At 36.1% G+C, this 53,896-nt stretch overlaps 1 long non-coding RNA gene across 3 annotated transcripts; it reads left to right on the top strand.

The window, feature by feature from the left end:
- The first annotated feature begins 21,481 nt into the window (after positions 1-21,481).
- Positions 21,482-44,411, top strand: LOC149784750 (uncharacterized). Of its 3 annotated transcripts, none has more exons than XR_016413952.1 (7): positions 21,482-22,068; positions 22,576-22,697; positions 41,287-41,839; positions 42,690-42,884; positions 43,390-43,547; positions 43,744-43,851; positions 44,303-44,411. It is a non-coding gene; the product is annotated as an uncharacterized LOC149784750 (long non-coding RNA). The 3 variants fall into 3 exon arrangements; XR_016413953.1 differs by having other exon boundaries at positions 21,486-22,068; positions 41,287-41,413; XR_016413951.1 differs by having other exon boundaries at positions 21,483-22,068; positions 41,287-42,884.
- Positions 44,412-53,896: the final 9,485 nt, after the last annotated feature.

Below are 53,896 nucleotides of genomic sequence, written 5' to 3'. Positions count from 1 at the left end.
TAACTCGAATCGGGAGAAACACAAATAAATAAAGAAAGAAAGTGCGGACCCTGACTCGAATACAGCCTGCCTCATTTTGAAAATAGACTTTAATGTGAGAAACGCCACACCATAGTCACTCACATAAAACAATAGGTTTTATTTTAATTTCAAATGGTAGTATACCGTTCATCTCGCCGGAATTTTAAATTGCAAATTAATTCAAAAGCAATTAAATTTATACCAGGACAAACAAATAAATTTGAAAAGTCCATAGAAAAATATATATTAAGACAAAAGAGACAAATTTGACATAGTATTGCTGTTCCTACACACAGACTATATAGCATACACACACCATAGCATTGATACACATAGCATACACGGAACATAGAAAATTCTTGGCAAAGATCACTAAAAATCAAGGATATGAAATCTGAAAATGGGAATAAGACCCATGTTTCAGACTACTACCCTTTAGAAAACACTAGGACTAAATATAAACTAAAAGTTTGATCAAAATTCCTTTTTTTAACTTTAAACAAGCACACACATCTTGGGGTATACAAGAGTACATGAAAACACTTTATTTTTTGTGGGGGGAGGGCATCTGTCTGGCGCCCCCCCCCCCCCCCCCAATAAAATAATGATACTTTCTTAACTCATACTAGCGAAAAGATTATCATTTGCATTCACATTGTATGTTCTTTAAAATAATGATTTTTTTTTTTTTTTTTTTTTTTTGCGAGATATCGTCATATAGTTAACCTGGATACAATACAATCTTGGTCCGGTTGCACCTTGAAACTTATCATGCGTGAATGGCAGGCGCCTTCAAGCAATCTGGTGATATTTTCGTCTCTTTTGCGATATTTTTTTTATCTGACATTAGCGATACACACACAGTAAGGATGCATACGCATGCCGGCATCCGCTACATTTACGGAGTTCGTTGATATATTTTGTTCTGTAAATTTCGCATGATGAAAAAAGAAGGAATACATTATAACAATGCAAGGTTAGTTTCTTTTATTTTATTTTCAATCAAGTGCTTGTTTATTGTACCGTGCCGGGGCCGGGTGGGATGGGGGGCACAAATTCAACATAAAATTAGTTCCTTTCTTATCTGCATGGAATAATGGAGCAAATATGCTTGACGATATTGACTAGTAATAACAAGCTTTCAACTTACGCGCGCACACACGAAGACAACTTGAAAAATAGAAACAAACAATAAATTTAACTGGTAACTTCGCACTTGCTCAAGGCTTTGTAGTTACAATGGGGGGGGGGGTCTGTGCTATTATCTGGTTAGGCATGACTATTTCGCAGAAATACAAACAAATCTTTTGAGATGAGCATAAAATACAATTATTTCTTTTCCTCCATACATTTACGATGCTCTCAAAGGACCCACATATTTAGGTAAAAGTATGACCGTTACCAGGCGTTACCGAGTTGAAAATATGCCGAGTAAACTTACGAATTACGCCACGTATAATGTATAAACAACACTTGGCAACTTTTAATGATAAAAGATGGTGTTTTTATTTATTTACTTATTTATTTAGTTATCAGAACTCTTTCAGAATAACAATGAAATTGCCGATTATACAGCTGGCCTCTAAGAAGATTTTCGTAGTTTCCAACTGCCATGCATAAAATAAGTTTATGCCAAAGTGATCGTGACCTACAAAATGTTGGCCATTGTCACAGGGCATAAAATTCATAAAACAATAAAGAACATTCCTTTTTGTTCTACCAAAGCAGCGGAACCATAATGAGTTGATAAAACACAAGGATATTTGTTGTTGTTTTGCAAACCATTGCTTATAAAATCAGCTTCAGAAACTATTATTATTGTCCGCCCTAGAGGAAAGATTTTACAAGGTGGAAATCACTGACTGTCAGTAAATTCTGGAATGACAACCAGTATGACAACTATAACTAGTTTGTGCATCAGTAAATAATCTTGAGTAGCCACTGCACCTGAAATGCGTGCAGTCCATTCATCGAATACCTCCTATTCATTCATTGTATAATACACATTTTACTTACTAAGAATACCCTATCACAGTATAAATGTTTAGTCATAAATCGGGAAAGTTTACAACTGGATATGCATATTTATTTCTATTTTAACCGTACTGTCATAAAGGAATTCGGTGGAGGCTAGTGTGTATATGTCATGATGAAAGCTTATGTCATTAATAGTTTTCTTTCTTTGCTCTTTACAAAAAATCAAAATAATAAGACTTTCGTTCATCTTTTGTTAGATTTCATATTTTCTTGGGAATTTTTTAAAAAATGTATCTGGAAAGTAAACATAAAAAATACGATAATTTAAAAAATGAAATTTGGGTCTCCTACTAAAGAATTTATATATTCTTAGTTACTACTCAGTAATTTTTAATTATTCATAAATGATTGTAAGATAAATTAGTTTTACAATGTAAAAGTGCGAGTTTGCTCCATTTGCAGAAGAGTTTACTTGCTATTCTCTTTGTATAATTCTCCCAGCTTTAAACTACAGATACAGAACATTACATAAGACAGCGAATTTCAGTCTTAACCTAAAGCTCGAGGCTGGAGAAGAGGTCACTAAATTACCGTTTCCATAGTTACACACTGGTCAGATAGAGCAGTCTCCCGCAGGTATCATTCCCTATAGATGAATTAGAGACCAAGTAAACTGCCTTCATTTCATGAGCTATACTAGTGTAGTATAGACGAAATAAGTTTTAAATTGCAAAAGTTGTCTCTTTTGTAACCAAAGTGCAAATCAATAAAGGAATATAATGACATGTAAAATTACATGAACAACAATGAAGGATCTTTTTATGAGTCGCAAAAGATTGAAACTATTTAACGAATTTCATAAATTTCATTTTAAATAATCTTAAATGTAAGTTTATGTTATGTGTATCACATGACAGAAATGATATTCAATAAAAAGCATAAAATAGGTTACATAATTGACTTTAAGTTACATTCGTCATTACACCTTCAATTCATATGTCGTCATGCCGGCATTTGCTGAGATATTGGGTGTTATTAAACGTATCATATAGTTACGTATGATACTGGAAAATATCATATGGGTATATTAATCTTAAGAGGGTGGTCTAAGGTTGATATTGCCCGGGGTGGAAGTGGGAGACAAGCGCCCCAATCCTCCAAAATGCCCCATACGGCCTGCGTCTCTTACTGCCTCTGTCAACTAAAATCCAGCTCCTGGCCTTCGCGAGTGGCTTAGATTTGAAGCCCGGCAGACCATGTTTTCTACTAACAGGAGAAGGGGTGAAGGCGGCCCACTGGCGCCTTAAAACCAGTTGCTTCGGGTAGATGGGACTCGTAAACCTTGGATGGTAGCTCATCTAGGAGAAGGAAAACTCCGATTCCAAACCTCTGCTGCCTTGTGGCTATACCCACTCATGGGAAAGGCTAAGGGAGTAAACCCCGACAGAAAATCCGGAGATGGAGTCCCTAAGGCGGTATGACATTGACTTCAACGTCATTCCGGCAACTCCTGCGACGCCGTTGGTGCCAAGCTGTATCGGCATTCGTCGTTCCCTTGGGCACACCAGCTGCGTGGAGAGGGGGGATCTGCTGCATGGGCAACAGCTGATTCTCAATACCACCCTACCCAGGCTTCATAGCTCCACTGGAGAGGACACTCCAGCGTCGTCGTACGGCGTCGGCACAACACGAGAAGTAGCAGTTTACCGGTTCTAAGTCAAAGCTCGATTGGCGTAGAGCTTGGCGCCAGGGGTTACTTCTGACGGTGGGAGAGATCATCAGGTCTCACTGGACAGCTACCGCCCGCCTCAAGCTGGGCAGCCCCCAGTCAGTAAGGTGCTGCCCGCCATGGCCTGCCTGCTTCACTGGGTGCGTGGAGCTTAGAGAAGCATCTCGACAAGTGGGCCACAAAACTCTGCACCAGGAAAGACTCAAAGAAGAAATAAAAAGACTCCAACTCTTCGTTTTGCAACCTGGAACATCAGGACCATGTGTCCTGGATTGACCACTGAGCTACAGCAGATCGACGATGCACGGAAGACTGCAGTCATTGACAGAGAACTCTCCCGACTGAACATCGACATTGCCTGCCTCCAGGAGACCCGACTGGCTGACAGCGGCACCATCAGGGAAGCCAATTACACATTCTTTTGGCAGGGGAAGCCCTTGGATGAACCTAGGCATCATGGTGTAGGCTTTGCCGTCAAGAACACGCTAATCGCCTTCATTGAACCTCCATCATCAGGTACTGAGAGAATCCTTGCCCTCCGGCTGTCAACATCCTTAGGCCCGGTCAACATCTTCAGTGTGTACGCTCCAACCCTCTACTCCACCTACGAGGAGAAAGACAAGTTTTATGAGGCTCTGGATCAGGCAATATCTAGTATCCCCAACAATGAAAGCCTTTACTTACTAGGAGACTTCAATGCTAGAGTGGGAGCTGACCATGAGGCCTGGTCCACCTGTCTCGGCTTTTACGGAAGGGGAAAGATCAACGAGAATGGTCAGCGACTGCTGGAGATGTGCTGCTCCCACAGCCTATGTGTGACAAACACTTTCTTCAAATGCAAGGAGATCCACCAGGTGTCGTGGAGACACCCACGTTCACGCCACTGGCACCAGCTAGACCTCGTCATCACCAGGCGTGCAGAACTGACCAGTGTCCTCCTTACCCGCAGCTACCACAGTGCCGATTGTGACACGGACCATTCCCTCGTGGCCAGCAAGGTGCGAATATTACCCAAGAAGCTGCACCACGCCAAGAAGAAGGGTCACCCACGTATCAACACCTGCTGTGCAAGCAACCCAGAGAAAACACAGCAGTTCATCAGCAAACTGAAGGAAGCCCTCACCAAAGTGACACCTGATGACACCATTGATTCCAAGTGGTCCCATATCCGTGACTCTGTGTACAATTCAGCCATCACAGCTTACGGGAAGAGGGAGCGAAAGAATGTCGACTGGTATGAGGCAAACTGGGAGGAGATGGAGCCCGTGACTGAGGCAAAGAGGAAAGCCCTCCTGGCATACAAGGCTGCACCTAGCCCCAGAACACTACAAGCCCTCAGGATTGCAAGGAATAATGCCCAGAAGACCGCCCACCGCTCTGCCAACACCTACTGGCTGAACCTTTGCAACAGTATACAGACAGCTGCTGACACCGGGGATACAAGAGGAATGTATGAGGGTATCAAACAAGCGACAGGCCCCCCCAGCTACAAGACCGCCCCCCTCAAGTCCAAGACGGGCGAAGTCATCACAGACCAGGGGAAACAACTGCAGCGATGGGTTGAGCACTATCTCGAGCTATATGCAACCCAAAACAATGTCACTGGAACTGCCCTGGACGCCATTCCAGACCTGCCTGTCATGGAGGAGCTAGACACACAGCCCACCCTGGAAGAGCTCGGAAAAGCCATCGATTGCCTTGCCTGTGGGAAGGCTCCCGGAAGCGACGGCATTCCGCCTGAAGTCCTCAAGAGCGGAAAACCAGCACTGCTCCAGCCCCTACACACACTCCTCTGCCTTTGCTGGGAACAGGGATACATCCCACAGGACATGCGTGATGCCAACATCGTCACTTTGTACAAAAACAAAGGAGACCGTAGTGACTGCAACAACTATCGGGGCATCTCCCTCCTCAGCATCGTCGGAAAGGCCTTCGCCCGTGTTGCCTTGGCACGCTTGCAGATCCTAGCCTCCCGCATCTACCCAGAATCCCAGTGTGGATTTCGAGCCGGCAGGTCAACTGTAGACATGATCTTCTCACTACGTCAGCTGCAGGAGAAGTGTCGCGAGCAGCGGATGCCCCTCTACGTTGCCTTCATAGACCTGACGAAGGCGTTTGACATGGTTAGTCGGAGTGGACTCTTCAGACTTCTGCAGAAGATCGGCTGCCCCCCACGTCTGCTTGCTGTCATTATGTCGTTCCACGAGAACATGCACAGCACAGTGTGCTTCAATGGCACAACATCTGAAGCATTCCCAGTTGTTAGCGGAGTCAAACAAGGCTGTGTCCTTGCACCGACGCTCTTTGCCATCTTCTTCTCCATGCTTCTTCAGTACGCATTCAAGGACTGCTACGAGGGGGTGTACATCCATACCAGGGCTGACGGCAAGCTGTTCAACATCGCCCGTCTCCGTGCTAAGACTAAAGTCACAGACGTACTCATCCGTGAATTGCTCTTTGCCGACGATGCAGCCTTGACATCACACACGGAAGATGGACTTCAGCAGCTGCTATGCTGCCTCTCCCATGCATGTAAGGAATTTGGACTGACCATCAGTTTGAAGAAAACAATTGTCATGGCACAGGACACAGACTCCCCTCCCTCTGTCTCCATCGATGGGTACAATTTGGAAGTTGTCGAGAACTTCACATACCTCGGGTCTAACATCTCCAGCTCACTCTCCATTGATTCTGAGGTGGGCGGCAGGATTGCCAAGGCAGCAGCAGTGATGGCCAGACTTAACCAGAGGGTCTGGAACAACCCCAACCTCACAGAGAAGACCAAACTGCGTGTCTACCAAGCGTGCGTGCTCAGCTCACTTCTCTACAGCAGCGAAACATGGACCACCTATGCAAGATACGAGAGGAAACTCAACAGCTTCCACCTGAGATGTCTGCGGCGCATTCTGCACATCCAGTGGCAGGACAAAGTACCCAACACAGAGGTTCTAGAACGCGCCAACATGAACAGCATGTTCTCCATACTCAGCGAGAGGCGCCTTCGCTGGCTCGGCCATGTCAAGAGAATGGACCCAGGTCGCATTCCCAAGGACCTGTTATATGGGGAGTTAGCAGAAGGTGCACGACCAACTGGACGACCACATCTGCGCTACAAAGATGTTTGCAAGAAGGATATGAAGACAGCAAACATCAATGTCAACGACTGGGAGAGCTGTGCAAACAACCGTTCCAGCTGGCGTCTAGCTGTCAGGCAGGGAGTTCAAAACGCAGAGGAAAAGAGAAGAATAAAGCAAGCTGAAAAGAGAGCTAAAAAGAAGGATAAGCAAAAGCGTACTTTGGAGCTATGCCATCGTCTCTCGTAGACGGACGGATGCCAAGAGAATCTTAAGAGGAGCAACACTGGCTCAGTGGTTAGCATCTCAGACCTGCGACCAAAAGGATGCAGGTTCAACCCCTGCCATCGGATCAAATCCTCGACCTTACTGGAAAATAATGAGATAACAAGTACATTCTACAAAGACATGGAACCTATTACCTCCACTGAAACGTACGAAATGATCATCTAAATTTGCAACAAGTGATCAGGAGAAGTGCGACCTGTTGAACTCGCAAGTTTGTTATGTTACACGTTTAAAAAATTATGATAAACAGTTACCACATTTTGAAGTTAGAAATGAAACTTTTATTTCTGCCATCATTATATATAAACAAGAAATTATAGATGTAGTAACTAGTCTTGACCTAAACAAAACCGCTGGAACCAATCCAATAAGTAATAAACTTGTACAAGTATAGTTGAAGAAATGTATGTTCCATTGCAAATACTTTTAAATAAATCACTCCCACCCAGCGCGTTCCTAACACAGTGCAAGCTAGCGTATGACATACCGATGTATAAGAAAGGAGATAAAACACTACCGTCTAAATGCAGACTAATTGTTGACTTCGGCTAAATTATATACACTATTAATAAGTCCAACCTTAGAATATACTTCTGGAGTCTGGGATAATTGCTCTATTGAAGATTCGGAAAGATCAGAATAAAGGGGGGAAAATCAGATGGAAGATGCACGGATCGTTCCAGATCTATACCCATTAATTCTTCTAGATAGTCTCTTTATGCGGAAACTGTTTGGTTTGCACAACGAAGGAAAAGGAAGAGATCATGCATTATGTATTCGATTATAAATACTCACGTACCTAACTATTTAAGCGAACTTCTTCCACAAAGGAGATATGAGGCATCTAATTATCGTCTACGTTACTCTCAAAGTATCGCACCAATCTCAACCAAACTTTATATTTTCACACGACCTTTTACCATATACGATTCGTCTTTAGAACTCTCTCCCTGATGATATCCGAAATCCTCCAAATCTTTCTATTTTTAAGAAACGTTTCTCTAATTTAACTAACGTGTCATCACACAAGCAGAAAGACATCTTATTGTAGGTGGGTAGTCACGTCACTTTTCAATGATAAATCTAGACTTAACCAAGAAGTGTGTTGAAAGGTAGAGCGAAAGAGCTGGGATCTTTGGCATTAGGTAAGGGGTAATAGACAAAGTGTTCAACTTCTTCATTATCATAAGCACATGCACACGTGAAAGAGTTAAACTAAATTCACCATGTAAAGGTCGGATTTCAGGAGACTACCTGCTTGTCTAAGTTTAGTATGTAGGATATTAAGATGACATTTGTCAGTAGCGTAATTTTAGCGTGATGACCCGTTAGTTGAATTAGAAAAACGTTTCTTAAAAACAGAAAGATTTCTAGGATGAGAAACCTATAAATTGATATCAAATGTGTTACCATCGGTGGTTCTTTACAATTGGCATGACTTATTTGATTATATACAAACCATCAAAAAACGGCAAGGGTAGAAGCGGGTAGCAAAGATATGAAGATTGGTAAGTCGCAAGCAATACCGAGACAAAAAAGGCAACTTTCAAGGTAGCATTTTCACACATTTATATTGACACGGGTCGTTTTAGACTAATGAGAAACCAATAAATGGATATCAAATATGTCCAAATCTTTGTAGCTTTTTTTACGATTAACATGACATATTTAGCCTTATAGAAAACAATCATGGATATAGGCGCACGGACAGAGAAATGAAGATGTACTTAATAAGATACATACACATAATTTTTACTGTTTTATTGCTTAAGTATATGCTTCATATCACTAGTATCAACATCGAGGTATGTGATACCATCGCAAAACAGCAATACTAGAGGCACGTAACAAGGACATGAAGACTGGTAATGGTAAAGTCGCAAAGGATACTGGGTAAAATATATAAACTTTTCTAGGTTGCATTTTCACACATTTCTGTAGGCATAGATCAATTTAGACTGATGAGAAACCTATCAAATGATACCAGATTTGTCAAAATCTGTGTGGCAAACGGCAATGGTTGATGCACGTATCAAGATATGAAGATGGTTCAATTCGCAACCGATACCGAGCCAAAAATATAAACTTTTTTATTTTGCATTTTCGCACATTTATGTTGGCACAAATCGAAATAGACTGATGAGAAAATATCAACTGATATCAGATTTGTCTAAATCGAGGTTTATTTACTATCATTATGACTTATTCACCTATATGGAAAACGATCGTATAGGAAGAGAGGGCGAAAGGACAGACAAATGAAGACGTACTTAATAAGATACATACACATATTATTTACTGTTGTACAGTTGTAATTACATGCTTCAAATATATAGTATTAGCAACGAAATATGTGGCACGATCGCAAAACGGCAATGGTAGATTCACGTACCAAGGATATGAAGATCGGTAATGTCGCATCTAATATTCAGTAAAAAGAACAAAACAATTGATTTTGCATTTTCACACATGTCTATTGGCAGATCGACTTAGTCTCATGAGAAACCTATCAATTGGTATCAAACTTGTCAACATCGCTGGTTGTTTGTGATTGCTATGACTTATTAGCCAAATGGAAAACGTTCGGATAGGAAGGCACTATGCGAAGGAGAGACAAATGAGACAAATGAAGACGTACTTAATAAAATACATACACACATATTATTTACTGTTGTACAGCTTTCATTATATGCTTCAAATATATAGTATTATCATCCAAGCATGTGCTACCATCGCAAAACGGGAAGGGTGGAAGCACGTAGCAAGGACAAGAAGATAGGCAAAGTCGATATCGATAACGAATAAAAAGATACCATTTTTTTAGTTTGCAATTTTACACATTTCAATTGGCAAATATCGATTTAGACTGATGGACAAAATATTAATTGATATTAAATTTGTCAACATCCGTGGTTGTTTACGATCGGCAGGACTTATTCGCCTATATGGACAATGTTCGTATCGTTCGGATCTTGGCGCATGGACAGACACATGAAGACGTACTTAATAAGATACACATAATATTTACTGTTGTATTGCTTTAATTCTATGCTTCAAATCATTAGTATAAACATCGAAGTATGCGATACCTTCGCAAAAGATCAAGGATAGAGGTACGTATCAAGGATATGAAGATTGATAACGTCGCAAAGGATACGGGGTAAAATATACCTACATTTCTAGGTTGCATTTTCACACATTTCTATAAGCATAGATCAATTTAGACTGATGAGAAGCCTATCAATTAGTATCAAATTTGTCAAAATCTTTGTTTGCTTACGATTGGTATGACTTATTCGCCTCTCAGGTAAACGTTCGTGTTGTAAAATTCTAGGCGCACGAAACAGACAAATGCTTATCATCGAATTAATAATAATAATAATAATAATAATAATAATAATAATAATAATAACAATAATAATAATAATAAACAACTATCTTTAACGAGGATAACACATTTGGTCATGGCCTTGTGGTCCTCAGTTTTTGTAATAAAATAATAAAAATAGAAGTTCATGCACATAACCATGTATCGTCGCACACTCATTCGTACATATTTGACATGAATGACTATGTTTGACGATACTGGGAAACACAAATATATATCAATTATGGATATAATTTAAAAGGTTTCTATTCAGAGCTTTTAATATATCATTCCAGCTGGTCTAGAAGGAATTTCTTTAATGATATTTTAAAAGAAGCAAGGGAAGTTGAATTACGTATCCTCATTGGTAAGGAATTCCATACAGTAGGTGCTGATACAAAAAATGAGCTTTTGTAATGATTGGTTTTCGACCAAGGAATCTGGAGATCATTGTTTGTCGTCGATCGGAGATTACGCTCAGTATTTGATGATCTTAGTTCAATTATGTTAGAGATATAATCTGGAGAAAGACCGTTTGAAGACTTGTATGTCATTATTCCTTTAAAATAAATAATACGTTTTTGTATAGGTAGCCATTTCAGACGTGAAAACAAAACATTTGAGGGAGTCATAACAGGAAGTTTCAGTATTATTCGGGCTGTCCTTTTCTGGAGTCTATCAATTCTGGACAGATAATAATTTAATGTGTTTCCCCATATGGTACAGCCGTAATCTATCAGTGGTTGTATATAACCCGAGAAATAAGTTTCAAGTGATTGTGGAGGTAGACATTTTGAAAGCAATTTTAATAGAGTTATTCTTTTGACTACCATTGCACATAAGTGATCGATATGCGCATTCCAGCTGAAGTGTTGATCAATGTAGATACCAAGAAGTTTTTGATTTTTGACAATAGATACGTCTAAGCCATTTTGAGTTAGAAGTAAATCCATATTAGTAGATAGACGCTGCCTTGTTCCAATTGTCATACATTTCGTTTTAGGGATGTTAATATGCATTTTGTTTTGACGACACCAAACTGATATACTGCTGAGGTCGGTTTGAAGTTTAATGGAATCTAGAGATTTATCAGATAAATGCAATGTCGAATCGTCAGCGAAAAGATATGTGTTAGCGTGCGCTGGATACAAGGCTAAGTCATTGATAAATAGTAGAAAAAGAAGAGGCCCTAATATAGATCCTTGAGGAACACCACTTAAGATATGACTTGGTTCGGATATATGTTTACCCCTGCAAACAACCTGGTGTCTGTTTGTGAGATACGACGTGAACCAGGCAACTAAGTTTGGAGAAAACTTGTAGGCTGAAAGTTTTTTAATGAGCACCGAATGGTCAACCAAATCGAATACTTTTTTAAAATAATGAAGATTGCACCAGTAAGCTCACCTGATTCTACTGCTAGTAGCCATTGGTCTATAAGTTTTGTCATTGCAGTCTGACATGATTGATTCTTTCGAAAACTTGATTGTGATATATGGAGGAGTTGGTCCTTGTAAAGATATCTGAAAATATGCTTGCTGACATGTTTTTCCATAATTTTTAAAAGTACGGACAGAACAGATATGGGTCGATAGTTGGATGGGTCATTCTTTTCATTTCCTTTATAAATTGCGAATACTTTTGCTAACTTCAATGACTCCGGGAATTTATTGGAAGTGATACTACAGTTAATTATTTTTTCAACGACTCTGAGATTGACAAAGCCGACATTTTCAGAGTTTTGGGGTGAATTCCATCTAGACCAGCTGATTTGTTTGTGTCAAGTTTATTTATAATATCAAAAGTGTCATTTATTGTTATTAAGGGAATGTTGAAACTAACATGATCGGGTACCCTTTCATTCACGAATTTAGTTCGTTTGTCTAAATTAGGCTCTGTATTCTTAGACCTGTCAAGCATTTGGGAGATATTAGTAAAAATTATATGGTACCATCGCAATGCGGCAAAGGTAGAGGCACGTAGGTAGGATATGATAATCGGTAATGTCGCAAGTGACACCGAGTAAAAAATATCAACCTTTATAGTTTGCATTTTCACACATTTATATTGGCACAGATCGATTGGGACTGAAGAGAAACATATCAATTGATATAAAATTTGTCAACATCGGTGGTTGTTTACGATTGGTATGACTTTTGCCTATATGGAAAACGCTCGTTGAGGAAGGCATTGGGTGCAGGGACAGACACATGAAGACGTACTTAATAAGATGGATACACATAGTGCATACTGTTGTATAGTTTTCCTTATATGCTTCAGATTTATAGTATTAGCGTTGAAGTATGTGGTACCGTGGCAAACAGCAATGGTAGAGCAAGTATCAAGGATATAGATCGGCAAGGTCTAAATCGAAAGCGAGTCAAAAATTCCAACTTTTTTATTTTGCCTTTTTCACACATTTTTATTGGCACAGATCGATTTAGACTGATGCGAAACCTATCAATTGATATTAAATTTGTCAACATCGGATTTTTGAAACTATTATTATGACTTATTTGATTATATGGAAAACATTCGTTGAGGAAGACATTGGGCGGACATACAGACACATAAAGATGCACTTTATAAGATGCATGCACATATTATATATTGTTGTATAGCTTTCCCTATATGTTTGAGATCTATAATATTAAAATTGAAATATGTGGTACCGTGGCAAACTGCAATGGTAGAGTCACGTATCAAGGATATGAAGATCGTTAAAGTCGCAACCGATATCGAGCCAAAAATACAAACTATTTTATTTTCATTTTCACACATTTCTGTTGGCACAGATCGATTTAGACTGACGAGAAGCCTATCAATTGATATCAAATTTTGCTAAATCAGTGTTTATTACTATTGTAATGACTTATTCACCTGTTTGTTAAACGATCGTATAGAAGACATTAGGAGAAAAGACAGACAAATGAAGACGTACTTAATAAGATACACACACATATTATTTACTGTTGTACAGCTTTAATTATATTCTTCAAATTTATAGTATTAGCATCGAAATATGTGGTACAATCGCAAAACGGCAATGGTAGTTTCACGTACCAAGGATATGAAGATCGGTAATGTCGCACCCGATATTCAGTAAAAAGAACAATCTTTTTTATTTTGCATTTTCACACATGTTTATTGGCAGAGATCGACTTAGAATCATGAGATACGTATCAATTGATATCAAACTTGTCAACATCGCTGGTTGTTTGCGATTGGTATGACTTATTCGCCTATATGGAAAATATTCGGTTAGGAAGGCACTAAACGCAAGGACGTACAAATGAAGACGTACTTCATAAAATGCATACACATTATTTACCGTTGAACAGCTTTTATTATATGTTTCAGATTTATAGAATTAGCATCGAAAAAATGTGATACGATCGCAAAACGGGAATGGCAGATGGACGTAGCAAGGATACGATGATCGGTAACGTTGCAAGCGATACTGAGTGAAAAATACCAACTTTTCTATTTTGCATTTTCACCCATTTATATTGGCACAGATCTATTTAGACTGATAAAAATTTATCAACTGATATCAAACGTGTCAAAATCGTTCTTTGTTTGCGATTGGTATGACTTATTCGCCCATATGGAAAACTTTCGTATAGATCAGATGTAGGTACACGGAAAGACAGATAAAGACGTGCTTAATAAGATACATACACATATTTTATAATTATGTACAGCTTTAATTATATGCTTCAGATCTATAGTATTAGCATGGAAGTATGTGCTACCATCGCAGAACGGGAACGATATATGAACGTAGCAAGGATATGAAGATCAGTAAAGTCGAACCCAATATTCAGTAAAAAGTACACTTTTTTGTATTCTGCATGTTCACACATGTCTGTTGGCACAGATCGAGTTAGACAGACGAGAAACCTATATATTGATACGAAATTTGTCAAAATCGGTGTTTGTTTACTATTGGTATGACTTATTCGTGTATATCGAAACTGTTCGTAGAGGAAGGCATTGGGCGCACGAACATACATATGAAGACGTACTTAATAAGAAGATACATAAACATATTATTTACTGTTGTACAGCTTTAATTATATGCTTCAAATCTATAGTATTAGCATCCAAGTATGTGCTACCATCCCTAAACGGGAAGGATGGAAGCATCAAGGATACGAAGATCGGTAAAGTCGCAAGCGACAAGGAGTCACAAATAGCAACTTTTTTATTATTCATTTTCACACATTTTTTTTTAATTTATTTATTTATTTTTTTGTTGCATAGATCGATTTAAACTGATGAGAAACCTATAAATTGATATCATATATGTCGAAATCAGTGGTTGTTTACGATTGGTACAACTTATTTACCTATATGGAACATGTTCGTGTAGGAAGGCATTTTGGCGCACGGAAAGACAAATGAAGACGTATTTAATAAGATATATAAACATGTTATGCTGTTGTTTAGTTTTAATTTTATGCTTGAAATCAGTAGTGTCAGCATCGAAGTATGTTGTAAACTCCCCCTCTCCTTAGTATGCAACTGCAAGCAACTTTGTCAAATGCCATAAGGCACTAATTTTCTTGAAAATTATAATAATCAAAAAAATTCCGGATTCGTATATTATAACGTTATAACGCGCTTTCATTTTCCGTCAGGTAGGTCTCCAGGTCGAGTTGTTATGAACAACAGGAAACAGTATCGTACATTCTTTGCTAAGCGATCGCTCAGGTGGTGCAGTGTCTCTACAGAGCGTCCGCCTTGGATGCGAGAGGTCGCGGATTCAAACCCCTGCCGAATCATACTAAAAACATAAAAATGGTACTAGCAGCTGCCTCTTTTGGCGCCCATCATTAAGATATTGGTGTGAGTATAATGTGATTGGGTGGGACAAAATGCTGTATGTTTGTGGCATGATGCCACATTGCTAGACATCATTATAAACTGTCACAATGCAGACATGGTAGCGATATGATTGCATTTTTTTTTAAAGCTACGTTAAAAATTACACACACACACACACACACACTTTGCTTGGTTATTTGCTATTTGAAGAGATGGACTATTGTTCATATTTCAACCGCTTTTTATTAATGATCATCGATGTGACCAACATATACGATAATAATACCCCCGATGATGATGATGATGGTTGTTGTCCTGATTTCTGTATTACTACTGCTCCATGGGTATATTATATATCGAACTTGAAAACAGAAGCACTACCAGCAATAAAGCAGCTTTGAAAACAAATCGCACTTAATCGATATCAATATATATTGACATCAAAATGAACGTCAAATGCTCTGTGCAACTGTATCAAAATGAACTATTACATGCTGTTTTTTTTTTTTTGTTGTTGTTTTATTTTGGACAGTTTTAGACCGAAATAAGTAGTACTTCAAGGCTCTGTCTATGGTATAAATATGTTCATGTACACTTTTCCATTGTAACTTTAAGTGTATAGACTGCAAATACGATGAAGCACAAATCGAGGACGTCGAGTGGTAACATTGGAACAATGTTACTACTTCGGTCGAGAAGGATAACGACCTATATATGTATTCCTGCCCACTACCATGTAGGATGTATCAAACTGTATATTACTCAAGCGCTCTTTGTCGAGCGTGCTGGTGTGTGTGTACAAAAAAAATGGAATATAATAACTTTAACTGAAATATATACAATTAAATTCTATATAAAAGTGATGCGGCACCTGGGAGTAAAGCAAAAATGGAAGAAACAAATTTCCGGATCGCTACTATCAACAGCAATGGGATAGACAAAGCGAAAGCAGACAAAATAGCCAAAGAAACAAACTTTGATGTAATAATGATACAAGAAACACACTATGGAATTAAGCCAGAATTCAAAATTTTAGTAGAAGACAAACTTAACGCAATAAAGATATGCAACAATTTTGCAAATAATGATATTAGAGTTGGTTGCAACAATAATATTTTTAAAAAGCTGAGAAAGGTTTGGGGGGGGGGGATTTTTTAAGGGACGGTTGCTACATGTTAAAATGTTTAATTGGCATATTATAAATGTGTACATGCCAGCTAATAGAAATAAGAAACTAATTTTAAAGAAAACTTATATACCTACCTACAACAATATTCGATGGAAAATCTAATCACAGGGGGAGATTTCAACTGGGTAACTATAATATTAAACCAGTCTAGCAAGATTGATAAATTTTAAGGAAATTTTTATGATCCATTAATATATATTAATACTGCAATAACCAACCAAAAGCTATCAGACCATTTCGTGCTCACTATTGACCTAAAAATGAAAAAAAAAAATAGAAACATGTGGGCCAGGACTATGGAAACTAAATAATAAGATTTTAAATGACAAAGAATATGTCGAAATAATAATTAGAAAAAGAAACTGAAACCTTCAAAAATGAAGAAAATATTAATATAATAATTGATTGGGATGTTTTAAAAAACAAAATAAAAGGAATAAATATTCAGTACTCAAATAGAGGGCGGAAAAACCCCAGAAAAAAAGACAAACACGAACTCAAATTAGAACTAAGCAAAACAACAAACGACGATGGAGAAAGAAAAAAAAAAACGATTGACAGACAAAATTAAAATCGTTGAAGAAGACGAAAATCAGGGGAGAATAATAAGGGCGGGAAAATTTACAGAGATCTACAACAAGGCAAAAAAACGTATATAAGCGAGAAGAATTTAGAAAAGGGGATGATACAATTTTAAACAATATCAAAATAAACAATGTAACCCATACTGTAAAAGAAGATATCCTAAATAATATTTCCAAACATTATAAAGAACTATACACCACACACCACACAGAACATATACTTCAGCACAATAGACAGCTACTTATAAAATGTCGACTGTGAGATGACATCAGCAGTACATAGAGACCAATGTGATGATGTCATCTCAGATGAAGAAATCACAAAAAGTATATCAACACTCACAAAAGTCACCAGGGAAAGATGGACTCATCGTGGAATTCTACCAAACGTTCCACGGTGAACTGACGCCGATCTTAAACGCTTTGTATAATAATATAGTTTTAAGTAAAAATAAAATGACTAAATCTATGAGGGAGGGAGTTATCACAATTATATACAAAGGGAAAGGGAATAAAGACGAGATTAAAAACTGGAGGCCTATATCACCTTTAAACACGGACTATAAGATTTTAAGTAGGATTTTAACAAATACAATAAAGGGTAGGATAAACAAGATAATTAATGTAAATCAAACTTGTGGGGGAGGGATATACAAAACAATATTTTAAACATTAAAACTATAATTAACTACATAAATGAAACTGATATGATGAGTGCTATGGTACTCTTCGACCAGGAGAAAGCTTTCGACTGATTTGAACAAAACTATATAAAGAATGTTTTTAAAAAATTTGGTTTCGGACCCAATTTCCAAAATGGACCAAAATCCTACACACTGGGATAATTAAACGGGAAATGCTCGAAAGAATTTGAAATGCAACGATCAGTGATACAAGGATGTCCACTATCAATGCTAGAATACGTAATGGCAATAGAAATCCTACGTCACACGATAAGAAACAACCCAGATATACAAGCAGGGGCGTATTAACCATTAAGCAGACTAAGAACGTGTTTAGGACACCAGGACCAAAGGGGGCACCACAAAGTTGAGAAAAGGGTGAAAAGAAAGAAAGAAAAAAGAATGAAGATTTTTTAAAAAAAATTGATAAAACTAGTGCAAATTGATCATAATGTTCTGTTTCTTGATCATGGTACACCCTAGGGTTATCTTCCCAGGTGTACGTGGAAAAGAGGGGGGCACCAAGATTTGTCAGTGCTTAGGGCACCAGTGAGCCTTAATCCGCCCCTGATTATACAAGGCATACAAATACCAAACCTAAATAAAAAAAAAATGCTCTAACATGCATATGATTGCAACAACTTTATAAGAGAGGGGAAATGCTATAAGCGTCGGGTTCCAAAATAAACCACAACAAGCACGAAATCTTAAAAATAGTTAACTGGAGGGGCAACCACCCTAGATTATCGCCCCCCCCCCACACACACACACACTTACTGAGAGACACTGTAAAGGCTCTAGGGGTTTACTTTGGTAATAAAAAAAGAAGCTGTAGAAAATTATGAACATATTATCAATAAAATAAGAGAAAATGTGAAAATCTGGCCATGGCGCCATTATGTATCATGGAGCGGGCCCAAGTGGCCAAGACTTATTTATACTAAAATATTAACAACATAATTAGATCCATAGATATGGATAATACAATTTTAAACAAAACAGACAACGAAATAATAGATTATATATGGAATCATAAAATGCATTATGTAAAAAAACAGACATTATATAGGGCCAAAAGTAGAGGGGGCTTGGGGTTGCCGAGCTCCCTACTACTATAATTAACTAACATAATCAATAGATTAAAAAAAATTGCAATCAGACCAGGCTACAGCGTGAGAAGCACCGTACATCTACTGGTTCGGCGTCACCTTGAGAAACCGACCAGAGATATACAAAAATAACAAATTAATATAAAAAAAATCGAAGTGCCACGCAAACATATGAGAACTAATTTTAAAATATAGAGACAAAACAGATTTATGCAAAATTTAATAAGTAAAAGTCACGCTTGGATTAGGGAGGAGGTAACCAAAAATATAAAATGTAGAGTAGAGCAGGACAACTGAGGGGGTAAATTGGACAAAAATTTGGAAAAACTGGGGAAAATAAGATCTGTCAAAACACAAAGTATAATTTTTAAATACCTGCACAACACCTGGCTAACAGGCGAAGAAACAATCAACCATCGTATGCTGAGGATAATGCCGAAATGCCCTTTATGTAAAACAGCGAACTTCACCAAACTACATACGATTGCCCAATGTGATAAAACTAAACATAATAGGATAAAGTTAATAATGAAAATTTGCAAAAAATATAAGTATAACAAAAATAACATTTTATTCATAGATTTAGACAACGAAAACAAAATCGTTCTAAAATGTATAGACTATATAGTAACTACGATGATATCCTGTGGACAGGTGATACAGATTTTTAAATAAGATACGTGGTAAAAATAAGAATATTAACCACAATAAGAACTCAATACGTCTTACGACGAATAGATACTTACCGTCAGGTTGATATAACGCAATTGGTGTTGGAATTGGGGGAGAGAGGGGGAGACAGGAATAGGTATTACAGACCGAAGGGTCACATAGCGCAATTGCGAGCTGATGCCATACCCATACCCCTCCTCGCACCCCACAACAGCCATATTTCAAAGAAAGTTTCAAATTCTATTTCAAATATTTCAAAGAAACCCATATAACTTTTTTTTTTTAAAGAGAAAAGGGAAGAAAGGAAGAAAGAAAAAAATAAAAGAATTTTGTAATTTAATTTTTTTTCTTCTTTCTCTGAAAGAAAATTCTAAAGACATATATAGGAAGGGATACAGGGAAAATATAAGGGGGAAGTAAATGGCGATGACATCATGGGGCTAAGTCACAGGGCTCAGTGAAGTGGACAGGCCCATCAAGAGTCTTTGAAAACACCCAATGTAGAACATAAACAGATAAAATAGAGACACAAATACATACTGTATAACACTTAGTTTAAAACCCTACTAACTTCTCCCGCACTGCATGGATGACCACTATACAATAATGTGGTCTCATAAATACGTTTGGATCTTTCAATAAAGCATAATCAGATAAACTAAATGAAGAAGGCCTAACGCGACCCAGGAAAAACACATAGAGAATAAAGAAGCGTGAACCTTGGATCGAGCGTAACCTACCTATCAACATCTTTAAAAACTATTATGAGGAACGACACATATTATCACTCGAATAATAAAATAGGAAATTATTTTTTTTTAAACAAAATCTAAATAGTACACCATTCCATCGTCAAAATTAGAAAACCATAAAACAAATTAAAAGATACAATATAACATCATAAAGGAAGAAATACAACTGGGAAAGATATTTGATCTATACTTGCTGTCTCAAACATAAAGAAAATATAGCATACACACAATATAGCACCATTACATATAGCAAACACTGAGACCTAGGCGACATATAGCAAAGGTTACAAAATATTTCAAGGAAAGGAACTTCGAGCAAGGTGAGGGAAACCAGACTCGGATGAACAACCCTTTAGATAACACTATGGAAACATAAATACCCCATCAAAAATTCTAAAAACTAAATTTTTTATATAAAATTTTGTTTTAATAAAACGTAGAACACATCTGAGGGGGAAATACACAAACATAAAATACTTTTTATTTTTTTTGGAAATGGGGGTATCTGTCCGGTGCCCCCATCCCCACCCCCAAAAAGTGTGTGTGTGTGTGTGTGTGTGTGTGTGTGTGTGTTATTATACCCGTTACATTACTTGCAAAATTTATATGGTGCTGACATTTTCGGCAAGAGGGAGACCAACCGATATTCTGCATATAATTATTTTAATGTTTTTTCAGAGCGAGAGTATTGGGGCCTGATCTGTAATATACTGTTTAATACAAAATACATGATCGTGGGCAGGAATATACAAATTTTGGTCGATATACATGATCGTTGGTATCTTTTCAAACGAGGGCCATGAAATCCTACAGTATTTAAGGCAGGCGATTACGAATTATTTAAACCACGTTTTTCATCTGTCACAGATTTTATAATCATTTTGAAGTGGTTGTTTTATCTCGAGGAAAACGAGCGGTAAGTGTTATACAAAACAAAATCTTAATAGCAATTTGATCACTTTTGCGTCATTTGACAGTAAGAATAGTAATGAATAGAGGATAATTTCTTTTCCTACGTTAGCCCTAATACCTGGTATGTTTCTTAGTGTGGTGCACACACAAAAAAACAACCCCAAAACAACACTAACAACATTTTAGAAAACCCACAAAAACGAGTGCCGTACCGAAGCCACGGGCTAAAATGCTTTTTTATTATTTTTTTTTATTTATAGTATCAATCACAAATTGAAATATATACAGTATTAGCATTGGAAAAGAAAGTTTTCTTTTTGTTATAATTTTTTTTCTCACCCTAGCGAAACACTTTCTGCAAATGACCTTAATAAAGGAAAATAATAAATTAACCTAAACCACGTTGAATGTCGACCGTATCTTTTATTTACACGGCATCATGCGCGGAAGCAAATACCAACTGAACCGGGATTTCAGACAGCAGATGAATTGAGCTTGATTCATTGAACATCATTAGCAATTGTACAATCAAACAGATGCAACAATGAAAAGTGGAACTATGAAAAATCGGGAATGTTAGATTTGCGAAGGATTTATTCCGAATCATTGTCTGCTAATGGAGAATTCGTGTCAGTTGCTGTGTCAGCGATGCCCACACAGCGCGCCGTCCAAATGTGAAGTTGCGTTGTGCTGAAAGACGTAACACTGTGCCATAATTTATCTGATGGCATGTAAAGAAGCTGCTTAAATTATAGTATTTAAAAGTTTCTTCATTTTGTAAGAGCTCAAGAAATTAATTCTGGTTTGAAAGACAAGATGACGGTAAAACTCAGAAGACGTAGCTGTACAGTATCATTGGTGTTGGAGACATCATAATAAAGGTAACTGCGTTAACTTCGCTTTTTGTTTGGTAATTTGTTGGAGATTATATTTTGCTGATCTTATTTGAGCTTGGAGTAGCTTTTACATTCTGAACATTTTTATTTGCACTTATCTGCTTAATATGTATTGCTGGGATATCATATAGAATATGAAGTCAGTATAATGGTACTATATTTTACATATTTGAATGATAAAAGACTGGTAAAAGATATAATGATAAACTACAAAATGAATAATTTGCACATTATCCCAAATATGTTAATTAAAACAAACATTGAATGTAAATTCAGATATAATGAGCAGTTGTAAGAAGTAAGAAATAACATTTTATCCATTGAACCTGTTATGTGTTATCATCATCAGTTTTAAAATAAACACATGGAGACAAGTTTGCTTAAATTCTAAAATTAACACACACACACACACACACACACACATGGTATTTTAATCTAATACAGAAATGGTGACATTGATATATGCAGACCAATAGTTTTTTTCTTCTACAGATATAAATTAAAAAGCCTAATTCTGAGAGTTTCACCTACAACATTCATGATGGGAAAGAGCCACTAATTAAGAGCTGACATATGTGGAAGAAAAATACCATCCATGTTGAAAAGGGCTAGAGGTATTGTGAGAAAACATAATTTATCAATCTTATTTAACATTATTGTTGATATTTTATCTCAACTGGTCAAAAGGCTAAGTGGGTTTATGTAATGGTCCAGAGTGTGTTATTTATTTCACATCCCCTTCTGTCTTTCAACAGTAAGAAATTAGCTACTTTGGAGTCCATAGTTCTGATCAATTTGTTTATATAAAACTTGGTTTTGGGCTTAAATCAACATCTTGGATAAATCTAATAATGAGCAAAATCCAAGTATATACATGTGATCATGTATAAGATTAGTTGAGTTTTTTAACCAGCCTAAAAGCCATACTTCCACAATATAGGCTAAAATCATTAAGTTGTCCTAGATGTTTGATGAGTGTTAACCATTAATAATAATAAGGTGATCTTTCATCTGAGTATGTTACCACCGCATGCAATATTTATACATATAGTGCAGTTTTTACTAAACTTAGAATACATGCTTATATAAATGAGATCTAGATTGAAGAAGTGAACATGCATACAAATACATGAGGTTATAACCACTGCTGCTGATTCTAGTTTGATCATACATGGCCATTGGGCTTATGTAGTCAAGTTTCACAATGATGCTTATTATGAGTGTGATAAAGGTATGGTAATGAAGTGACCTTGCATCTGATTGGCAGAGTTTCTTATGACTTGCACAACAGTGTTTATGATCCAATTTAGATCTGACTTGTTTAATTATTTGCTTGTATGGCTGAGGCTGTAAGCAAAATCTATGCATATTATGTGGTGGTTCTACATCTCACTAGCCATTCTTGCTACTGCTCTTAAAACTATTTCTCATTAATTTTATCAGACTTGGTAAATAGATTTATCTCATCAAGATATAGCAAAAGAGCAATTTTGTAAAAAGAATATTCATTCATATTAAACTCAAATTCTGCATCTGATTGGTTGACCTTGCAAATACTATAAGGGCTCTATTTCTGATAAAAAGATTATTTTGATCTAATGTAGCAGAAATGCTTATATGATCAAAACATTGAACATATTTGATGACAAATAAGAAGTAGTTTTTCATGTAAATTTGATAAACATTGATAAATCGGTTCATATCATTAAAAGCTTGGAAGAGTTTGATTACATGCGAGACCATCACATATTAATCATTCTTTATTTAGAGAATTATTTTTGTCAGGATTTAGTAAAATATGTAAAATCAATATGGACTGGTTTTGTTATGTACAGCAACACTAGTTGTTTACTGAGTACTGAGGGAATTGGAGTAAGGCAAGGGTACATTGCAGTAGGTAACCTGGTTGACTTGATAACAGGATTTTAACACAAACTTTTTTATCAGGAGTCTAGCATACTAACCATTGATTCACTGCAGATCCTGCCCCCATTAGTTACCTTTTAATACATAAAGCATTTGGGTTTTTTATGTCACAAATCCCATAGGGATTAAAATTAACATCATAGGTCTCACTGGATAGTTTCGTATTTTGACATCCCTCTAATTTTTAAGGTAGAAGGCATGAACCTAATTATCACAAGCCTAGCATTTATAAATTCACACGTAAGCTAAATCTATAATGTGGTTCAGATTTACTTTGAGTTAGGCATGGAAATAGGTTGGCTTGTTGGTGACTGCCTGTCACAGTTAGATGAGCATAGGAGATCATATGCGTAACTTAGTCTGCAAATGAGCTGCTGACTTTTATTTGTGTCTGCTACAGAGGTAAATATAAAAAAATCTAGATGGCAGAGGGGTGATGAAAAGTATGCTAATTTGTTATAGTACTACTGAACTTTATTCATGCATAAGGCATATACAGATTCTTTTAGTTGCCTTGTCATAGAAAAATATTGAAAATAGCTATTTCTAGTACAAAATGAATGTAAAATTTAGGAGATGGTGGCAGTGATGGTTCAGTAAAAAAACCAATAGATGCATCAGGAATTAACCTGATTACTGCAGTCAAAATCTCACATGTATGCTTTCTACAAATATCATTAGTTTGTTTTTATTAGTATCTTCATTGTTGGATGAAAATTCACCAGATAAACTGTCCAGTGAGACCATAAAATACACAATTAGAAAATAAAATAAATTTATTCTAGAAAGAAATATTGCATGCAACTCTGTGACACAAATGAAAGTAATGAGAAAACACTTAAACAAATGGCTAACATTATTCATCTGGCTTATATAACTAACAGTTGGCCATTTCACTATGGAGTAGTCAGGTATATCTAATATTCTAAGAACAGAACCTAAACAATAATCTCCAAACCTTTATCAAATCAATTGCATACTTAGGTTTGGAATGTATTACATGGGAATTATGTTAATTTTTAAAAATCAGAATGTACCTCCATCCTTTGACCCTACCAGAACCAAACTAAAAGCTCAAATTTGTGCAGCTGCTTTTGCTCATCACAAACATAATTGGGAGTATAACTGCTAACCCTACCCTCTAACACACATTTAAGATCTTTAGAGTTTTTAAATACAGCCTTCTAATTATACAAGTTTCATTACATTGGTCAATAATTAGTCATATGTGATGACACTTGTAACTAATCAAACCACAGCAACTGAGAGCAGACTAAGCACTGATATTTATATGGTACAGTGGCAATATACAGTCTGTCTGCTGCAACACATGAAACAAACTGGACAAATCTGAAAGCCTTGAATTTGACTTTATTTATCTGTATGGTAGAACAGAACCTGAGTTGAAAAGCTTTTAAAGAAAGACCTTGATATCAAACCTAATAATAACGGCAGGAGTTATATTATGGATAATTAACCATTCTCTCAGTTTCAAACTGGGCATTCCATCCCATGGGGTTCTAAATGTAAACCAAGTGTAACTGATATCCTAATGAACTGCAAAGACCATAGCAGCACAACAGCAGGGGACCAGATATGTCCAGATCCAGAAATCATAGACCAGTTTCAAACTGATAATGAGCCACATAAAAATTACACATCTGCTAGAACTTGTGTGATGAAGATAACTTAAATTGCATTATTATTAATCCTCCTCCTCATTCATCATAACTGAGATGCATCATATATGTTTTATTGTAAAATAGTTTATGCAACGTAATTCAGTGAAGACCTTTACTGACAATTTACCAGTGAACCATTTGTTTCAATGAACATATTTTATGTTGTAACAAGGAGCATCATTTAAACATTATGATACACTTATCATACCTGTATATGAAATCTTAATATTAACACTTATACTTGCAATACTACTACTAATAAAAACACCTGCATTGATAATGTGATTATGTTCAATTGGACTTGTATCTAAATGATCACCAGCTGTATGAAAAGACTTATTTCAATATATAGATATTGGATGGAATACTAGTTACCACAATTGAATAGTCATATGATAAATGATATATTATTTTAAACAATTTATATTTGCAGTGAAACATACTTTTACATTATCTTCCCTTAAATTTCATTTATAGAGCAGTATGCTCTGCATTCATTAAATTACTGAAATGGTTAATACTACAACAACAAATACTGCAACTTCCAGAACCACAAAAATCAAAAGATACAAACAAAACTTCCCTACATGTATCAACAGTTGTCACTTAATAGACAGAACTATGAAGATTTAGGACAGGATGTTAACAAATTAGGTATTCAAGTTAAAAAGAAAAAAATACCAAGTAAGCTTACTACCAAAAAATCAAACAATAACAGTGAATTTTAGTACATTCCCAGGGAACAGAATATATGATTTTTCTTAACTTGATCTGATACATCTTAAATCTATAGAAAATGATTCATATTGCATGACTAAAATATTATGTAAACAAAAATTCCATCACTTTTTTCAGATGGAACATTCATACCCCAACCCATCCTTCTTGATCATAAAGTATGCCAGCATTCCACTATAAGATGGGGAGCTGTAGTGGCTCAGGGGTTAGCTTTCTGGACCTGTGAAATAATGTAGGTTCAAATTCTACCATCGGACCAGCCTGGGTTAGCTACCATGGTGTGTCCTTGGGCAAGGCACTATACTTAAAGTGCCTTGGCACTAAATAACTTACTTGTGTTGGTTTACCATAAAAGGCCAAACCAAACACAAAAAGCAACAACTTTAAAATATGAGTTTTGTCACTACTAAGTAAAGGAAAATCATACTGAAGAAATGTTTTTGTTAATACAGTTTAATGGATCTAAAAAATCTCTTTCTTCTGCAGGAGTTTAAAATGTTAAATTAAAAAGGTCATGGTACACATTGCTTTGTTCGTACACATCAGGCTCCGTAACTCATATCCAGCTAAAAATTTTAGTAGAGTCTGAATAAAAAATATTTTAATCTGGATGATAATATTCTTTCTCCATTCATATATTACACCACCAAGATTGATCCAAATAAGATTACATTTTACTATAACACTGAGGATGAGTATGCCTCTTAACAACTGACAAATGTGGAGAGAATGGAGTTAAACTGAACTTTGATTTCTTTTCAACCATAGCACAAGATGATCATTTATTATGAAAAAACCTGAATAAAGTTGGAGTTCATAACCATGACAGTCTTGATATAATATAAAGTCAATATATTATTGTTGTCTTGAGGTATAGTTCTGTATATTACAATCTCACACAAGATCAGGGTATATTTTAGTACCATACAGTTAATTCAGGATTGTATTAATACCTATTCTGGTGAATGAAAATTAAATAAGATTTACTATTTTGGAACTAGTTGCAATAAAGTTTACTACACAAGAGAAAATATGACTTTACTGTAATATCTAAAATGTAAAATCTGCAAACAGAATACTTGCTTGACTTTACACTTCAACTATATCATAATATTTATTTGAAATGAATTTATACAAATGGCATTAAATTGGGTTTCAGGCTGGTAATGACAACAGTAGTAGTGAATGGGGACGGTCTAGGGACTAGGGGACTTCCATGTTAAAAAGGGTATATCCACTCTGGGGACTATGTAATTTAACATGGGAGAAAAAAAGTATCCATTCTAGGGACAAGGGGAATTTAACATGGGAGAAAAAAAAAAACTATCCACTCTATTGACAAGGGAAATTGAACATGGGGAATAAATCGTGGGACTGTCTAGGGACTAGGAGAAATGTAACAGGGTCGGGACCCTTTTTTAATAATGTCCCGACATGATGGGCCTATGAAAATGGAACAGGCGAAAATTGAAACAGGGAGGGGTCTCTATTTTTTTATTACTTTTTTAAACAAAAAAATAAAAAAGGGGGTAGGCAATTGAAAGTCAAGATCTTTTCGAGAGATAGGAGTGGCCCTGAAAAGGGCCTTTGGTTTTCTTCTTCTTCTAATTTCTTCTATTTCTCCACCAGCTTCTTATTTTCTGTCCTACACTTTTTCTTTTCTTTTCTTTCTTTTCTTCCTCCTTTTTCTTCTTTTTCTCTTCTTTCTGCTTCTCCTTCTCTTCTTTCTTCCTCTTCACATTTTCTTCTTCCTTTTGATTTTTTTCGTTCCATGCTCTCATGCTTATCCTTTCCTCTTCATCCTCCTTGTCCTCCTTTATTTCTTTCAACAGATCACTTATGATTTCCTTTAGTTTTCTTGAATTGTTGATCTCCATCTTCACTCGATAGGGACTATAAGAATAGTGATCCTCGTTTAGGTTAACTAACATTTGCTCCATCATGCCCAAATTGTCCAGGACATCTTGCAATTTTTTTCATTTTATCAAGGTGGTTCGAAGCCATCTTCTTTTTTATTCTTTGTAGAATGGTGCGAATGACGAACGTTGTGGGTTCTTATACGGAAAGCGCGGACATGAAGGAAAACATCCCCCTAAATCCCAAAACTTATATTACCTAGATCACTTAAAACATGCGGACGTGAAGGAAAACATCCCCTACTTTTCTCATTTCATATTATCTACTATTCACATACGCGAAGCAGCAATAAACAAAGCCCAGTAATCTACTATCCACACAAACTTACTTGATCACTTACAAACACAAACACATACACTGACACTAGGAAAAAAGAGTCAGTGTTTATATTCACACTACTCTACATACACACATTGGCAAATGGATTACTATATCTTTTCTAGAGTATTGGGTAGCCCTGAAAAGGGCTGTTTGTTTTGAACTCCAGGGCACCTGGTTAATGGTTGCACCTCCCCGGCCTGGCACCGCAGACGCATCTCCTACTCCAATCACCTTTCACTCTTTTTGCTGGGAGTGCAGAGGCGGAATGAGTGGCTTCAGAATCCCAATCTTCTGTCTCTGGGATTCTGAAATTTCCTTGTTGTGTCTGTGGTACAGCCATTCCTCACTCTTTTTCCTCCTCTTCTTTTTTTCTTCTCTCCTCTTTCATCCTTCCTTCTTCCACTATAGCCTCTGCGGCCAGCTCATTCAGTATGAGCCTGGCATATCCCAGGTGCACATGAAGTTGAAGCAATTTCGCTAGCCTTCTGCTCATTTTGTAGTGTTGATCAATCAACAAGGGTAGCTAGACTGCCTAGCGGTTTTCAATTTATACTAAAAGCGCGGACGTGAAGGAAAACATCCCCAAGACCCAAAACTTATATTACCTAGATCACTTAAAACACGCGGACCTAAAAGAAACACTCACTCACTTTTTATACTACCCATCACTGTGCTAAAAAATTTTCATTAAACAAATAATATACTTTCCACATACCTAATGCAGTCAAATAAAACCCCAAATCTACTATTCCCACACTTCAAACAACAAAAAAACATTATCATAATCTACTATCCACACAAACTTACGTGAGCGCTTACAATCACACACACACACACACACACACACACACACACACACATAAACATATACAATCACACCATAAATGAGTGAGTGTTTATATTCACACTAATCTACATACACACATTGGCAAATCGATTCTTATTTCTTTTCTAGAGATTGGGGTAGCCCTGAAAAGGGCTGTTTTTTTGCTTGCGTGAAGTTGAAGCTAGGGCGATCTTTTATATTCTAAGAATGCTACGTCCTCTGACGATAGGCTTTCTGACAATAGGTCTGCTTCTTCGGAAAGAGAAGAAGAACTCTTTGGTGTCAATACGACAATCGACAAAGCCTCTGTCAGGTTCAGGTTGCTGCTGCTGCTGTTGTTGCTGCTCTCTCTGCTGTTTCTGAAGTCTGTACTTCTCTGTCTATTCATCTTTCTCCCTGTTCATTTCTTCTCTGAAGAGCTCTTCTATCAGGTCTTCAGTGACTTTTAACATTCTCACATTCTCTATCTCTTCCGGCTTCGGTATCAGACTGTGTCTGACCCTATGCAAATTCACATAGGCTTCGTTTAGCTTAGCTAGTCTGGAGCACATCTTCGTAGGCGGATGAGTCGACAATGGATGGTTAGACTGGAAACTCCCCCGGTTTTAATAGTCAAAGCGCGGACGTGAAGGAATACATCTCTACACGGTTTTCTAGTCGGACCGTTCAATGAGTGTCATGGGAGGGATAGTAAGAAGACAAAGAGCATGAATCAAAATTCTTATAGCCAAACAAAAGACAAAGGCATTTTTTCTTTTAAACAACATTTTTTAAGATACCTGTTATTATTGTCAAGAAAAAGGACATTGGTCTCCAGATTGCCCAAAAAAAGAAACAAGAGGAGTCAGAAGAAGAGATGGATTCTTCAGAGGAAGAAGAAGAAGAAGAGGAAGAAAACAGACAGGTGAAGAAAAAGAAACAGGAGAAGAAAAGAAGGGAAGAAAGTGAAGAGGAAGAGGAGGACAAGACTGTGACGGTCAAGAAATTAAAAAAGCAGAGAGAGTGAACAATGAGACAGAAGAAGTCTATGAACTTTATAAAGTGCTCTGTTGTGAATTGTGAATTGTAAATATTTATAAAAGAATAAATTAATTATAAAAGGTAAGTGTCTTTGGGTTTTGATTTTAAAATAAGAACCTACACTCACGCACACTCATACACAGACACGTACTATTGGGTAAAATGATTTTTTTTAGTTATTGGCAATTAAAAGTCTATCTCTTTTCGAGAGACGTGGGTGGCCCTGAAAAGGGCCTTTTTTGGTGCAAGGGGTGAGTTTAAACAATCAACTTTAACTGTCTTAAGCCTTTGCCACGGCCAAGGTCTACTTCTGGACTGCGTACTGTTGATGATGATTTGTTTGAAATCACTAAGGGTGGTACGGTAGGCTTAGTCACAGGGTTGGAGTGTTTAGCTCGGGAAGGTCGTATTCTCTTCGGCCTTAATAAAGAAGTCTGATACATTTGTTTCAGACTTCTTAACTCCGCTAAAATGTCTAACAGTACTGTGACCGTTTGATTTTGACACCCTTGTTTCTTTGCTGCTGCTTCTTCTTCTTCTCGTTTTTTTCTTACCTCTTCTTCTTGCTGCTGTTGCTTAGGAGAAAAGCTTGTTCCGCTTCCGTTTGCTGTTGTATAAATTTCTCCAATTCTTCTTTCTGTCTCTGTCTAAAATTTTCCATGTGCGGTAATGAAGGAGAAGGTGATGAAAGTTCAGGAACAAATTCTTGCGAGGTAAAAAAATCCACAAAATCCCAATTCACCTCTTCTGAAAGTAAGTCTGGGTTCCCTTGGGTAGTCTCCACCGTCGGTGCACCCCAATTGATCGTTTTCTGAGTTTCCGTCATGTTGAAAAACTGTCGCATAGATTGACTGCGCACAGGCGCTAGCGAATCTATATAGACTACGTGACGTCACAGACTGCTCTCTTCGGATTGGATGTGGGCTGACTGAATTTTGTAACACGTGTTTGGATTGGTCAACAAACTCAATCCGTTTCAATCTTTACTCTTCCTATAAATATGTACAGTTCACTGATTCCTTCACCTGTTACTCGGCACCCCAACATGTGGACCGACGTACAATCTTCAACGCTTGTGTCTTCGATGATGTTCCGGACGGACATACCAATGTATGTCCGATCCAACTGGACAGTTATCCACAGGACAGACACCAGCTTGTGGATGCGAAGAATCTATGTGGAGAATCAAGGATGCCTCAAAAGAGTCTTAATCTATGGTCCTACAGTCAGGCGCAGCCTAAGGTCAAGAAGAAGATGTCACAGATGCCCTTTATGTTAAGGGTATATTAACATAAAACCAAAGGCCCTTTTCAGGGCCATTCCTATCTCTCGAAAAGATCTTGACTTTCAATTGCCTACCCCTTTCTTTATTTTTTTGTTTAAAAAAATAAAAAAGACCTGTTTCAATTTTCGCCTGTTCCATTTTCATAGACCCATCAGGTCGGGACCTTATTAAAATAGGGTCCCGACCCTGTTCCATTTCCCCATGTCGCTAGACAGTCCCACGATTTATTCCCCATGTTCAATATCCCTTGTTCCTAGAGTGGATATTTTTTTTCTTCTCCCATGTTAAATTCCCTTTGTCCCTAGAATGGATATTTTTTTTCTCCCATGTTAAATTACATAGTCCCCAGAGTGGATATTTTTTTCTCCGATGTTAAATTTACATAGTCCCCAGAGTGGATATCCCTTTTTAACATGGAAGACCCCCAGTCCCTGAACCATCCCTATTCACTACTAACGGTCAAATTGACTTAAACCCAGGGTGGGCAGCCATGTCACCAATTACCACAAGTGGCAAATTGGCCATGTAAGTTTGGTTCAGTTGTGGCATGGTATGATGTTTTTCACTTCTCATTCACCACACATGTGGCTACATTGAAAAATAGTTTGCCCACCTCAGACTTAGACAACTAGTAAATTATAAAAGAAAAATGTCATTAAATTATGCTTTTCTGGATTGCTATATTAATAAATTACTGTTGACATGAAGTTAGAATATTATGTCAGTGAAGATAACACTCACAGTGACTTTGACATTTTGAGCTTTTTGTGAAGACATTGGAATTATGTGTATGAAGTGCTAGATTAAGTGTGTGTGTGATTTGGGTTTGTTACATTACAAAAAAATGTGATGTAATTTTAAAAAATTAATAGTTTAAAAAAAACTCAATCATATCATGGATTAAGTAATGATTAAATTGTATTGCAAAGATCAAATCAGCAAGGATAATACTCACAATGACTTGGGTATTCTATATCCCTAACAACATTTTTGGTTCTATACTGTATAAGAAATTGAATCATGTATTGCAGCATAAGAACAATTTCTCAGGCATGGAATTAGAGTCTTAAATACAGAAAATCAGTACATACAAAATAAACGTGTTGGTATGTGAAGACAACACTCACTTGACAATATAGCCAAGTTCTTATAACAAATGATATAACTATATGTAGTTCGCTTGTAAAATAAGTTAGGAATGAATATTAATTATATAATGTAGAATAGAGAAAAGCACATTAAATTCCATCAATAAATATTTTGTGCTTAAATAAAATCTTAAACAAAAATGTACAAGTCCAAAATATAGTTCTACAATGTAAGACATGTCGTTTTTGTTTTAGTGCTATGTCTTACTACCCAAATAACGGCCATTATATGAGTTCCAATGTCGATTGACATCGGAACGAGTAGTCCAAGTTTCAGGAATATCTCACACACTTGGCAGCCTATATCGACACTCTTCCACTAATTTATGTGTAATTAATATACTTACAGTACTGTCTTTATCCTGGTGGAGTGAAAATATGACACTAGCAAATGGACACATTTTCATGTTCCACTGACATACATTTGAATTTGTTGCAATGTAACGGTAGTCGAGGTACACCAAAGCATGTTTAAGTAAGTTCATGTGGGGGATATGTTTCTTGAATGAAATGAAACCTTGCTTACAGTTCCAATAGGCAAAACATATTTTTATTTGTTTCATTAAAGAATACTGTTTCAGCTAAACCCGATTTTGGCATTCCTGACTTTCATCGCTTTCCAGCCAACTGAAATGTAGGCCAACAAAACTTGAAAACAGGTCCGGTTCTTTTGTGAGAATTTGAATTTGTTAGAGAAAAGACATCAGGGTAAGTAAAGTCTGACAAAAACATTATAACTTTACTTTGTAGAAATGCATTGTTATTGGTTACCAGTTGTGTGTGATATTTCTGAAAATTTGACTTTCATTACACTGTTAGTCGACATCAAAACGTTCCACACAGCACCCTTCATTAGGCAGTAAGACCCATCAGCCCCCCCAACAAAAATATTGGGTGATGTGTCTTATGTTATCGGACTAGTCCAAAATATTGCTTAAGTTCCTAAACTATATACAGAACAGTAAAAAGCAACTTAAAGGAGACTAGAAATCAAAATTTTCCTTCTACGTATGTAATTCTCTACAGATTTTAATTCGCCTGACATGTTTATAAATTAAATATCGTAAGTGGGTAGTGATTTTATTGCATGGAAGATACCACGATTCCGTAAATTGCCGAGTTTTTCCGAGTTTTAATGAGACGACAGATCACGTGGTACCGTGATGCAATACTAGCCAGTCCTCGAATACAAACATAAACATTGGCGAGCGAGGCAGACGGAAGGAGACCACATTTGGGTTGCACATTCAAAACTTGAATCTGCAGTCTGATATAATAGTTTATGTACTGTACTGGTCGGTGTTAAAAGAATATTTTTAGGCACAGGCCCCGGGCAGGTGACTTAAATAAACTCAAGCCCTGACTGAAATTCCACAAGCCCGGACAATTCATACCTGTCAACTCTCAAGCCGGGAGAAAAACCTCCTAATTTTGGGGGTATTTCCTCATCTACATCTTGATCTCGTAATATCTCTAAATTTTTCGCAGCGAAGTCCCGATAATTACATTATGTCTGTCAATTTTCATTTGTCAGATGAAGAAAAAACCAACCCCAAACCGTTTATAAATAGATATAACGTATGCAATCCACAGTCTAAGCTGCCACACTGCAGACATCGTAGTGATATGACTGAAAAATTGTTAAAGCTACGTTAAAAATTCAAATCACACGCACACACGTCTAAATCCGCCACTGGACGAAATAATTAATATCACACAACATTTTTTTTCTTTTTTGTTTTTCTTCTTCAGTAAATAGAACGTGAAAATTAAACATTATTCAAGTAAATTTCAGATGTTTTTAAACAACTACAACAGTACTATAGTATAACAAAATTAAAAGAATACAATTGTCACCAATTAGCTTAAATGAATGATCACTGTGAAATTTTCTCTGCAAACAAAAATCACATCTCCATTTCCGCCAAAGAAACTCGGCCAGTTAACACCTGACATTCCTCGACCGCATATGTAAAGTTTAATTACCATAATTAAATTAAAAGGAATAAAACAAAATATACCATGCAGTATATGTGGCCCTAAAGAACTAATTGTGAATAAATATTTTGTTCAGCAAACAGTGTTACATGCATCAAGACTTAAACCTGAAGTCCATGGCATCGTAAGTAACAACAAAATAGGCATCGTTTATTTTGGCAATCAATTGCTGGTGCTTACACACACGCACACACACTGTCGAACAGGGTTTCTTTGAAGTATGTCCGAAGGGCAGTCCTTTTCACAAGATCAATGCAAGGATGGAATATGTTCATCAGTCACATCGGCTTTATTGTGATGTGATGTGATTTTGATTTTTAACGTAGCTTTAACAATTTTTCAGTCATATCGCTACGATGTCTGCAATGTGGCAGTTTATAGTGATGTCTAGCACTGGGGCATCATGCCGCAGACATGTAGCATGATGTCCCACCCAGTCACATTATCCTGACACCAGGCCGACCAGTCCTAACACTAACCTCTTAATGCTGAACGCCAAGCGAGGCAACTGTTAGTACCATTTTAAAAGTCTTTCGTATGACTCGGCCGGGGATCGAACCCACGACCTCCCGCATCCGAGGCGGACGCTCTAACCACTAGGCCACCGGAACGGTCACATCGGCTTTATTGTTTGCGTACTTAAATCAAAACTTTAGCTATTTTGCAATTTAGCCAGAGCTGACCAGAATATGCAAAATGGGCTTGTCCTGGGAGAATAATAAGGCGTATCACATGGAGAAAAGGTACGTCCCATGGGCGCTCGCACATTGGGGCAAGGGGTTGGGTCAATAGTCCCCCCCCCCCAGTTTCTATTGTCAGCCATTTATTGTGAAACTTTGACCTCTTTTCTTTTAATCGCTGTTATTTAAACTGCCCAAGGAATAATTTTATATCAGTTCCAATCATTACAGATTACCGTTTATACATACTACATGTATACAATGATTTTTTTTTAAATTTGTAATTTTTATAAGATTACTGAAAATTGTGTTTTCTCGAAACACGACAGGTTTAGAATATTATTTTTGGCAAAGCCTCCATTTGATTAAAATCAAATCTAAATTTCACCTTGGACAGTATTGATTTGATTTAGATTGTGCCGTGTTAAGGCATGCATGTCAACATCTTGAAAATACATTTACTAACTTCACCAGCGCGATCAAAGTTTCCTCAGGCAAACAATTTTTGTTTCGACAAGCCTGACGGGCACCTCATTTTGAATACAGGATGGGCCGGAACTAAAACCAGAGGGACCCAGGGTGTCGGGCTATCCGATTTATTTTTAGCACTGCTGGTGTAGATAAAAGATCTGTGAATTGATTGTTGCATTTTGTGGTCACTTACTCGGCCTTCTGCCTATTTTCGTAACTCGCACGTTCAACACTTTTCCCAGGATTTAAAATATTCAACGTTATGTCTGGAACAGAGCCAACCTTTTGTCTAAGCCTAGCATTTGCGTATCCTTGAGCTGCCATTTTTTCAGAATCCCTGTCGTAACAGTTCTTTGAGAAATGTAACGAGCACATAGTGCTGTATGGTGTTGCTTTGAAATCGACTCGTCTGTAATAATGTATCCATTCTTTCAGTATGCCTTTATCTTTCGGAAAAGAAAACAAAAATGTTGTCTACTGGCTTTTCTTAATGTTTTATTACACCCGTAAGCAACGCAAAACGGTATTGTCTTTTACTCTGGCAACTCCCACTTGGGCTGCTGGAGTCGCTACTATGACGTCACATCCCGAAAGTAACCGAATAGGCGCGGAAATTTTGCATACGAGGTCACGGAAATTCAGCTCCTGGAAGATAGGCCAATATTTTAATATTGGCATTTCGGTCGCAGATGATACTTCAGAATAAGTTTTACTGCTATAGTACCTTTATTATTATCCAATATTTCCATTGGTTTCTGGTCTCCTTTAAAGAAAATAAATAACTTTTTAAAAAAAACTCATAGTAATTGCAGTATTAGTTAGAAAGCTGCTGAGCTCTCTTCATGCATGCAGCCCACAACACCTTATATACTTATGACATATTGCATAAAAACCCCAGCTTGTTAGAACCTTTAAACAAACATGGGACTTAGTATCGCAAAAGTACATTTAGTAAATCTGCACAATAATTATATTAAAAAAAATATCAACTTAATAGTTTACACATTAGTACCTAATGATTATATAGCCAAGAAGTAAAAAAGTTGATTTCTCGTTGTACATGCCATGTTTACTGCTGCTGCTCATAGCAAGGGTTTGAAACCTGTGTTAAGCTATGCACTTTTACAGTATCATCGAGATACACCACAGGACAAGATTAGTTAGCATGTGTTTGTATCAAGTGAAATAAAACAGAGAAAATCAAAACTTAAACACATTGACATACAGAAACTTAATATTGGTATAAACACATTGAGTATATATGTATAAGTCTGAAATGGTTAATTAAAAATAGTTATTAGTCAAATTATCAAGGATGCCAGTTACTAGCTTTGATACTCCGTTTTTGTTAACTGAAAACATGTAGACTCAAGCCACATCTATAATGATAATTTCTGGCACTTTCAAGGCTGATATTGCCCTTTAATTAAAACCTGCAAAAATTTTTGACAATTTTATCTGCACACATTGCTGTACATTTTATATACATCTGACTTGCCAGTATTTCTCCCAGCCATTGAGCTACCATTGGCAGAGGAGATCTTTTTGCGAAAAATATTTCCAGATCAAATCCTGTATGGTGACTTGTAAATCGACATGGAATAGCACAACCCTAGCACAAATATTACTACCCTACTTTGTGGAGACATTGAGGCTATGGCATTGTAGCTACTCAACCTTCTGTCCTATGACCATTTTGAATTTTGCGCTAGATATGGCTATTACCAAATACCGGTGTCTAAACAGTACATAGGTGCTTTCTGGAAAGATTTGCATGCAGTAAGATTGCAAATCAGATCCACAATATTTCCATCAATATAAACACAGATTGGGGTGGGGGTGCCATTGAAATATTTTCTACATATTTAAACAGGTTTTCAATGAATTGTTGCTTTGTGTTTTTATCAGCAGGTATTTATGCATTTATAAAATGAGTGTCCTCTATCACAATATTTATCAATCTCCCTGCAAAAAAGTTTCCCTTGCTTTTTTGCTCCCAAGTTACTCCCATTTTATTCTTGATAAAAGTAGCTACCCCTCCCCTTACATCTCCTTATAATCATTCACAATTATAACCCCATTTAATTTTTCCTCACATAAAGTTATTAGTTCTTTAGTCAACTTATTATGTGTTTCTTGTATGAAAATCATATCATAATTTGTCTTGTTGTTTAGTTTAATTATTTTTTCCCTATTTATTCAGTTTAAATTTGCTGAGGCTATATGGACGTTTTTTATATCCATTTTCGCCTCTCCACCAGGTTGTCGCATTTTTGGTTATACATTAAGTATTATTGGTTTTAATTTAGAATTGAAATATCACCTAGGGGATCAAATAGTAATTTATTAGTCAACATGTAGACCCACTCCATGACCTTCTTGAATCTGTAACCCAGAAATTCCGATTAACTATGCATCTTTTAGAATCATACAATACATTATATAAAATATGGTAATGTATACCTTAAAACAATACTGCATTTTAATCCAAGTTTCCAATTTTGCAAGAAGTTGTCCCGCACATACAAAATCATCTGCTACCCAATATGTAAACTTGTCGCTAGAACATAAATTCTCAAAAAATTCCCCAGCATATAGTCTGTTTCTAAATTCTTTAGTAATTTTCCCCCATCAACAAGACGTAAACACATTGCATCATATTTCATTGTTGTTTCTTTTCCACATAGTAGCTTATTTTTTTATAAAATGTTAAACTTTACTAATCTTTTTTCAAGATCACTTTAGTTTGCAAAAGTATATCTTGTAATTTATTGGCATTCTACATTGAATTTTGTAAACTAGCTTTAAACCTGACCTAATTACTCAACTTAACTGCTGACAGAAACAGTCTACAGTAAATGTATTTCACTTCTATAGCTCGATGGATAAACATTACATCTTTTAAAGCTGTGCACAGAATAGGCCGACATATCACGAGTCAGGAAAACATGGGGGTGGTATCCCATGTGTCCAAAATTAATATCATTTTGAATAGAAAATTCTAGTGACAATTGCCTCTTTTCAAATGGTAAGCATTGCTTTATTTTATTTTCGTCAATCTGTCAAATTCGGTATGCATTTTGCTTTAATATTTGAGATGGAAACCTTAGGTGCATAGAAATGTCAAACAGCATTGTACATCATGGATGGTGTTCAGCATAATTTTATGATCATAAAACAAAATCCCATTGTTTTAGTTATGGCCACTGATTTAAAAAATATTCATCCAAGCTAAATATAATAATAATAATATAAGGACTTTGTATAGCGCCTACTCTTTAGAAGCTCTAAGCGCTTTGCAACATTAGACAACATAAAAACATACACAATGATATGATTACAAAAACAAACACCATGAAATTAGAAAACATAAAAAACATGCTGAGAATATTTAAGGTAGTTAACATTATTAAGACATTAAGTTTGTTTTTGCAGTCGAATAAGTAGTTTTGAGAGCACTCTTGAATGGGATCACTGCGTCTTTGTGTCTAAGTTCAGTGGGCAATTCATTCCATGTTGCTGGGCCCTGGTATGCAAAAGAATGCTGTCCATGTGACTTTGTTTTCGTAGTGAGAATAATGAGTATATGATTGTCGAAAGAGGAGTGTAAGTATCTTGCTGGTGTGTACACATAGGTGAGGTCGGATAGGTATGTTGGACTAGAGTCTGTCAGTGAAACGTAGCACAGAGAACAAATGTTGTGTTTGATTCTGGATCGAATGGATAGCCAGTGTTGGGTACAGAGCAGCGGGGAGGTGTGCTCTGATTCTGGCACTCTAAGTATGATCCAAGCAGCTATGTTTTGAACTTTTTGAAGTCTCTGCAGTAGATATTAAGATGAACCAGACAGAATTGAGTTACCGTAGTCCAGTCTTGAAAGTAGTAATGAACACAAGTGTTTTAGTGGCATCAGCTGAAAGATATCTGAGAATGGAGCTGATGTGTCAAAGCTCAAGATATGCAGCCTTGCATATGTTCATGACATGTTGGTGCAATGTGAGAGTACTGTCCAGAGTAACACCTAGGTTTTGTACTGATTGTGTGAATTTAATGTTGGTGTTGCTGATATTTATTGTGCGAGGTATAGGATGTGAATGAGAAAGTCTTTGTGTTGTAATCAGAATGGCCTCAGTTTTATCATCATTCATCTGCAGCTTGTTACAAGTCATCCATGATTTCACATCAGAAATGCACATCTCTACACCTTGGATGGTAGCATCAACTTCAGTTGGGTGGCTAGATTTGTATATTTGGGTGTCATCACTGTACAATTGGTGAGACACTGGATGATGATCTATGACACTTGAGAGCAGCTGAGTGTATAGAGTGTAGAGAACAGGTCCAAGAACAGACCCCTGTGGAACACCACAACATTGATCAACTGGGCTGGAGTGTAATCTATTTGCAGACAGAATTTGTGTCCTGTGGCAAGGGCGATATGCAGATTGTACATTGCTAAAAAGACTGTTTGAATTCAGACAAGATACAAGCTGGGATTGAACAACCTTTTCTAAGATTTTTTATATGAATTAGAGATTAGAAACCGGGCAGTAGTTCTTTAAATCATTATGGTGTAGTGTTAGTTTCTTCAGCAGAGGTTTTACAATGGGAGTTTTGAAAAATGATGGAAATTATGCTGATGAGAGAGAGGTATTAATAACATCAGTTAGTGAAGGCAATACTGGATCTAAGCACTCAAGCAGCAGTAATGTTGGAATTGGATCAAGTTCACATGACTTTGGTGCACTCTAGGATGATTACTTAAAAATGCATTTATTGGTAGTGAGAGACTAAATACATGACTTGATACTTGTGTTTAGCATTAATTGGAAAGCTGAAGATTAGTAACCTTTTGACATACATATCTTAATTGTACCATTTAATTTACAAAATTCAATGTAATTTGCATTGGTAAAATGTGTAGCACAAGAAAAGTCATTATGAATCAGAGATAAATCATATCTTTGTTTTGTCTGGAGCTTGACTAATTTATTGCACATTTCTGTACACTATTTTGTCTTTAATCCAGAATTATTCACTGCATTCGGATGCATTTCATGGTGAAAATTCACCAGCTGGATTTAAAAGTGGTGAATATTGCTAGCGATTGTTCTGCAAACCCTGTATGTCACAAGGAGTCAGTGTATTCAAGGACTCATACAGTATTTACAAGTTCTCATTGATATTTCAGATGAAAATGAAGAACTGAAAAAAAGACGAAAATCTCAAGTGGAAACCTTTCTGGTCAGCCATCTCATCCAAAACCTCCTGAAATGGAGAGTATTTTGCAGACTCCAAGATTTCCTCTTATACTGCTGGTATGTTCTATTTAGTTTATCTGGTCTCTTTTTATCAATTGCTTTTATACCATGCCACAATTGGAAATTCCTTATCAAAAGTATGTATAAATTTCATCATTTTTCTGTCTGTTTAATAAGATGTGTTTAAGAGTACTTACTTACTCATGATGCTGTATATATGAGATTAGATGTTTTGTTAAAAAAGAATGCATTTTGTGATATATTGTATCACTGCCTTATATGCAGTGGTCATTGCAACCAATATGCATTTTGTTTACATGCCAAAAAATCCAGTCTGATTTCTTTGTTTCTTTTTTACTGCAATTAAGGAGTAGTGATTATTTTTGTACATAGCTGCATCCAGAAGGACAACACCATCACCATCCCCATCCACTCTGGAGTGGAGAATATAAAGATTTCTCTCTGCCAATTCCTCTGCAAGTAGTATGTATTGAGGATGGAAAAAAATGTACATTATAGAATAATGAAACAAATACTACAGGTGTTGACTTTTATATAATCTCTTATTTCATTTACAGCTCTCTAAATACGAGTAAGTCAATTATACACTGTATTTATGAATTTAATTCTCATCTAAGGTAGTAGAACTGTTTTATGTTTGACAAAATTTGGGTAATTTGTGGCAGTACACTAAAAACACATTTTGTAGCATTTAAAAATGCTTATGTTCAATGCACGTAAAACTCATTGGTTTGTTGTCAGTTCAGTTGATAATAATCTTGTCATCTTGTAGACATTTTGAATGTTAGTGTTCAATGCTAAGGTCATATACATTGAGTCAACATCAAAATTTGTTTGCAAAATGGAAGATTATGACATGAAAGCACAAGCTCTTGTACCTTAGATACTGTTATTTCAGAACATTGTGAGATGTTAATTAATTAAATTATAGGTCATAAAACATACTGTTCAAGACTTATTTGTGCAAATAAACAATGAATTGTTTTTCATTGATGTGTCGACTGTTCATCATTCCATTGGTTTTTTTATTTTTCTTTCTTATGTATACCATTGTCTTCTGTAAGTCAGACGCCTAAACCATCTACATTGAATGCAGACTTTACAGACACCAGCAGTGAAACAACATATCCACGGAATAAAAAAATAAAGGATTATAGGGAAAAGTTTTCACATAAACTGTACAAAAACCATGTATTTCATTCAATAAATATTTTTCATTGTTAAACCCATGTTCACTGTACAGATCTTTATAAGGAGTTTATAATAATGATCTTGATCTTTCAAAACTAATTTCATCACAAATCTCTTAGAGATTTCCAGTTCAATGTACTTATGAAACTGGACACAAATATTGAGAATTTGTTGGAGCAGCTGGCCCTCCAAGTTCATACACAAGGTCCAGACAGAATATAGAGAAGAAATTCTTGCAATGCCATGTGATTCAGTGGAGGAACTAGAGGGCCTTTGCCAGAGGTTGGAGGAGAATCCCAAACTCTCCAAGAAGATGGTAAATTGGGGCCTTATTTTCTATTTAAAAAAACTGTTATAACCTTTATTTGCTGTTGTGAACCTCAATATGCATTATGCAGGTTCTGCGGTGCCTGTATAATTATTTTTGGGGGTGGGGTGAACATGTAGTGGTCAGCTGTTTTGTCTTACGGATGTAGGCCAAAATATGTTTAGAGATGAACATGTAACAGGTATTTTACTACATATACACTATTATGTATTATGTGGCTACTTTAATTCAATCCCTGAGTGAATGTCATTTATGAAGTTAATAGATTCACGGTAGTTAATTTGGTTTATAATTGCTGTTAGTACATTGTGTTGCATAGTTAATGTTATCAAATTTTTTCAAGTTAGAGAAATTAAATTTGCTTGCAAAACCATGGCAAAAAGTAACTATATACAAGCATATTTTGTCACATCGATCATGAAATACTACTACCAATAATAATATCAAAATCAAAAAATAGTAATATTATTATTATTATTATTATTATTTTCAGATATGTTACTTGAGCTCCCTTGGCAGATTTACAATTGAGGATAGTGTCTGCAGGATGATGAAAAAGCTTAAAACAAAAAGACTGGCCAGAGTATAATCCAAAGGGACATAAAGGGAAAAAAGCATTTCAAGAGCTTGTGATATGTCAGATTTTGATAAGTAAGTATGGCTTGATTTAAATTGTGTTTTTCATGTGACTTGCCAGAGATTTTTAAATGAATTGATAAAGTAACTTGAGACCACATTTCAAAGTACATGTTTTAAAAATATTCCATTGATTATTGCTGGCATTTAGAAAAATGCAATGCATCCTTTGTTGTGAAACTTATTTTAAAACATTATATTACTCTTGCAGAAGCCTGCTTGAAAAATAATGGCAAAGCAAAGGCAAATGGAATGGAAGAGGCCATATCAGAGACCCTCAAATATGCACCCAGCCAACGCAGAATGATAAAAAAACAAGGTAATCCAAATGACTCTTATTTCATCAATATTGGATTCAGTTTCGCTTTTAAAGAACAGTATTTGCAAAGCGGATGCATTTCTAAACTGATAACAAAATCAGCTTATCATATTGCCCAGGACTATCAGAACTAGAGTCCAGCTAACTACAATATACATATATCTTGTCTGATCGGACAAGTGCCTCCATTTGGAATTTTTATTCACATGAAATATTTGGATGAAATAAATTCATCTTTGTGCAAATTGATTGCACCATCCACTTGCCAGAAATGACAAGTAAGTGCAAAGTTATCTGGTATCATGGCTTAACGATAGTAAGGGAAGCACAAGTGCAGTGAAGAAAATTTCATACATTTTTATAATGCTGATTAACATGACTTCTGCATATTTAACTAGTGCTGAGATGATATGACTTTATTTAAGCATTACAATTTTGTTTTAATTTGCAGGTGCCTGAGCAGAAGAAGTAATAGATAAACTTTACAGTGGAGTTGGAGACTGAATCTGATTCATAATCTTAATTAAATCTAGAAAATAAACATTAAAGTCATATTAAAATATATGTTGTATTGTTTCCTTCTTTCATTTTTCTCTTAAAAACAAATGTCTGAACCTTTAGTCTGTAAATTCAGTGGATTCCTTATCAGCCCGTCTACTTTTACTTTACACCATGCTGCTTTAAAAAAAAATGAATTATCCCCATTAGGGTAGGTCCCCCCAACCCCCCACCCTACTTTGTCAACTTACCTGCCACATTTAAATCTAATGGAAGGCCCTGCTGTAAAGCCTGTTAGTAAAACTACCTAACAAGAGGATTTCATACATTTGCAACTCCTAGATGGATGGTAATGTTTTCATTTTTGTAATGTAGATTTGGACATTCTTGCCACCAGTATGTAATATGTGTTTCAGAAACACAAGCAGTTTTCATCAGATTTGCATATAGGTTTTATATGTTGTGAGTATGCTGTAGGAAGTTTTTTTTAATAACATTATACAGCATTCCAGCAAGTTCACCAAATCACATTGCCACAACGTTGTATGACGTTGCCACAATCTTATGGCAATGTTATTTCAACATGTAACTGTTAGCTCTGTTACACCTCTCCATGACCATGACACTGACAGCCTGGAAGAGGACCCCTCCCACAGACTATTATGAAAGCAAGTTCAATTACAAATTTTATTAAATCTCTCTAGGTCTTCATTGCTTTCATGGCCAAATACATGGAAATGGAGGAAAATGAGGGAAGATCATATGATCTGAAGCCAGTGGAAATGGCAGAAAAGTGTCTGTATTGTTCACCAACTACACCTTGTTCTTACAAAATGTGGCTGATACACATTCCCATGATGATGTCACTGACAGCCATCAGTGAGGAATGCCCCAACAAGCATAATACAAATTGCTTCCATTGTAATTGTTACAATTCCATTCTGACCGCTCCGGTGTCCTAGTGGTTAGAGCGTCCGCCTCAGAAGCGGGAGGTCATGGGTTCAAACCCCGGCCAAGTCATAACAAAGACTTACAAATATGGTATTAACAGCTGCCTCGCTAGACGCACAGCATTAAGAAGCTAGTGTTAGGACTGATCGGCCTGGTGTCAGGATAATGTGACTGGGTGCAACATCATACTACATGTTTGCAGCATGATGCCCCAGTGCTATACATCACTATAAACTGCCACACTGCAGACATCGTAGCAATATCACTGAAAAATTATTCAAGCTACGTTAAAAATCCAATCACACACACACAATTCCATTCTACGATCCAGAACCAACACTAATTCCATACTACAGTTCTTGCATTTCAATCCAATTTTGCTTTTGAAATGTAGTGCCACTTGATTCATTATTATTCCTGTCTACAACTGAAAAATATCTATATAAAAAAACGTGTAACTGTGTTTTATGCAAGGGCATGGACATGCACAAAAACTTGCACCTGAAGCTTGAATAAAACCCCAACTGTGTATAAGTCTTTAGCCATCGATTACCCCAGGTTGGGGATAAATTCCGACCATGGCGATTTATTATATATCCATTGACTGCTCCAGCTTGAGGGCAAAATCCAAACACATCCCTAAAAAGATAACAAGTATAACGGCTCTTTACCTTCTGTAAATGCCACTTGAGCTTCCTGATGCTGTTGTATCTGCCATTTGACAATCACGAACGTGGATATATTTCTTAATTGCCTCTAGTTGTTGAGCTAGTTTAGCTGTATGAAATTCCTTTGCGCAGACTCACTCATTATTAATATTACAACAGTGATTTAATTACACATCACCTGTCAGCACACCAATGATAAGTCAGTTATTTTATAACACACCAACAAGCTTGCCCCTTGCACCCCCCCCCTTTTTATTTGGGCACCTGTGGACATGAATCTGCAAGGCTCAAATTGTCATTTTTAATATAAGATCTCAACATTTTTAAGGCCTTAATTTTAAAGATATCCTCAAAACCCCCAAAAGGTTATCAACTGGGTCACCAGCCTTCGTTTAGAGTAACAGCAAGTATATATATATATATATATATATATATATATATAGGTCAAAGGAAACACAATAAAAATGTTTGATTTAACAATGACATATTTGCCTCAGGTCTGTGATCCTGAAGTGAATATTAACTGTCCATTTATTTTCTTGGCTTTTCTTTACTAGGAAATTGATAATAGAGATTTCTGCGATGGTGAAGGCAATATAAAAATTGGTTACTATAACATACTTTTTACGCCATGTTTGAAAAAATAAATCCAATGGAAAGGTTATAGTCTGAAAATCTTCATTAAATTAAGTTAATAAAGGGGAAAAAAACTTGAAGAGTTCACAAATATTTTTCAGTGCTGAATAAAGATATAACACTTTCTGCTGTGATTTTAATAGTTTCTGACAGCATGAAAAATTTCTAGAACTGTAATGTATAAATGTTCTCAAAAGATTATGTTAATATGGGGAAAAATCTGTTATGAAATAAACCGACAAGATCTTGTATGAATTCATGTTATCTTTAAATATGATATTTGTGTGAAAATATCTGGAAGAAAAAACAAGATGGTGCCACTCACACATACAATGTGGTTGCCACAGTGGCCATATTAAGAAACTTTTTATCGCTACTTGTGAATGGATAATTGTGTCAGCGTGTCAACATATGTACAAAATACTTATGTTGATGTCTAGCAGGTCCTGAATGAGAATTATAGTGCTGTACAGACATCCTATAAGGCCACCAATGTGGCCATCCTGAAAATCTTGTTATCACTACTTCTCCTGAATGAATCGTCATATCAGTGAAAGACTTCTTATGTCTAGTTGGACGTAAATGAAAATAGTGCCAATCTAACCTCCAATATGGCTGTTTTAATGGGCATCTGGAATACCTTCCTTGCTACTTCTCCTAGATGGCTGGTCATTTTGACATTGTGCTTTCACTAGATGACCTATTTGATGTCTAGTTGGCCGTAAATGGAACTATGCTTATGGTTTTGATGTCTAGTTGGTCCTAAATGTGGTTTTTGCTGCTCATAAACTTCTAATGGTATTATAGTTGGTTCCTTAATGAAACTACTGTACAAAATTAACAGGCCTTCTCGCTTTCTACCAAGTTTGGATACAATTATCTTTACCAGCTAGGATTTCTTGATCCTCTTTTTTTATACATCAACCCTTCGCATATGTAGTTAGCTAAAACAGTATTTTGAACAATTAATTGCCCTCTTGCAAATAAAATCCCAATTGCATGCTTTTACCAATGTGAGAGCCCCTTATATAAGTAGCTAAGTATTCAGTAACTGAATTTCCACATCCACATGCATCAGCTCAGAATTAAAAGTTGCAAAACATATACAGATTGGAAAATCTTGAGACATGTGTCACTTTGCATGGTGGGTGTTATGATTTAAATGCAACAAGGAAATTGAATTAGGGTTAATTTCTTTAAGCTGTATTCGGTCATGGGGCCCTGGGTTATAGAATGGTCTAGGCATACACATCACTCAAACTAATCAACTCTCTCTAGTCCAACCAATGTGTGTATATGAGAAAGCTTGCCAGTAGCGTTATTTGTGTTGATTTCCTTCAATAAATATGCTGGCTGCCATGTAAAGCCTATGATGTCCTGAAAAATGGTGTTAAGCTCCATGCAAGCAAGCTAAACAGTCAATGATGTAATGGAACAGTAGACACCATTTTAGCTAAATATGCCAAGAATTGATTTAGAGACTTGGTTAGTGATGATGACTTAAAATTGGCAAGGGGTTAGAAAGATAAAAGAAATGACCTTTCATGCCACTGTAATATAATAAATGAGGAAAAACAAAAGTTTATTGCATTTGAACCTTTTGTTTTTTCACAGTTTCAATTTAAGTCATAAGGCCCCTTATTTTGCCTTACCAAACATATAGCAAGTTATTACCTCAAGCCCTAGCACTAATAATGCCTCACAAGTAAGCAGTCTTTTATGAAGTCTCAGGTCTGAGTATATGTCTAGCAATACTTATGTCCAGTTTGTTTATAAAATTCTTTCTCACATGGTACAGTTTTCAGAGAGACACGATAAATTCAACAAGTGTGGTAATGAAGGGACAGGCATTCTTTATTTATGCACACATCCCAAAGGGACATTGCTATGTTTGAATCAACACTGAACTGAAGAATGGAGCATCAGCTGCATCAATTAAAATATTGTGGCCCACACAAAATACTGCAAGGACTGTGATCTATTTATGAGTGCAATGGGCATGAATTACTGTAGCAGACTGGAGGAAGTAATCTGAATTTATTAATATCTTGAAGCTAAATATAGTAAAGTTTTCATCTATAATCTGTGGAATCGTTTTTGCACACAGTTTGCAGGATTTGTCTTTGGGTCATGGTTTTTCTTTTTCTTCATCTTTCTAGCTTATGGTATCTTGATAAGTCTTATGGTGCCGTGCAACTGCACTTGATGATTACCACAGCCAGTGACATTGTATCAAATCTTCTGGGATCAGATGATTCAATGCAAATTCCACATAACCTATCACCATCCTCATGTTTGCCATCTGACTTACTAAGTTATTTTGCCTAAATAATAATAAAAACAATCTGGTCTGATGTATTGATAGCGTTCTGAATGACCATACTATATTCTCTGTATCTACCCTAGAATATCCTGAGTGGATCGCTGTTTGGTTTTAATAAACCAAAGTAATCCAATGAAAGGCACTTTGGAGACACAAGTGTCTGTTTCCTGTATGCAGTGATTAAATGATAGTGTTATGTCTTTATTTTTTAAAACTGATGATAAATATGATCACCTTCAATGTGCAATATTAGTTATATTAATTAACGAGTGGGCAATATTTGAATTTCAAAGATAAAAGTGTATGCCATGATCACTTTAGTAGGATGATTTGTCAAGTGAGGTGATCTTTTCTGTTAGAATAAATACTGTTAACTAAACTATTTTCGCAAGTTATGACATAAGAATGATTCAAAGAAAGAAAATTCATTAAATTGAACATATAAAATGTAAGACTGCAACAGAGTCTAGATGAACTATTTCTTCAGAGGCATAATCCAGACTCTGTGGCAGCAAAATTATCAAATAGGACACAACTAAGAGACAATCACATTTTCAGTCACAATGGTTTGACAATTATCAATGGCTTGAATTCATTGACTATGAAGGCAAAGTGATTAGCAGTTACTGCAAAAAAGTTCCCAAACTGTCACAGATTTTAAATTCTACCAGTGGATTTGTAAGTGTAACTGACAAATTCAGGATTTAATCAAGCAAGTCTCATGATAGTATTATACCTAATAAAGCAAAATGTAGCACAGTATATTCATGACACTTAGGCCAGCATGTACAAAATATTCCTCAAGTTACAGTTGCTAGCACTCCACTAAGAAATGTCATTTTATAATAAATAAAAATGTAATGGAAAAAAAAATCGATAAAGTGATTGCACTCATTAACATAGCCTACTACCTAACTCAATAATGAAAATGATTTGGTTCATTATATCTTTGTGTTTTATGGAATAAATGCATACATCTGATTGAATTTTAGGCAAGAGACTGAACTTTTGGGTTCAGTTAAAATGTATGTGGAACAAATGCATTTTCTAAAACTACTTGTATCAGTGTGCATTGTGACTTTTCTTTAAGATAACTCTAAATGGTACTGGGTATATATCATTTTCTTCAACTGCACACTGTTGTCTTCCATTTGATTTGATGACTTACAGCTATACTGTCTACACAGTAGGCCTCAGCATCAGGAAAAATTCTATATACTTCAGTTACAGCTGAAATAAGTTTTGCATTAGCACCTGAATCAGACAAAAAAGGTTGTGTTCTGGTGTGTGAATAGAAATGGCTAAAAGTAATACAGACAAAAGCCATAAGAGTACACAAGTTACATATGAAAACCACCAATTCGCTTGTATGTGTGGCATACAAGTTCAAAGATTTGCTTCATGTTTATTTGTGTACACACATTGTTCAACTCATAAGATATTTTAAGGGCTATTTCTCTATTGTATGCATAATTCATTTACAAATATGATTAGTGGGCCACACCGAAGGCCATACTATTAGTTCACTTGGCAATATGGTAACGTCAGCTGAAAAGCATAATCATCCATTAAAAGAGCGTTATGATATGAACATTAGGTATTTAGAACATATAGATTTTTCTTTTCCAAATGGAGTCCAAGTAATTATTGCCCAATCCAGGTATAATTTTGTACACAAGTTAGGAACAAAATAAGATAAATTTTCATTTATTTGCAATTGATAATACACTTCTTAATGAATATACACTTTTACATTTATTTTGTATCACTTGAATAAACAATATTTCTTTCAGTTCATTTTAAACTTTTATTTAATATCACTTGAGTAAACAATATCTCTTTCGTTTCATTTAGCACTTAGAAACAGGTTCTTCCAGTTACAATAATCAACTCTGGAGACAATAAACAAACTGAAACTTTTGACCTAATTATATTACATTTACTAGGGTTAAAACAATAAATTCCTTAACATAATAAATTAACAGTTCCAGTTAATCAAACACAAAATCATCTTTTATACAGGGTGTGAACTGTTAATATTTACAGGATAAAGCTTATAGTTTCCAAATCGATTGAAGATTACATGTTGCAGTTGCTGGCACATATCTATTTCCAGCATGGTTTGCATACAATCCACCTTTAATAATTTTGTTACTTCCCCACCCCACCCCATTCAGTAACAAGTACATGTATCAAAAATCAGGATCATTCTAAGGCAAAGTTTGTAACTTGTGTACCACAGTCATCAGAGAGACAAAGATGCAAAACTTTATGATGCCTTTCAAAGGAAGAAAACAGTTTGTTGTTTTCCCAAGTTTTGAACCAGTTAACTTGAATTCTCAGACCATCAATTGCTACAGCCCCACTAATTACAATTGTTAGGGAATAATGAGAACTGACCTTCAGTTATCTGTGTATATATATAATTTTAATAACCAAGAATACCGCATGTCTGGGAACATTATAGCATTCAATGGTAACGTCAGAACTGAGATGAGAGAATTAAACAAGCATAGTACATGACAAAATATATCCATAAACTGTTGACTGGGAAAAATACTACAGAACACCATTTCTGCTGGCAGTAAGACGTTGAACCTATATGTCATAAATATCAGGTTGGACATCTAGGACCAGTAATATTCATAATGGGCAGTACCCCCACCCCCACCCTCAAGTGAGAAGGGCCTGATTTGTAATCTCAGCCACCCAACCTATCACAACCTTTATAGTACTTGAAACAAATATTGAGTAATAGTAAAACAAACTCTGAAAGTTATTAAAACCAATTTGTTATATTTCCATAACTCTGCATAGTTAACTGTGCAAGCAGACTTAAACATATCAGTGTATGACAGTTAAATTGAGCTATAGCATCGATTAACAGAAGCTACGAATTCATCAACAAGCAGTGAACAATCATCTTCACAATAAATGTCAAACATTAGCATCCATAAGCTGTCAAGACAAGTTGTTACACTGGATATATAATCATCCATTTATTTCAAACAAGCTGTGAAAAACGAACCTCACGTCCGCTATATGTACGCTGGCCATTGCAAAGGATGCTTTAATAGATTAATGTTTATCGTCGTGTCTTGACAACCATTTTGCGCGCACACCGGAAAGTCATGCTATATATTTGTTACTTATGAACGTATTCGTGGGCAGTACGCTATATATTGTTCCCGTGGCCGTATTCGCGGGCAGAATGCTATATGTTTGTTCTTCGTGAACGTATTTTTGGGCAGTTACGTTGTCATCTTCAACCTAAAGGTCAAAACTGCCCATGAAATTTATATATCTGCCCACCAACCGAAAACATGAATAGGACTATAACATAAGTATATATACTTATTTTCAATATATACATAATTACTATGTAAGAAATACAACCTATGTATATATATTTTGATTTGAAATGTAAACTATATCATGTCCTTCCCGTAAACCCACTTTCGGGATGACTGCCCACAACGCACCTAAAACGTGTGTATATAAATAAATAAATATATATATATATATATATATATATATATATATATATATATATATATATATACACGTTTTAGGTGCGTTGTGGGCAGTCATCCCGGGAACAATATATAGCGTACTGCCCACGAATTCGTTCACAAGTAACAAATATATAGCATGACTTTCCGGTGTGCGCGCGCAAAATGGTTGTCAAGACACGACGATAAACATTAATCTATTAAAGCATCCTTTGCAATGGCCAGCGTACATATAGCGGACGTGAGGTTCGTTTTTCACAGCTTGTTTGAAATAAATGGATGATTATATATCCAGTGTAACAACTTGTCTTGACAGCTTATGGATGCTAATGTTTGACATTTATTGTGAAGATGATTGTTCACTGCTTGTTGATGAATTCGTAGCTTCTGTTAATCGATGCTATAGCTCAATTTAACTGTCATACACTGATATGTTTAAGTCTGCTTGCACAGTTAACTATGCAGAGTTATGGAAATATAACAAATTGGTTTTAATAACTTTCAGAGTTTGTTTTACTATTACTCAATATTTGTTTCAAGTACTATAAAGGCTGTGATAGGTTGGGTGGCTTAGATTACAAATCAGGCCCTTCTCACTTGGGGGGGTGGGGGGTGGGAACTGCCCATTATGAATATTACTGGTCCTAGATGTCCAACCTGATATTTATGACATATAGGTTCAACATCTTACTGCCAGCAGAAATGGTGTTCTGTAGTATTTTTCCCAGTCAATAGTTTATGGATATATTATGTCATGTACTATGCTTGTTTAATTCTCTCATCTCAGTTCTGACGTTACCATTGAATGCTATAATGTTCCCAGACATCCGGTATTCTTGGTTATTAAAATTATATATATACACAGATAACTGAAGGTCAGTTCTCATTATTCCCTAACAATTGTAATTAGTGGGGCTGTAGCAATTGATGGTCTGATAATTCAAGTTAACTGGTTCAAAACTTGGGTAAACAACAAACTGTTTTCTTCCTTTGACAGGCATCATAAAGTTTTGCATCTTTGTCTCTCTGATGACTGTGGTACACAAGTTACAGACTTTGCCTTAGAATGAGCCTGATTTTTGATACTTGTTACTGAATGGGGTGGGGTAGGGAAGTAACAAAATTATTAAAGGTGGAATGTATGCAAACCATGCTGGAAATAGATATGTGCCAGCAACTGCAACATGTAAGCTTCAATCAATTTGGAAACTATAAGCTTTATCCTGTAAATATTAACTGTTCACACCCTGTGTAAAAGGTGATTTTGTGTTTGATTAACTGGAACTGTTAATTTATTATGTTAAGGAATTTATTGTTTTAACCCTAGTAAATGTAATATAATTAGGTCAAAAGTTCCAGTTTGTTTATTGTTTCCAGAGTTGATTATTGTAACTGGAAGAACCTGTTTCTAAGTGTTAAATGAAACGAAAGAGATATTGTTTACTCAAGTGATATAA

This window comes from Sinohyriopsis cumingii, chromosome 14 (assembly GCF_028554795.1).
Source record: "Sinohyriopsis cumingii isolate HCF-2022 chromosome 14, ASM2855479v2, whole genome shotgun sequence".
Taxonomy (NCBI): domain Eukaryota; kingdom Metazoa; phylum Mollusca; class Bivalvia; order Unionida; family Unionidae; genus Sinohyriopsis; species Sinohyriopsis cumingii.
This window is presented reverse-complemented; position numbering and strand designations above follow the sequence as displayed.